General features: G+C 32.8%; 3 protein-coding genes and 1 long non-coding RNA gene across 4 annotated transcripts in view; 1 reads left to right on the top strand and 3 right to left on the bottom strand.

Annotated features, from left to right (window-relative positions):
- LOC123228520 (disease resistance-like protein DSC1) overlaps nt 1–4,023 on the bottom strand; it is a 9,583-nt gene extending 5,560 nt beyond the window's left edge. The window contains exon 1 of the mRNA XM_044653923.1: nt 3,122–4,023. Within this exon, the coding sequence (XP_044509858.1) occupies nt 3,122–3,940 (819 nt within the window). The 5' untranslated portion in view covers nt 3,941–4,023. The remainder of the gene's footprint in view (nt 1–3,121) is intronic.
- On the bottom strand, nt 3,960–5,047 carry LOC123229733 (putative disease resistance protein At4g11170). The gene is made up of 3 exons (XM_044655658.1): nt 4,371–5,047; nt 4,030–4,214; nt 3,960–3,976 (listed from the first exon to the last, which is right to left on the bottom strand). Exons 1-3 carry the CDS (start codon nt 4,889–4,891, stop codon nt 3,960–3,962), a joined length of 723 nt encoding a protein of 240 aa, XP_044511593.1. The 5' UTR covers nt 4,892–5,047.
- Nucleotides 5,048–40,944: 35,897 nt separating this feature from the next.
- Nucleotides 40,945–66,672, top strand: LOC123228521. The gene is made up of 2 exons (XR_006504716.1): nt 40,945–41,583; nt 66,284–66,672. It is a non-coding gene; the product is annotated as an uncharacterized LOC123228521 (long non-coding RNA).
- LOC123228517 (disease resistance-like protein DSC1) lies at nt 49,943–65,239 on the bottom strand. Its single transcript, XM_044653918.1, has 6 exons — nt 64,581–65,239; nt 63,333–64,425; nt 62,791–63,099; nt 61,762–62,694; nt 61,138–61,661; nt 49,943–50,349 (listed from the first exon to the last, which is right to left on the bottom strand). Exons 1-6 carry the CDS (start codon nt 65,099–65,101, stop codon nt 50,109–50,111), a joined length of 3,621 nt encoding a protein of 1,206 aa, XP_044509853.1. The 5' UTR covers nt 65,102–65,239; the 3' UTR covers nt 49,943–50,108.
- Nucleotides 66,673–72,089: the final 5,417 nt, after the last annotated feature.

The raw sequence follows: 72,089 nt of genomic DNA, 5'->3' as shown, positions 1-72,089 counted from the left end.
TTTGTTTGAGTTTATATGTGTGGTTTTAGGATGAACAAATCCAGAGAATTGTTTGGTAATGCTAATGCTAATGAGGTTTAACCTAGGAGAGTAGCCAGGGGTGGCATAGGGACAGACTTTTGGCACAGCTGTAGTGCCTCATATAGATAGCTTTGTGACTAAAAAAGGGAAAAGGACAATTTCCTATCCAAATTTTAGTCTAAATTCAAAATCTTACCTACGATGGATGAAAAACTAGATATCTATTTGTGAGCTAATTGCTGTCCAAATTTTCAATTAGAAGCAAAGGTAAAATTGTTATTTTATCCATAAACCCTGAAACCTAAAAAACTTATATCATTCCCCCCTTAGTTTAGAAAACTCACATTTACCCTTATAATTAAACTTTGAAAAATTCACTTTTTTCTATTTCTAGATTTCATCACCAGTGGCTTAGGGAACCGACTAACGATTAGAAAGAAACAAAGGTCTTCTCTAATGAGGGATGACCTTTCATTGCCTAGATTTGAACGATGAAGCATCATCCAGATCAGGAAGACTCATCGAAGGATGACGCTTCATCATCCATTGTCGCATCATCCAAACATGACAACGAAAGATGACGAAGCGTCATCCTTCATCATTTGGATGACACAAAGAAGGACGATGCTTCGAGATGCTTGTGCATGCATCGATGCTTAAAACCAACGTAAATTAGGTTTTCTAAACTTCTCGCACAATCATTCCTTAGCTATGTACAACTGTGAAATGCTAGATTACATTTTTGTATGCCATGCATGCCTGTGCACACAATAATGCATGTTCGTGCATGGTTTGTAATTATTTTTTATAATTAGTTGATTGGTGTACATAGGTTAGATGTGCCCATTCATCCTTGTTAGTTAGAACACAATGAATCACTTGACACTAAGATGCACAAGCATATATAAACAAAAATGATGAAATTACCCTTAGGGCTCCAAAAATGACCATGGTCTTAGGGCTCCAAAAATGACCATGGTAAAGAAGGATGGTCATGCATCAAAAAGGAAAGCACTCTCGTACACCCCCGACTATGCACTCTCATGCATTACACTTCAAACATACATGCCTATAAGCCATGGTCGTGCTTTCAATACTTACATTCTTAACATCCATGATAGATTTAGGAACCCACTGAAACAAATTAGAATTATGAACGTGACTTTTATATGCTTTAATATCTATAGAGTCATGACATTTCATGTTACATTGGATACCTTTTTTGGGGAGACTTGTAAAAATCTTTGTGGTTATGCCCAGTTGTTTATCGGATGATCTTCTATTTCTTCCTCTTGAACAACTTCTGCTTGTTGATTGTCTCTTTTTTCAATTGCACTTTTGGTAACATAGAGTTTTGTTGATTCTAGTAAATTTCTTGCTACGACCATCACATACTCAAAATCACCATTGTCTACAATTTTAATTGGAACCACCGATGCATCACCAGAGATAAATATGTGGACATTTGACTAACTTCAATCAATTTTGAGACGATAACATATTTTTGCCACAAATCCTTTGAAATCAACACTTGTGTCAATGCTAATGGATTTCTCATTCCCACCAATATATCTCATCACGTTGTCACCACCTAAAATCTATTGCCCTTCATAGCAAATCTTAAATACACATATTTCCATCTTTGGCTTAAACTAACCCTGAAACATTAAGCAAATACCTTGGATAACAAATTGTGATTCACAAGTCAAGAAGAATGGGTTGGTGGGATCGCCTATCCTTGGTGACCTTGCCAAAGGTTGGCAATATGATCTCGCCAATCAATTCTTCATACTGTTTTTGATCTAAAAATGAATTGGATCTTCATCAACTTATTCTCAATTTAAATATCAATACTTTAATTATATTATCTTAATACCAAATAGTATAACAATATAAAATCACAATATTAATATAATATATATTCTTTGATTTTTATTTGTCAAACAAGAAAAAATATAATATAAGCAGTATAAATTAACACTAACTTAGATTTTGATAATTTTCCTATAAAAGTTTTTCAAGATATGTGACTTTTGGTGTACAATAACTGATTTGTGTTTATAAGAGTGAAAACAAGAATAATTTAAGTATTTAATAATTTTTATGATATAAATGTTTAGTCTAATATCCCCTATATTATTTAGGCTTTCTAATTTAAGCTTAAATTTTCACTTTTATTTTAGCTATCCACACATGATTGGCAGTGTGCGTGTCCACGTGAGCCATGTTTGGGTCTTCATGCGCTTAGAACATTGTTATAAAGGAAAATAGAGCCCCACTTGTTTTCGTCGGCAAAGGCATCCTCCTTTTTCTGACAAGAGTGATTTGTGGCACGCATTGGAAGGCCTCGTGAGAGGTGGACCATGCTGGAAGAGTGTCAAAGCTTTGAATTGTGGCTCCAATTGATCACGCAACTTGTAGTTGGATATTTTAATATAACTGAATTGTTAGAATTATAAAATTGACAATGATTCCAAAATTGGGTTGGATTAATTGATTGAATCGATTAAATCAAAAAACGATTTTAAATTTAGCTCAGTTAATATAAAAATAGTTATTTATTTGTTTTGGTCAAATTTAGTTAAAATTGAATTTGATTAGTATCAAGCGCAACAAGGTTCTTTGACAGAAAATTTGGTTGCAATAATTTCAATGGACATCCATGCCAACATACGTATCGTAGCTAAGAGGAAACAGAACCGAGCCCCTGGGAAACACACCTTATTGATATTATTCACTTCATAGCACAAGTTATATAGTTTAAAGAATCTCAGTTGATCCATCACTTTGAAGAAAAATGATTGAAAGAAAATGATCTTTGCTTGCTAAGACATACCTAAACATATGCCTTCAATTGCATTAGACATCTGGTACCATGGAAAGAAAATTTATTAGCTATAAACTTTTTAAGAGTTTACAAGTAATTAGTTTTTAAAGTCTTAAAAAACAATTAACACATGAACCAAAACACGTTTATGTCGAGCCAAACTAATGAAAATAACAAAAGTTGATTGATAATTCTCATATAGTTGATATTACACTAGATCTCGTATACATAAATTAACAAATCTAAAATTTGCATAATACCTTCAACACTCACCTTGTTTTCCTTCAATACACTATTGATATCTTTATGGTACCATAAACGGCTGCGTAAACCAGGATATTTCGTGGATTCTTGTCGGACAATTTCCCTTCCCATATCTTGAAGCAAATTATGCATTTTTACCTTATTATCTCTTGATATGGTCACAAGACACTTGTCAATGAGAACACTTAGTCCGATTTCAGCCTCCAGGCCACAAGCATACAAGAAGTCCATCACAAAATCCTTTTTCTCCAACTTAAGGAAGCATGCAATATCTAGAAATATGTTTTGTTCATCATCATTTAGTCCCTCATAACATACTTTTAGTACATTGTGAATATCCTTATGAGCAATTCTTTTTAATCTATTTATTGCACTTTCCCAAATTTGTATTGACTTACCAACTAAATGGCAACCCAACACTTTAAGAACTAGTGGAACACCTTTAGCATATTTTACTACCCTTTTTGTTAGGTCATCATAATCTTCGTTGGGATTACTTTGTTGAAAAGCATACCATCTAAAAAGTTGAATTGCTTCGTGCTCAGGTAACCCCATCATCTCATATAAATATGTTTCACCTACTCCACAACTTCGAAGTACTTGTCTGTCTGTAGTTGTAATAACGATTTGACTTCCTAGACCAAAGCAATATATATCTTCAACTAAACATTCTAGTTGGCTCAAAGTTGTCACATCATCAAAAACAATAAGAACTTGTTTACGACTAAGCATTGTTTTTTTTACTTTGGAATCTATCACAATATCAAAATGTTTTAAAATAGTTGAAAGAAGTTGTTGCGGCATTGGATTTAGTCCTTTAGGACTCATCGATTCTTCCCTAATATTTTCAGCAAAATAAGAAGCCTCAAAACAACTACTTATTTGGTTGAGTACACAATTTGCAATAGTTGTCTTACCTATACCAGGCATTCCCCAAATTCCTATAGCATGGACATTTCTCGACCTTGTGCACAATAAATCTTCAATATGGCGGATGGTTGATTCAACTCCAACCAATTTTTTGTATTCATTAGTTGGGATCATGATGTTTAGTTTCTTCCAAATATCTTGGACAACTTTATTTGCAAGATAATAATCGAACCTAACAAAAATGAAAAACAAAGTTTTATATTTGAATAAAGCTTTAAAAGATGGAAACAAATCTAACAAAAGTGAACAACAAACTGTTTTATGTAATGTGAAAATTAAATTAATGAGCTGACACTAGAAGGAACGAAATTAAAGCGTAGAAAATTACGGGTCCTCTTGTGTTGATCGGCCGGATATATTAGCTGCTTCTGTCAAAGCATTCTTCCACTGCAGCACCTTATCTTTAAATTGTTCTTTTGTCATTTGTACCCTCTGTAACTTCTCCTTATCATAACTTTCTACAAGCTTTTTAAATCCCTCTCCGAAATTTCCAGTTTGATTCCTTACATCTGATGGATAGATATGATAGAAAACTGGTATTACCCCTTGTTTTTGCGTATCCCTGCACTCCAAGATCTTCACAAGTTCTTCCAGATACCACCTTGAAGATGCATAACCTTCCGACAAAATGATAACTGAAATCATGGAATCTGAAATTTCATTTATAAGAGATGAAGATATATGTTCTCCTCTCTCAAGTTCGTCATCAATGAAAACATTTATACTTCTACTCTTCAAAATTCCACATAAAGTGCTGGTAAAAGTGTTGCGGGTGTCAACACCACAGAAACTGAGGAATACATCATGCTTCTTCACTTCAACAGTAGTGGACGAAGAAGAAGAAGCCATCCTACTTCAATCACTTTGCAAAATTAACCAGCACCATCTGGAAAAGCAATATAAAAAGTTTCTGGAGTTCAACGAAAACAATAATATTTTTCCCGAAAAAAATCAATCAGGAAAGTAAGTTCGCTTAATCTGCAATGTTACTTTCTTGAACCTCTAGTGGCGTCTAATATTACGCCTTGTCTGACTTTTCTGGTGTATTTGTCTGACTTTTATTAGATTTATTCGCAAAAATTTTTTCACACCCAAAGTTTAATCCACTGACATTATTACCCATAAAGTTTTTAAAAAAATCAAATACCCACATGTCAAATAATTATGTTAATATCTTCAGTTAATTTAATCATAAACTATTGATTTACCTTTTTAGTGAATCTAATCTAATGACGAAAATATCATAAATTTCAAATTATCAATGATTCTAGTTTAATCATAAATTAGAGTTATTGGCTAAAACACTTATTCCAACCCAAGGCTTAGTCTATTGACAAATTCTCACTCATTAAAAAAAAAAAAAACACTAAATACTCACCTATCATTTTGAGTTGTGTGTAGTGTGATCGTGAAAGTATCCAGGCTAATCTGTGTAACCTTAATACCTTTGAAGGATTATGCACCGATGCTCGATGCCTTGGCATATAGGACTCTTATGCACAAATCGACATTGGGCTTAACATTTGGGATGCTTGTGTGATCTTGGAAGAGGCATGGGGTCTTATTCCCTTTGTGATATAGTATCCATAACTCGAAGCCCAGTCGATACATGTATTAGATACACCTTATGATTGACATCTAGAATATCTCATGCTTTCACTAAGCATTCAGAATTTCGATATACATCGTTTGACACTAGTCATTCAAGATGACACTGTCATTTGGGAATTAGGTGTTGGGTGCTGCGATGATTTGGATAAGCATTTGGGATGTTGGAAAAACATTTGTGATATCACAAGAGGATTAAAAAAAGGACAAGTGATGTTACGAATAATTATGATGTATACATATATTTATTGGATGTTATGAGATTACTTACTGAGTGTGTTTCACTCATATGGTCCTTTTGTGATTTTGTAGGTAGGATTGTGGAGCAGCGAGGTGGTGACGGGGAAGCTAGCGGGGAAGCTAGCGGGTAAGCTTAAGCCAGCTTATAAGGGTAGAGGTATTTTGGTCTTTTTATTATTGGAAAATGCTTATGTATCTTCGGATTTATTTGTATTTCTTTATACATTATGAGTATTATTAATTGGCTTTCAGACTTCTAAATTTTGTTTTATGAATTAATAAATGCACTTTTAGGATTCTGGGACCTTATTTTGTTATGCATGTTTTTGCTATGAGACCTATGTAAGAAATAATAAGTTAACTCATCTCTTCGGGTGTATATTTTGAGTAAGGGTATATATCTAGAGAGGAATATTACATTTTTTGTATCAGAGCATGGTTTTGAAAAATAAAAAATGTTTGAATGTGAAAAAGTGTTTTAACAACTTCTTATGTGACACTGATCGATTTAATGCATCCACCGCTGTAAGTATTGTTTAACGTGTAATTAAAGTTATGGTATATCAGTTTGAGTTTATATGTGTGGTTTCAGGATGAACAAATCTAGGAGATTGTTTGGTAATGCTGATGCTAATGAGATCTTGACCTAAGAGGGTAGTCGGGTTGGCATAAGGACAGACTTTTGGCATAGTTGTAAAGCCTCAGATAGATAGCTTTGTGATCAAAAAAAGGGAAAAGGACAATTTCCTACCCAAGTTTTAATCCAAATTCAAAATTATACCTACGACAGATGAAAAACCCAAATACCCACCCGTAGGCTAACTGCTGTCCAAATTTTCAATTAAAAATTGGGGTAAAATCATTATTTTATCCATAACCCTAAAACCTAAAAAACTTATATAATTTCCCCTACTTAGTTTAGAAAACTCACATTTACCTTTGTGATTAAACTTTGAAAAATTCATTTTTCCCTCTTTCTAGGTTTCATCTCTAGTAGCTTAGGAAATCAACCAATGATCAGGAAGAAACGAAGGTCTTCTCTGATGAAGGATGACCTTTCATCACCCAGATCTAAACGATGAAGCATCGTCTAGATCATGAAGACTTGATGAAGGATGACGAGTGTCATCCTTCATAGTATCGTCCAGACATGACAACAAAGGACAACGAAGCATTCTCTGTTGTTGTTTGGATAACACAAAGAAGGACAACGCTTCGGCATGCTTGTGCATGCACCGACGCTTAAAACCAACGTAAATTAGGTTTTCTAAACTTCACGCATAATCATTCCTTAGCTATGCACAATTGTGAAATGCCTGGAGATTACATTTTTGCATGCCATGCATGCCTGTGTATGCGATAATGCATGGTTTGTAATTATTTTTTATAATCAGTCGACTGGTGTACATAGGTTAGATGTGCCCATTCATCCTTGTTAGTTAGAACACATTGAACACTCTTGACACTAAGATGCATGAGCATACATAAACAAAAATGATGAAATTACCCTTTGGGCTCCGGAAATGACCATGGTAAATAAGGATGATCATGCATCAAAGGGGAATGCACGCTTGTGCACTCGACTATGCAAGCTCATGCATTACACTTCAAACATACAAGCCCATAAGCCATGGTTATGCATACAGGGCAAAGGCACAATTATACCCCTAATATCGTATGATTGTGTGTAATAGAAAATAAAAAGTAATTGCCAAGTAGAAAAATCAAGTAATATAATAGAACTTAATAGCCATAAAAACTCCCTCGACATTCCAAGTATAAAAGGTCAAAGTCTCAGACTAAGTAAGGTGAAAGGTAGTATGAGATCATGAATAGATAGCTCAAGTTTGCATGCATACATAGTATGGACATACCAATGCCTTTGCACCAGCCTGTCTATGGTGTGGAAAAATTTGATCATGTGAACAAGTGTGTGCCTCATCCATACGCCGTAACACTTGATAATCTCCATCTTCCTCTCTTGTTGCTCATGCGCACTATTTATATTGTAGATGTACACACTTAATCCCATACCATATCTATCAAAGTGATAGAGTTTCCATTAAATACTTGTCTCTAACACATAAGTTCGAAATAATGCTTTCAATTTTGTCTTCGAATTATAAAAACTCATCACTTTTAAACTGTTATATTTATATGTTTCCCAATTATTAATACTTGCATTCTCAACATTCATGATAGATTTAGGAATCTACTGAAATAGATTAGGATTATGAATATGACTTCTATATGTTTCAGTATCTATGGAGTGACGATATCTCATGTTACATTGAATAACTCTTTTTGGGAGACTTGTAAAAGACTTTGTAATTGTGCTCAGTCGTTTATCGGATAATCTTCCATTTCTTCTTCCTAAACAACTTCGGTTTGCTGATTATCTCTTCTTTTAATTAGCTTTTAGTAACATATAGTTTTGTTGATTCAAGTAAAGTGGGATAAAGTTTCTTCTCCATTTGATTGCTTTCCACCTCAGACTTGGAATTGGAAAATATTTTTCCCTTTCATTTTCTTTTCTTTTCAGGAAAACTTTTCATTTTGTGACTCACGTGAAGATCACAATCATGGAAGACGCATAGAAACTTCCTCTAAATTATTGACTTTATCCATCCTGTATTCCATGTCTTCAGGCTTTTAGGGTCTTTATTTATTCTTAACCTTCACCATCACATTTAATAAAATAAACGTTCACCAAGTTTTAGTCTATTTTTAAAATTTTATTAATAAGATTTTAAAATTTAAATATTTATTTATTATTTAATTTTTATTAAATTTGTTAATTGATTATAAAAAATAAAATTATTATTCCATAATTAATATTAAAATAAATAAAATTATATCTTATTTTTTAAATAAAAAATTAATAATTTGAGTAAAAAAATTACTAATTTTATAAATTAAAAATAAAATATAATTTTATTTTTTTAATAGTAATAATAAAATTATAGTTTTACTCTTATAATTAAATAAAAAATTTAATAAAAATTAAATAATTAAAGAATATTTAGGTTTTTAATGCCTTACCTATAATGTTTGATAAAGGAGTAAAACTTGGGTAATGAGAATAAGTGCTTTGGCCTTTAATAAAGTATGTGAGCTGGGTACATTAATCACTTAAGCAAGACCGTATTTAATAAAATAATTTATCGTTTAATAATACTTAATTATTTTCGTGGAAACAAGAGTTTTAAATTTATAAATTTACATGATTAAAAGGTTCAGGAAAGTGGGGTAAAGTTTCTTCTTCGTTTGATTGTTTTCCACCTCATACTTGGAATTGGAATAACTTTTTCCCTTTCATTTTCTTTTCATTGCAGGAAAACTTCTCATTTTGTGACTCACGTGAAGGTCACAATCATGGAAGACACAGAGAAACTTCCTTTAAATTATTCATTATGTCAATTCTGTATTACATGTCTCTAGCTTTTAGGGGTTTTTTTATAAAAAATATATTAGGTCTATAAATATAAAGATTAAAACTGATATTAAACAAAATTAATTAGTTTGTATAAAAATCTAATTTACATATTTATATATCACTCATTTTATTTAATTTTATTAAATGTGAGATTTTTTTTTTTTTTAATTTGAGTCTTCAACAATTCTTAATCTTGACCATCACATTTAATTATGGTTATTGAAACGATATATAAATTAATTTGCATAGGCTTCATGGGATTCTTTTTCTTCATCTTTCATTTGGGCATTTTATTAAAAGTATTGAAAGCTGCAAATGCCTTCCTTTTTAATTCCACAAGACTTTTGTCAATCTTATCTCGACAAGTATTGATTTTAGGTTAGCCAGGTGGGAAATTATTATTAGCCTATTAAAATATAAATTTGCCACTTGCTAATCCTGGTGGCTTCTTTTACCAAGGAAAAGAAATTCTCGAATCTACTTCTTCACCAAGCAGGCAAAAGGTAGAAATAAACAAAATTAAAAATTCAAATAAATACTTGATTAATTTCCTTAATGTCTAATTATGGAGGACTTACTTGTGAAGCAATAATTTAGTTTGGGTCCCATGAATTATGTGGTAAGCAACTCAACATTCCACATGATGACATGCCATGTGCTCTATTATTTCATGTTATCATTCCAGTAGCATAGAAAATTGAAACGTGGCTTTTGGGTTATCGATTGTTACGAAAATGGGCTTCTACTTCTACTTCTACTTCTACTTATACTTGTGAAGTATGTGAATCATATTTCGACCATTGTCTCATCGCGTTCACAGTTATGGTTGAGGATGTTACAAGTTTTTTCATAATAATTTTTGGTCGGTGTTAGTTTATCTACCGGGTCTTTCATGGGCGGATTCGTGTGTTAATCTACTAAATTATATTATTAATATTTAATTAATTTAATTTTAATATTTTTAATGAATCATTTTGGGTTGACTTACAAAGCTTAGTCTAAGGTCCCATTATGACTCGTTATAGTAGTAGATTATGTAATTGAAAAAAAAGAGAGCTTGGTTAAAAAAAGGGAGTTTGATCCATGCCGAAGGGCTTTCCACCCCTTGACATGTTTAGCTGAGAGAAATAAATATACTAGAAGTATCAGTTCAAGCGCATAAAAATAATGTTGATTATTTAAAAATTCTTATTTTGTTAGTTGATATACATAAATAACGATGTGTCATTGTATAGTTGAATAATTAAAAATTAAAAATAAAATAATATTCAATCGTATAATAACATATTATTTATTATATATATAATTTTATTATATCATAAATGTTTATTTCTTTTACTGGGTCAATTTCTGAACTTTCACAATTATTGTTAAATTTCTAAATCAAAACTATGAATTTCAATAATTATTGCCCCTATGTTTCATTGCATTTGTTAAAAATTGTCTTCTTGCTTCAATATTCTTATATAATTTATGAAAAATATTTATTCCATCAAGGTGTCATTTCATATCTAAATCATAAATTAACTTCTCAAAATTACAGTTAGAAGCACGAATGGCAAACGTACATTAGCCTCCATCCTTTCTCAAATAACAAAATCACCAAATTTCTTGTCAATCAAGACGATAGCCTTAGGCTGACTACTAATAGACACGTTAATTAGATAAAGCTAAATAAAGAGCTAATTTAAAGTTTGAAATTAAGGCTACTGTAAAAGGATTTGGTTTATTATCGTAACTGTCATGAGAGCTTACATGGTATTTGGGACTTTGGTCTTAGATTGGGCTAAATGGAACTGGCCTGAAATGGTTTGTTCCACGGTAGACTCTGGGACTTTTACCCTCTGCAATGGCACTGTCACATAATGATAGGTGTTCTGTTTGACTATTTGCCATTTGCATTTCATGGCTTAGGTGCTCTAACTAGGTTCGATATTCCTGTCTACATTTTGGTCGGTTTATATCTTAAAGTTAAGCAGATCATATGGATTTAAAGCTTTTAATGAAAAAATCTATTGAAACTGGTTGTACCTAAATTATTTTATCATGCAATTGAAATGTTTTTGGTAAGCTTTGGATTCAAGAAACTAGGCATTCATAATTTGTTATTGCATGTATCAATCAGTATGTATCTTGTTGGTAGGTTATTTGCATGCAAATTACAATGAATAATAGTTTGTCTTAGAAATGCATCAAAATGTTAATTTTTGAGTGTTCTAAAATTTAGGAAAATGAGTTCAAATGAGAGAAAATCCTATAGGGTTGTTTTACTCTATTTGAGGGCTGTGGAATGTGAAACGTCAGCTGTATATTGGTGCCAGTGTTATGAAGTGATATTGAGTTCCAACAGAGGGTAAATTTATATCAGAGGCAATATTTTGAATGTATTGTTGTGCTAGGATTTCAAAATGCAAGCTTCTGTTAACCTATACATGGTATAACTGGATGATTCTGGGCTGAATTTTTAGAGGGTTCTCTTAGAAAACTCAAATAATCAAAATAGTCATGAGAGCTTTCTGATGAATTTTAACACCTCACTCCCTGAAAAGAATTCCCTTTGTCTTTACATTGAGTTCAAATGCTGAGATGTGGCAACCTTTTGACATATTTTTTATAGGAATACATAGAAAATGGTAACAGTAGGGAACTTTTTGTGCAAAAAAATGCTAAATTTGTTGCTTCTCTTGTGCACATTGTGGTCCTTATCAATCAAAACTTAATCAAATTCTGGAGTAGCTGATTATTGGAGGATGACCTGATTGTATGGCGACCGAGAATTTTTACCATTTTTATGTGGAGAAAAATGAAACTAGAATTCATGCTAAATATGCTCAAAAATATCAAATATGCAGTTTTGGAGTTGTTAGGTTCCTGGAGAAATTTTGACGGCACCTCCCTTGTAAAATGGTGTCCCAGAAATGTATCTTGAACTCAGCTTCCACGTATTCAACTCTACTGCGGTAAAAATGATATGTGCTTTACTGTAAACTCTTTTTTCTCTCCAATGTTCAATCTCCAAATACTCAAACACTCAATATCACACTCCGAGCAACAACCAAAAATAAACTCAATGGAACAGTAACCAACTCACAAACATAAAAGGAAATTCATTCTTCTCATCAACATAAACCCAGAATATTCACATTAAACTTTAAAATAACAAATATCGAAAAAATGGAATTGAAATTTGAAATCTTTACGTTAAAATACCGTAGAATATCAAAAATTAAAAAATTGCTTAGAAATTTGAAAAGTATGAGTCAAAATATCCTAAAACGATTAAAACTTAAAAAACAAATCTGAATTTTGAAAATTAAACATTGAAATAGCTTAGAAACAAAAAAACTGAAATATCAAACTGAAATTCAAAAATTACATAAGAAAAGGGCCTAGAAAGCACAAAAATAAAGAAACAGATAGAAAATTCGAAAATGACATGTCCAAGAACCCTAAATCACGAAAAACGAATATAAAATTTGAAAACTAAATGTTGAATTAGCATAGTATGACAAAGACCAAAAAATCGATCTGAAATTTGATAATTACATCGTAAAACAAGCTAGGAAAGCACAAAAATCAAGAAACAGACGTCAAATTCAAAAACAACATATTAAAAGACCCTAAAGCATGACTAATGGATATGAAATTCAAAAACTATATATCGAAAAATCCTAGGTATGAAAAATATCAATTTACCCCCTTATATATTTTCTACTCTTACCTTGGTCCTATAGTTTTTCTTTCCCCTTTTATCGATTTTCTAATCTCCTACAAACCTTATAGTTTAAAAAAAGTCAATTTTCTCCCAACCCCCCATATTCCCTGTGTTTCATGGATCATCCCTCAAGTTACTGTAAAATTTCCTACTTGCCCTTGAGGATTTCCCTCACCTGTCTTGGGTTCGAGTTCTTTTAAAAAGTGCAATTCCCCCCACCCCACGGGCCATCGTTCCAACCCGAGGGAGATTTAATTCACCCCAGGGAATCCTGGGGTCTCCTGAGATGGATTTTCAACCAAACAAATGTATTTTTCAGCCAAAAATTGTCATTTTAGTTTCTAATTTCAACACAAATCAAATCAACACATCCTATAACACAATAGCCCTCAAAAATTTCAACAAAAACAATTAAGAATCAAGACATTTTATGCATTGTTCAAAATTAAAACCCTAAACATTCAATACTCAAAATCTTCATTAAATCACAATAATCCTAAAAATAAATTAATTCAAACAATATTAGGGATGATGTGATAACTTTCTTTGCCATTTTTGATCATCGGAAAACAGGACAAGTCAACGAAAAAAGTTGCATGGAAGACCTATGAGAAACCCGTGAATTTCATTGAATTTCAACAGTATATAGGGGGAAATTTAGGAAGGAATATGTAAAATTCTTGTTTTATATGTAAGGACATTTTGGCCATTACAAAAAGCAGGGCATTTTTGCTTAATACTGAAGTTTTGGGGTAATTTCGCTTGAACCCCTTTGTTTTGGTCAATTATTTTAATTTCCCTTTAAATAAATTATTTAATAAAATAAAAGCTCACAATCGGATAGCGAGCTGGGTACGTTAATTATTGAAGCAAGTAATCCCTTTTTTTAGAAACCGTATTTAATAAAATAATTAGAAAATAATTTATCATTTAATAATACTTAATTATTTGCACGGAAACAAGAGTTAAATTTATAAATTTACACGATTAAAAGGTTCGAGAAAGTGGGGTAAAATTTCTTCTTCGTTTGATTGTTTTCCACCTCAGACTTGGAATTAGAATAATTTTTTTCTCTTTAATTTTCTTTTCCTGTCAGGAAAACTTTTCATTTTGTGACTCACGCGAAGGTCACAATCATGGAAGGCACGGAGAAACTTCCTCTATGCTCCATTCTGTAGTAGATGTCTTCAGGCTTTTAGGGTCTTTATTTATTCTTAACCTTGACCATCATATTTAATTATGGTTGTTGAAATGATATGTTAATAAATTTACAAAGGTTTCACTTTGGCACCTTATAAAAAGGATTGAAGCTGTAATTGCCTTCCCTTCTTATCCCACTAGATTTTGTCTATCTTATCTCGACAAGTATTGATTTTAGGTTAGCTAGGTGGGAAATTATTGTTAGCCTATTAAAATATAAAGGGAAATTATATTAAATGGCCAAAATTAAGGGGGTCTAAGCGTAATTGAAATTTAATTATGGTTATTGAAATGATATGTTAATAAATTTACAAAGGTTTCACTCTGGCACCTTATAAAAAGTATTGAAGCAGTGATTGCTTTTCCTTCTTATTCCACTAGATTTTGTCTATCTTATCTCGACAAGTATTGATTTTAGGTTAGCTAGGTGGGAAATTATTGTTAGCCTATTAAAATATAAAGGGAAATTATTTACATAGCCAAAATTAAGGGGGTCTAAGCGCAATTATCCAAAACAATCAGGTTTAAGCAAAAATGTCCTATTTTTATAAAATAACCAAACTACCCCTATATATAAATAAGGAAATTTTCTTATTTCCCACGGTATTTTTTCATGATTCTGCTGTGCAAATTCCAAGAAATCTTCCGTTCCCACGATCATTCCACGTGCGTTCCACGATGAAGAGATTTCTGTCGATTTTTTGTATTTCCCAACGATTCAAAATGGCAAAAAAGGTTAGTACATCTTCTCTACTTTTGTTTGAATCCAGTTATTGTTCATATTATTGAGATTTGAGGGGGATTTCGCAGTTTGAAACTTTAGGGTTTTAATTTTGAATAATACTTAAAATATTTTGATTCTTGGTTGTTTTCGTTGAATTTCTTGAGGGGTTTTGTGTTAAAGTCTATGTAGATTTGATTTGTGTTGAAATTGGAGGCCAAAACGACGAATTTTTGGTCGGCGATGGGTTTGAAGAGATCGGCGCTTTGACCATGGGAACAGCGGATCCCACGGTCAAGAGGAATTTTCCCACGGTCAGGAGAGATTGACCATGGGTTAGGGGGTGAAGTAGCGTTTTCAAAACATTAGGGAGCTGGGGGAGAGCTGTTAGTGCACGAGGGGTGTTTCTAAAATTTGCCATGAGAAGTGAGCTAATGTCGTGAAAACCATGGGTTAGGGGGAAATTTACTTTTTTGAGACTGCAAGGGTGTTAAAAGATTAGAAAATTGTTGAGGGGGCAAGAGATAAATATAGGACCTGTTTGTAGTAGAAATTTTCTGAGAGGCTAAAATGATATATTTTTATCTAGGGTTTTTTGACGTGTAGTTTTCAAATTTTATAACTGTTTTTTCTGTCTTAAGGTTTTCAATATGCAGTTTTCGAATTTACCATTCGGTTTTTCAATTTTTGTGCTTTTTTGACACATTTTACGATATAATGACGTAATTTCAACTCAATATTTCGGTTTTTTCGTTTATAAAATGTCTATTTGTATTTTCGAATTTAGTTTCTTTTTTCTGAATTTCTCTGTTTTATAATATATCGACTCGTATTTTCTAAATTTTCGAATAATTTTTCAATTGGTGACATTCTAACGTATTTCAACTTATAGAATTCGAATTTCATTTTTTTTTTTTTTTTTGCAGTTTTTGGATATATCGACTCGTATTTTTTAGATTTCTGAACGAATTTTTAATTGTTGACATTCTAGGGTATTTCAACATATAAAATTTGAATTTTAGTTTCGTTTTTTTATTTTCACAGTTTTAGGATATATCGACTCGTATTTTTTCAGATTTTCGAACGATTTTTTATTATTGATATTCTATGGTATTTCAATATACAAAATTCGAATTTCAGTTTTGTTTTTTTATTTTAACCGTTTTAGGATAATGAAATCCTATTTTTTAAATTTTGTCATTTTTTTATTGTTTTCTATTTTTTCTATTTCTATGTTTTTTTTCATTACTAGATATGTTTACCTATTTGTTTTTTATGAATGTCTTATGAATATTAAAATTTTTGCAGGATATTTTCCGTAAAAGAAAACGTGTTGAAGGTGCGCTGCGAATCCCCGATAAGTCCAAACACTTTTAGGCAGATATTATATGTCGTGCATCTCCTTCGTCTACCCGATTGCATAATATATAGCATGATGCTAATCTGAGATTATCGCCAGCTTGGAGAGGTCATGGATGCATTGCATTCTTTAATCTTCCTGAGAAACCAACATCACGTGTCATGATCTTCTTTTTTATCGACACCGAAACCAATAGGATATATCTGGTTATTACCATCAAGAGCCACCGCAAGGAATAAATGCCCTAGATATCGACCTTTAAGGAAAATAGCATCAATGCAAATAGCAGGTCGGAGATAATCTCTAAATGCACGAATGAAATATCCTCATGCCATGAAAAAATTCTTAAATTGATAGTCATCATTCGTTTCAATAGCAGTAACGGTACTCAGATTAGTACGATGTAAATTGTAACAATAATCTGGTAAGAGCATAAATGATTTCTCCAATGAGCTTTTCAATGAATTTAAAGCCTAGTTTCTTGCCCGTTAAGCCTGTAAATATGAAATGTCAATTTTATACCGGTCGGCGATGTGCACAATTATTTTCTTAGGCCGATAAATTTGATCAATCAATACAAACTTTGACCTCATTAATTGACCTAAAGCTCAAACCCCAACATGTTTGTGATGTGGCATGATTTGATCAACTGAACATATGTGGGTTGGATTCATGTGGTTGATTTGAAATATTTCACCAACTTTGGACTTGCTTACATGTATATACCACTCACAATTTTTAACCTTGCATTTAATATCTCATCGCCCCTTATCAGACTTCTTAACTATGAATTGAAATCCTTTCAGTAAGGTAAATTGCTTTACAACATCTTTCAATTGTACTTTATTATGGAAAATATCACCAAACTTTACACTATTCTCCTCTCAGATCGATCTTGTACCACTTGATGATATTGATAGTTGTAGAGAAAAATCAAGAAGCCACCTAAACGAATCAATGGGGATATTGTCAAAAAATGGCCAAGAATAATTTTCACCACCTAAAATAGGATCTTCAAGCTGTAAACTATCCATACCCTCGGTAACAGGTGACATATACTCGGACTCTACCTCTTCAGAAGGAATATCGGGCATATCATTTCCATCAAAGTCACCCCAATCAAGAACCCTATCTTTCTCTCCATGAGCTCATGAGGTTGCAATGTACAATGGGTCATTACTGAAATCAATCAAGTTTTTCAAATCATATTCTTTTTTCACCCCACTCATTTCTTCTTCATCTTTTTCCTCCTGTTCTTCAAATGGGGTACATGTAACAAAAACAAGAATACATTCCTGTAAATACTGAGACATATGAATAAGACCTTGGATATCTTCATCATTTTGGATCTGTACAGAGCAGTTGAGCTCAATTTTTCTTGACTTCATTGATAGTTGAAGGTAGTTTTTCATTGGATCAATACTGCAAGACTCCTTCAAAAGCTAAATGAATCCCTCAAATGTTGTTCTATAAGGAATTTTAATCAATTGTTTGGATCCTCTAACATATTTTATTGTGTTGTCATCACCTTGAATTCATTCTCCATAATAACGAACCGATGCATAACCATCCATTTTGAATTATCAATCCTGCAATGACAAGTTTTTGGAAAAAAATATTCATTTATAACAAAAATTTGTAATAACAATTTAAAACAGTTATTAATAACAAAATACCCTTCATATTTTTCTAATATTTTATTTAACCCCCTATAGTTATTTAACATTTTATGTAACACCCTTATATGTTATCTTGTATCAAAATACATTTATCTATTCTTAACATTCTATTTAAAAAGTTTTTTACAATGTTTAAAATCAAAATACCCATATATTTTTTTAATATTTCATTTAACCCTTTATAATTATCTAATATTTTATAACACCCTTGTATGATATCTTGTATCAAAATGTATCTATTTATTCTTAACATTTCATTAAAAACATTCTTACAATGTTTATTATTAAAATACCTCTTATATTTTTCTAAAATTTTTATTTAACCCCCTATAATTATCTAACATTTTATTTAACAACCTTGTATGTTATTTTGTATCAAAATGTATCTATCTATTTTTAATATTTCATTAAAAACGTTCTTACAACGTTTAATATCAAAATACCCCTATATTTTTATAACATTTTTTTAGCCTCTCATATTTATCTAATATTTCATTTAATACTCTCGTATACTCCCTATTATCAAAATACATCTATTTATTCTTAACATGTTATTTGAATCCTTCGTATATTATATAATATCAAAATACCCTTATAATTTTTTGATATTTTTTTAAACTCCTATAATTGTCTAACCTTTCATTTAACACATTTTTTATGTTATCTTGTATCAAAATACATCTATCTATTTTTAACCTATTATTTAAATCTTTCATGTATTATGTAATATCAAAATACCTCTATATTTTTTTAATATTTTTTTACCCCCTATAATTACCTAACATTGCATTTAATACTCTTGTATGTTGTCTAGTATAAAAATACATCTATCTATTCTTAAAATTTTATTTATAATGCTCTTACAATGTTTAATATCAAAATGCCCCTCATATTTTTATAACATTTTATTTGACCTCCCATAATTATCTAACACTTCATTTAACACCATTGTATGTTATTTTGTATCAAAATATACCTATCTATTCTTAACATGTTATTTAAATCCTTTATATATTATATAATTTCAAAATAACCCCTATATTTTTCTAATATTTCATTTAACCCCTATATTATTATCAAATATTCAAGTATCTCCTTTACATGATATACAAACTAGATTTAACAAATAAAATTAAGTTTTGAGTTAAGATTCGTATAAATACCTTTTTTCACGAACTGACTTTTTTCGATTCAAATTTCAGAAAAATGAACTTCTTCCATTCGAACGAACTCATACTAATTGATATTGAGTAAAAATGAGAGTGACAGTGAGTGTTTGAGTGATTTGAGAAGTGTGTGTAATAAGAGTGAGTATGAGGGTTTATATAGATATGGTGAAGGATAATTTTGGTATTTTAAAAAAAGTTTAGGGCATTTTTGCTTAGGAATAGGAAAATAGGGTATTTTTGCTAAAGAATAGGAAACATGGACATTTTTGCTTAATGGAGGGGTAAAAAAGGTATTTAATATAATTTCCCAAATATAAATTTGCCACTTGCTAATCCTCGTGACTTGATTAAAAGGTGGAAATCAACAAAATTAAAAATTCAAATAAATACTTAATTAATTTCCTTAATGTCTAATTATGGAGGACTTACTTGTGAAGGAATAATTTGTTTGGGTCCCATGAATTATGAGTTAAGCGACTCAACATTCTACATGATGACATGCCATGTGCCTTATTATTTCATGTTATCATACCAGTAGCATAGAAAATTGAAACGTGGCTTTTGGGTTATTGATTGTTACGAAAATGGGTTTTCTACTTGTAAAGTATGTGAATCATATTTTGACTATTATCCCATCACATTCACAATTATGGGTCAGGATGTTACAAGTTTCTTCATAATAATTTATTGGATTCAGTCCACCTATAATGGGTTGGCCCAATCCATTAAAGATACAAAAGGCAAAATTAGCCATTATAAATCATAATGACCTTTTTACCCTTGACAGTTATTAAAGTTAACTGTCAGTCTCCTTTTTAATAAAAAGTAATGTAACTTCTATTGGGACTGTCTCTTATGCGCAACTCACAAAACACTCTCTCTTCTAATATTCTCTTCATCTATAAGGAATTTTTATAGAAAACAAGAAAGCAAATTAAGGAAAGTGTGTTGTGGATTCTAACAGGAATGCATTGGATCACCAATCATCACAAAAGTTTCAAATTTATAAGTCGGGTATGTTTTTTTATGATCTTGGATTGTTTTTAATTTTCGCTTACATTGGTATCAGAGCCTTGTTTTATTTGTGCAATTGTGATGTTGGTGATATAAACATGATTTGAAAGCATGTTTAGAAATTAATTAGCGTGAACAATGTATTTTTTATATTTAAATGTGGACGGATGTATTTTTGATTATTGGTGAATTTGTTGTGTTTTTGCGAAATTGATGCATGGAATCATGTTAGGATGCATTCTGGATATGAGAAGCATGTGAAGTTATAATAAATTACACTGAATTTGCATGACATTGAACAATTTTCAGTTGTAAATTTTCACCCAAAACTGTTAATTCATTGATATTCGGAGACATTTTCACCGAAAATTTCATGAATATGAATATACGTGACACGGGCTTCAAAAGCCCTATGAAATTGTCATCGTTGGGTGGCCAAAAGACGACCAATTTCGTTATCAAAAACCTAGTGTTCATACTGCAATCGTGGGTTGCAATCGGGTTAGGAAAACCTGATTGCCCGACCCGTTGGTCAACGGGTTGGTCAAAAACCTATCAGTCAACAAGTCAACTTGTTTAGTTAACTGGGTCAACCCAGGCAACCTGGGTCCTGACCCACGAGTAAATTGGTCAATGTTTGATTAGTTAATGGTCAAATAATTGACCAGTCAATTGTCAACAGTTGACCGACGTGTGAAGGCACGCTTCTGTTTTTGGCATATGGGAATACGTGCATACTTCTGTTTATGTCTAGTTGCTTATACAGACTCAAATTCTATTTTGTGTAATCTGTTTATGCATAAATTGAAAACTTATAGGTGTTATTTTGATTATGGTTTTGAATTATACATTGCTAAACATGTGAACATATATTGTTTATACTGTTATACATGTGTAATTTATTATTGTCCATTTTTTGGTCATATATACGGTGAACATGTTGATTAAGGACTACTATTTAAACTATAAGATGAATCCGAAACATGACTTCTTCACTCACATTTGGACCATGACTAAGAGAATATTCGAATTGCAAAATGAAGGCATATACCTAACTCTTAATGAAAGGATATGTGGACTATTGATGTCGTTCCCTGATTATTGGACCAATATAATAACCAATATTATCTAGGATGACAAAAAGGTATTAAATTTCTGGGATTGTTTATGTGAGTTACAAAAAGTAAAAGAATGAAACATTGTTATGAATATAAGAAAATTAATAACTCTTTATATTTTCCCAAATCAACAGAGTGTGAGGCATATTGGTTATCACAAACAACGAAAAAACTTTATATTGGATAAAGTCACTCTGAGGATTATTGAAAAAACATAGTAGGCCTATAGTCCCTAGGATTGGTATCGAGTGGAAGAACGATTAATTGTTAAAATGTCATGTTTTAACAATTATAAACCACAGATCAAGAATAGTTCAGATTCTAGTTCAGATTCTAGTTCTAGTCAAAAATGGTTCTAGCCATTGAAATGTTTGAATTTCATGTTTATATTTATTTTCACACTTATTTGTTTATTTGTTGATATGTTATTGTATTAAACCTCTTTGAATTATAGATGTATTGAACTATATGTTGATTCAATATGTATTATGATTATTTGTGAGAATTATAAGACTCGTAGAATTTAATTTTTCTCGTCTAAGATATACATTGACGCGATTGGAGTAATTGTTAAAATATGAAATATTTGTGTCATAGATGATGATTGGGAACATAGCGAACTTTCGTATCTACGATTTATGTGAAATATTTTAATTTTTAATGCACAATTACGATAATAAACTGTGTATATATCTTATTGTTGGTGTTATGTTAGCATATCTCTGTAGTAATATAAAAATGGTTTTAAAAACCATTATTGCCGATTTGAGTAAAGGAGAAAGACTGAATGAGGACAATTATAAAATATGGAGAATGAGAATGTACTATATCCTAGATGAACATGATGCCTTGGAGGCTGTTAATCAAGTCATGGAAGAACTCCAATTAGCTAAGGGGCAGAATCTTAACAATGCCCAACATAAGTGTGACATGGACGCTTATAATGCCTAGAAAAAAAAAAGATTCGATTGCTAGAGGTATTCTCATCAGCTCAATAAATGATGATATTGCTTATCAATATCAGCAATTTGAAACTGTAAATGCTATATAGGTGGCATTGAAGGAGAAGTTTGAAGGAATGACTGTCTCCAAACTAAAACAGTTAACTATCAAGTTCGGTACATATAAGAAAGTTCCTAATAAGCCAATGAAGCAACATCTAAGGGAAATATCGAACATGATAACTGAGCTGAAGAAGGTTGGGCATGATCTCACTAATGAACAATAAGTGCAAGCTGTTATACGGTCTCTACCTAATGTTGGGAGCACATAAAAGTGAATATGACTCATAATGACAACATTAGGACTTTTGATGACATTGCTCGTCATCTTGAACTGGAAGCTGAGTGCTTATAGGTTGCTAGACCAAATGCTTAGACATATATTGTTGAGTCTAGTTCGAGGAAGTTTTTTGGCTATAAAAGAAACTAGCGAAAGTCTAGAAAAAGGAAAGAGATCGTTCAATGACTTGTGAACAAGAATAAACGGTTGAAGCACAAAAGTGACAAATACTCTGGGAAAAGAGATAAGACAAATTTGACTTGTTATAACTATGGGAACAAAGGTCACTTCACTCGTGAATGCATAGAGCCAAATAAGGTATTGACTTATCTTATCTCAAAATATGAAATTTACTCATCCTATGTGGATTGTAAACTCAAGAGCCATAGACCATGTAGCTCGTGATAAAGACGCTTTTGTGGAATTTTATTGAATACCGAGGAAAACACGATGGATTTATGTAAGTAATAATACTAAAGTTGAAGTAAAAGGAATAGACATATGTAAATTAGTTTTGCGCGATCGTCAAACCTTATACCTACATGATGTCTTGTATGCTCTAGAATTCGACCAAATTTGATCTCTGTAATGGTTATATTAAAACTAGGATATTGCTTAACTTTCTTTGGAAATTCATTTAAACTATATTATGATAATGTATTTTATGGATCTAGATTTCTATCTGAAGATTTTATGGTGCTGGACACTTTATTTTATAATAATAACAATTCTGTTAGTTTTTCCTTATTTTCAACTTCTAGTAGTGTAGATGTAAATGTAAATAAATGACATGCTACACTAGGGTATATTGGCTAAGAAAGAATGAATAGACTGGCCCCATGAAAGTTTATTAGGACCTATCAGGAAATTAAATTTGCCTATTTGTAAACATTGCTTAGTAGAAAAAACTACAAGAAAACCTTTTGGCAAAACTATTAGAGTTAAAATTCCTTTGTAACTTGTACACTCAGATATTTATGGTCCTATGAATGTCAAAACTAGAAAAGGAGCATTATATTTCATCACTTTCATAGATGATTATTCACGTTTTGGGTATGTCTATTTGATCTTCCATAAGTCAGAAGTAATAGATTGCTTTAGACATTATATAAATGAGGTTGAAAATCAGTTAGACAAAAGAATAAAAACCTTGAGAACTGATTGAGGCTGTGAATATTTATCTACTGAATTTAAGGAATTATGTAGTGAAAAAGAAATTACGAGGTAATTAACGATTTCAAGAACTCTACAACAAAATAGGGTAGCGAAGTGAAGGAACCGAACTTTATTAGATATGGTTAGGTCTATAATAGCGCAAGCGAATCTTCCGATTTTGTATTAGGGAGATGTCTTATTGATTGTGACTTATATACTTAACCAAGTGCTTACTAAGTCAGTAACTTTCACTTCTTATGAGTTATGGACAGATAAAAAATCTGAATTGAATATGATGCGACTTTAGGGGTCTGCTGCATACATCCATGACTTATTCCATAAATTCAAAAAATTGGGACCAAGAGGCAAAAAATGTATCTTTATAAGATACTCTGAACACTCTAAAGGGTACGTGTTCATAGAAGAGGACTCTGATGGAAGAATGACTGAAATAAAATTTAGAGATGTGACATTCATAGAAGATGAATTTCCTAAAAATGGTGATATTGATAAAAGTCTGCACTTGTATACGACGGTAGAGGAATGTGGAGAAGGTTCGTCTCAACGACTATTAGTTGTGTCACAAGAGACGATGGCTTTACCTGTTCTAGATAGTGGGAGCAATAAGGTTGAGCTCCAACCTATTTCGGATAGTAAGAGTGAAGATCCTCAACTGCGTAAGAGTGAACGTTCTCGAATCCCTAAGAGACATTTCAAAATTGAAAATGAAGTTTTTATAACTGTTCCTCTTGAAGACGATGAGTCTAAAAATATCAAAGAAACTCTATCATCCCTCAATAAGGAAAAATGGCAAGAAGTATTAAAGGAAAAAATAAAATCCATAGAAATTAACTGAGTTTGGAGTCTAGTGGACTTACCACCGGATCAAAAACCTATTGGGAATAAATTGATTCTCAAAATTAAACGAAAGATGGATGGTTAAATAAATAGATACAAAGCTCACCTAGTGGCAAAAGACTATATCCAATAAGAAGGTATAGATTATGAAGAAACTTTTTCGTCTGTTGTAAGTTTTACTTTAATCCATGTTATTCTAGTTATAGTAGCACACTTAGATCTAGAATTGTATCAGATGGATATCAAAATAACTTTTCTCAATGGAGAGCCTGACGAAAAAATCTACATGGATTAGTTTGTAGGTTTTATGGTAAAAGACCAAGAGCACAAAATATCCAAGCCCCAAAGATCAATATATGGCTTGAAACAGTCATCAAGACAATAGTACTTAAAATTTTATAAGGCAATATTATCTTATAATTTTAAGATGTTAGAACAAGACCATTGTGTCTATGTAAAAAAGTTTGATGACAAATTTGTAATTCTATCTCTTTATATGGATGATATGTTGATAACTAGGAATGATTTGGAGTATGTGATGATTATTAAAAATTAGTTATCTGTAAATTTTGACATGAAGGATATGAGTGAAGTAGATTATATTTTAGATATTAAAATCAAAATGGATCATTCTAAGAGACTTTTGGCTTTGTCACAAGAGCATTATATCCAAAAGATTATAGAATGATTCAGCTTGACAAACTGCAAACCCGTAGATAATCCTGTGTCAAAAAACGATTTGTTGAGCCAAGATTTGTGTCCAAAGACTTAGAATGAAAGAAATGAAATGTCTCTAGCATCTTATTCAAGTGCTATTAGAAGTCTTATATATGCAATGATGTATACTCGTCTCGATATATGTTTCGCTATCAGATTGGTTAGTTAATATCAATCGAATCCATGAAGAGAACATTAGAAGGCTATCAAGAGGATATTGAGATATCTGAAAGACACTATGGATTACTGTTTATGCTATCAAGAGAAAGATTTGTGTATCATTGGCTATTCAGATGTCGACTGAGATGGTGATTCAGACCAACGTAAATCAACTTATGGTTATGCTTTCTTACTCAAAATGATGTCATATCTTGGAGTAGTAAGAAACAAACATGCATAAGCTTATCCATAATGGAAACAGAATTTGTAGCATGTTCTGCAGCTATGTAAGAGGCTGTTTGATTGAAAAGATTTTTTGATAATTTGGGTGCATTGAACACAACAGCTGGTCTTATAGTAGTGCATTGTGATAATCAAGCTGCAATAACTTTCACAAGAGATCCCAAATTTCATAATAACACCAAACATATCGACACCAGATATAACTTTATCAGATACATCATTTCGAAGAAGAAAGTGATGGTACAATATATTTCTACTTGTAATACGGTTCTTGATTTTTTAATCAAACTGATTTCAAGAGATGTATATCTTGCATATATCAAGTCTTTTGGTTTGCGTAGAATATGATAGATAACTTGTCAAGTATATATTGTACTTGTAACACAACATTAGAACATCAAAAAATTTGAATTTATTTTATTTATATGTTTGAATTCTTAGTGTTTATCCATATACACATTGTTTTGAAAACTTAACAAGATTATAATATCACACAAGTTTGATTGGCTTTCTCATACGAGCAATCGCCTTTGATACTGAGAAGAGCATGCAAAGATGAGATATGTTTCTTGAGATTGACACTGCTAAGAGAGCACACTTAGAAGATACGAGTTACTCAAAAAACGAATTATTGGATATGTTGCCTTGATAATTAATCAAGATGAGGTCATGAGTTGATGAATTTGAAAATGACTGATTTGGATTCTCCACATCCAAATAACTTGTGAATGCCAGATATGAGTTCTTAATATATAGTAATGTCTGCAAGATTGGAAAGATGATTAAAAACTCAGGTTAGGCGTTGAGTGCAGTGACTAAACTAAGATTTGTACAATATTGGTAATGACATTTTTGAAAAGATACACATTGTAACACGATTTATATCATATATGCATAAATAAGACGACTGTTGAAAGTAGTGGAAGGATAAATCTCTGCTCCTTTACTATGTGAGACTTTATGAGCATTACGTCATGTTAGTATCTTTTGACTTTTTACCGTTATTTGATGTTTACTCTTAGTGTTGCTATCTTAGTTTGGAATCTATAACCATGCATGATTTGGTCTATAGAACATGCTTAGAAAAATAGCTAAATTTAAATTGAGAATTTCAAGTAGAAGAAGAAGACTTATATATTACATGTATCCATTGGCAGGCTGATTATGTCACTCATATGGGAGATTAGACTTGATCATGGATATATAAGAATATAACACAATGATAAATGAGAGATTAAAGGAAGCTACTGTTATCAAATAAGTCTAGGGTACTACAAGACTAATGCTTTGTTATTTTTCGGGTTAAAACGACTATATTATTCCTAACAGATGTATAGTAAATTAACTCCCAAGTACAGGCTGCTTGCAAGGTCACACGACATATTTGCTAGTATAAATTACTCTATTCTATAATATTTTTGTGAAAGAGTTTTGTGATTTGCATCACCCTATCATATGTAAGTGAGAGATATTGGATCCGATCCACCCATGATGGGTTGACCTGATCCATTACGGCTACAAAAGGTAAAATTAGCTATTATAAGTGATAATGACCTTTTTGCGCTTGACAGTTATTAAAAGTAACTGTCATTCTCCCTTTTAATAAAAAGTAGCATAACTTCTATTGGGACAGTTTCTTACGCTCAACTCATAGAACGCTCTCTCTTCTAATATTCTTTTCATCTGTAAGGATTTTTTATAGAAAACAAGAAAGCAAATCAGGCAAAGTGTATGGATTTTAACAAAAGTGCATTGGATCACCAATCATCAGCAAAGTTTCAGATTTCTAAGCCAAGTATGTCTTTCTATGATCCTGGATTATTTTTAATTTTTGCTTATATAATTTTTGGTTAGTGTTAGTTTATCTATTGGGTCTTTAATGGGCAGACTCGGGTATTTTTATTGGTTGACCTACTAAACTATATTATTAATATTTAATTATTTTAATTAATTTTAATTTTTTAATATTTTTTATTGAGTCCTGTTAGATTGACCTGCAAATCTTAGTCCAAGGTCCGATCAAGACCTGTTATATTAGAAAGCTATATAAAAAAAGGGGACCTTGGTCAGGTTAGCCCATATGTGTCGTCTTAAAAAAAGGGAGCTTGATCCATACTGTAAGTGTTGGAGACTAAAAGAAAAGACTCTTTCATATAATAAAAGTGAGTGGTATATAAGTGTGATGATTGAACCTTAACATAAGCCAATTAGTTTTATGTAATATGAGTTTTAATCTTTATACTTATAGGCACAAAATATTTCTGTTATGGTATCATAGCGTAAACTAGACGATAATCTAATAAACTAAAGTATTTCTATATACAAGTGACAACGCACCCTTCCAAATAGATTGTAAAAATAAGTGGTATCTATGGTGGTTGCATTTGAGGGAGAGTGTTGAAAACTAAAAGAAAAAGTCTCACATTTAATAAAAATGAGTGATATATAAGTGTGGTAGATTGGACCTTAACATAAGTCAATTGATTTTGTGTAATATGGATTTCGATCTCTACTCTTATAGGCCCAATATATTTACAATAGTAGGTCTCTTCACCTCTTGATATGTCTAATTAAAAGAAATAAATAAGTCATTGATTAAGTTAATCTTTGAAAGAGGAGATGGCTATCGTATTGAGATGGAAACATGAACAAAAGAGAGTAATACATCTAAGGAGTTGAAACCAGAAATTGTAGCTTTATTAATAGAGTTTAGAGATATTTTTAAAGAACCCAATGGCCTTCCCCTAAAGAGAAATGATGACCATATGATCAAACTATTTCTGGGAGTGCAACCACCTAATCTACGACCTTATAGATATCCACATTATCAAAAGAATGAGATTGAAAAAATTGTATAAGAGATGCTCGCAGCAAAAGTGATTCATCCAAGCATAAGCGTTTTCGTTAGCCTAGTTCTACTAGTGAGGAAAAAAGACATTGGCTAGAGGTTTTGTGTCGACTATAGGGCATTGAATATGATCACAATTTCAGACCGATTTTCTTCCCCAACTATAGATGAATTATTGGATGAATTAGCAGGAGCAACAATATTTAGCAAATTAAACCTTAAATCAGGGTATCGCCAAATTTGGATAAGGAAATAAGACATCAAAAAGACTATGTTTAGGACGCATGATGGACATTAGGAGTTCCTAGTCATGCCATTTGAGCTGACTAATATGCCAACGACCTTTTAGGAAATTATGAATGAAATTTTCAAACCACATTTACTCAAGTTTGTTGTTGTATTTTTTGACGATATTCTTGTGTACAACAAAGGATTTGAAGATCATCTATGGTATTTTAGAGTGGTGCTGAATCTTCTTAAGGATCACCGATTAGTAGTTAATCAAAAGAAGTACAATTTTGGGCAAGATAAAATAAACTATTTGGAACATCTGGTGTTAAAAAAAGCATGGAAGTGGATTCCAAGAAATTAAGGATATGAAAAATTGGCCAATATCGAACGATAGTAGAGATCTTAAGGGCTTCTTGGAGTTAACCAGGCATTACCATCGGTTTATGAAGAATTATGGTTGAATATCAAAACCACTAACCAATTTGTTGAAAAAGAATGTTTTCAATTGAAACGAAAGAGCGCAAAAGGCATTTGAAGCATTGAAATTAGCTATAGTAACTGTGCCAGTTTCAATTGTATCAAATTTTACAAAGGAATTTGTTGTTGAAACTGATGCATCGAGGACAGGTTTAGATGCAATTCTTGTGCAAGAAGGTTGACCAATTGCAGTTCTTAGCAAAGCTCCCTCAATCAAAAATAGAAGCAAGTAAGTATATGAACTTGAATTGATGACGATAGTTTTAGTGTTCTAGAAATGGTGTTTTTACTTGTCAGGAAGACATTTTAAAGTCAAGACTGATTAAAAGAGCTTGAAGTTTCTTATAAAGCAACGTGTAGTCGAACATGACCAACAATGATGGTTGATAAAGATGCTTGGATTTGATTTCAAAATAGTATATCGATCAGGTTGTGAGAATAAGGTAGTTGACACATTATCAAGGAACCTAAAATTTGTTGATGAAATGCAATCCTTCTCAGTGTTAAAATTGATGGGAAAAAGAAGTTTACAGAAGAAGATAAAGAAAAGTGAAAAATTACAAAGATTGGTATAAGAAATTTTATGCAATCCTAAGGCTTGTAAACATTACTCACTGCAAAAAGGTAAGTTATTATACAAAAGTAGTTTAGTAGTTCCTCGTGAATCCAACTTCATTCTTCTTTTTCTGCATGAGTTTCACGCCTCTGCCCAAGGAGGTTATTCATGTTTCATAGACTCTTACAAGAGGATTTTGGCAGTGTTATATTGGGAGGTATCAAATGACATAAAAATTTGTTGTTGAATGTCAAGTATGTCAAAGAATGAAATATAAAGCCACTTCATTGGTAAGACTACCATTACCTATTCTAATGTAGATATGGGAAGTGTTATCAATAGATTTTATTATAGGGTTATCGAAGGTAAGGGGAGTCAATACTACTTTGGTGGTCATTGATAGATTATCAAAGTATAGACATTTTTTTACGATTCAATACCCATTTATGGTTAAAGATATTGCATAAATTTTTGTTGAAGAAATATTTCAACTTCTTGGGTTGTCTTAATCCATTATAACTGATCGGGGCAACATTTTATAAGTCATTTTTAGAAAGAAATATTCAAGGCAGTAGGTACCTTACTAAATTTTAGTTTGGCATATCATCCGTAAATGGATGACTAAACAAAGGTTGTTAATCAGAGCCTGGAGACTTACCTTCATTGTTTTTGCAACGCACAACTAAAGAATTGGCCTCAATGGGCAATATTGCTAGAGTATTAGTATAACACCTATTTTCATAATGCAGCAGACAAAGTGCCTTTTAAAGCAATATATGGTAGAGATCCCCCACCAATTCTTCGATGGGTAGATGATGATTCAAAGGTAAAAAAGGTAAAGAAAATGATACAAGAGAGTAATTTGATTTTAGATGAGTTGAATAGTAATTTGAATAAGGCATAAGAAAAAAACAACTAGGAGAAAAGGTAAAGAGTTAGCAAATACCAATTTGTTTAAGTGAGGAAAGAGAGGTAGTGGTGCAACTTAAAATAGTATTACAACATTGATATTCTACTTATGGGGACTTAGAATTAGTTGTTAAGTGGAAAGACCTTCCTAAATTCAAATGTAGTTAGGAACTTTATACAAACCTCAAGCAATTATTTCCACATTTGCACCTTAAGGACAAGGTGTCTTTGGATGGGCAAGGCAACATTAGAACCAAAGTTTATGTTAGGAAGAAAATCAAGAAATGGCTTCATAGGAAGACAGAGGACCGCAATCAAATGGACACAAATAGAGGGCATCAATATCATTTAATCAGTGGGAATGCATGTTAGGGTAGGTATCATACAGTCAATCAAATTTGATATTTGTGGATATAATTTTATATTAATCATTAATAAAAAGATTTATTGTTATTTAATTCATATGTTGTCTATTTGTATAATCGTATGAATAACATATCCTGACACATCGATGAATGTTTAGCCAAATAGAGGGTGTGCTATAGATATAAGCAACTATGACATTTTATTAGTCAATATACAACCTTAGCAATAGTGTTAGCCTTGAAAGAGCTAACAGTTGGGGGAAGGCAAGGTTAAATATTCATAACTACTCAGACATAGGTAAATTATAGCCCTATAGTTGTAACAGGTCAGTTATTATTTCATTATTGTCTTTTATGTGCTTTTATTGACTCTACTCTCATACATTATTTTATTATTATAGGTATAGTTAAGAAATTAAGAATAAAGCCTTCAATAATCCCCTAGATCAGAATAGAGATACTAGATAGGGATAAGGTTCATAGTAGTTTAATATTGGTAGAGGAGACAATTTTCTTGAGAGGCTGTGTAATAGTCGTGGACCTAATAATCATAGACATGTTAGACTTCGATATGATATTAGGCATGGATTTCTTAAGTAGATATAAAGTAGAAATAGTCTATAGGAAGAAGAATGTTAGATTTAGTATGATAGTAAGCAGTTCATATTCAAAGAAGGTCAAATCCTTAGTATAATGATTAGGAATATCAAGGCTTAAAAGATGTTAAGTAAGAGGTGTATGGCATATTTGGTAAATATGGTTCAAAAATCAATAGAAATAGTTCCAAGCATAAAGGATACTCTAGTGGTGCAAAAGTTTTTAAATGTATTCCTTGATAGCCTTTCAAGGTTAGCATTAGAAAAGCAATTAGAGTTTAACATTGAGTTAGCCCTAGGAATGACATCAATTTCTAAAGCACCCTACAAAATAGCCCCAACCAAATTATAGGAATTAAAGAAACGGTTACAGGATCTATTAGATAGTGGATTTATTAGACCGAGTCACTCACAATGGGGTACACTAATCCTTTTCGTAAAGAAGAAAGATGGATCGATGAAAATGTGTATTAACTATGAGTTAAACAAGGAGACAATGAAGACTGGGTACCCTTTCATGAGGATTGATAATTTATTTGATCAACTCAAAAGTGCCTTCAAGACCAGATATAGGCATTATGAGTTTGTGGTCATGCCCTTCAAATTGACTAATGCCTTACAATATTTATAAACCTCATGAATAGAGTGTTCCAAGATTGTATAGATAAGGTCTTGGTAGTACTCATTGACAACATCTTGGTTTACTACAAAACTCGAGAGGAATATGAGCAATATTTAAGATTTGTACTTTAAAGGTTAACAGAGAGGCAATTGTTTGCAAAATTCTTAAAATGTGAGTTTTAGTTAGATAAAGTGGCATTTCTGAGTCATGTGGTTTTAGTAGATGACGTATCAATAGATCCCAATAAAATTAGGGCATTATTAGAGTAGCAAAGCCCTAAGATAGCTAAAGAGGTCAGAAGTTTTCTAAGATTTATAGACTATTATAGATGTTTTATTAAGGGCTTCACCAAGTTAGCTTAACCCTTTATAAACTTGACACATAGAAAGACTCATTTTAGATGGTTAGAGGCCTGTGAACAGAGTTTTTATGAATTGAAAAGAAGACTGACCTCAGCTCTTATCTTTTCCTTACTATAAAAGGGTGAGAACTATGATTTATATACATATGCTTCACATCAAGGTTTAAGAACAGTACCGATATAGAAAGGGAAGGTGATAGTTTTTGCTTTCTAGTAGTTAAAGAAGTATAAGACCAGATACCCCACTCATGATCTTGAGTTGGCAGTTGTGGTGTTTACACTTAAGATATTGTGTTACTATCTATATGGGTAAAGAGCAACATCTACATGGATTACAACTGAATATTTATTCACTCAAAAGAAACTAAATATGAGATAAAGATAGTGGTTAGAATTGGTAAAAGATTATGATTGTGAGGTTAAGTACCACTTGGGTAAAGCTAATGTAGTTATAGATTCTTTGAGTAAGAAAGTGGTCCTAGCATAGATTAATGTTCACCACGAGTTACAATAGAAGTTAGCAAAGGAGTAGATTAAGGTAATCACATGGCAATTAGCAAGTCTTTAAATGCAATCAACCCTTTTGGATGAGATACGTGTAACACATGTTTTAGATAAGAGATCTTTAGAGATTAGACAAAAGATGACCAAGAATATTGAGACTAAGACATCTTGAGGTTCTAAGTGAGGATATTTGTTCCCAAAGAATAGAATTTAAGAGATAAGATCCTAGTAGAGGTGCACAATTCCCTTTACATGACCCTTCCTAAAAGTGTAAAGATGTATAAGGATCTAAGAAAGATGTTTTACTGGTTAGGAATGAAGAAAGACATTGCAGACTTCGTGGCTAAGTACCTTGTATGTTAATAGGTTAAGGTTAAACATCAAATGCCATTTAAACTTTTGTAGCCCTTTAACATTCTCGAGTGAAAATAGGAACACATATCGATAGAGTTAGTGGTAAGATTGTCAAGGGTCAGAGGTGGCCATAATGTATTATAATTAACCAGTTGACCAAGTTAGCACATTTTATAACAGTCAAAAACACTACAAGTATAGATCAGTTGGGTCAGATTTATGTGAAGGAGATTATTAGACTTTATGAAATACCTAAAATGATAGTATCAGATTGACCACCAGGTTTGTCTCAACATTTTGACAAAGTATGCATAAATCCTTGGGTATGAGATTGGCATTCAACACAACATATCATCCCTAGACCAATGGATAGACTGAAAGAGTTAATCAAGTAATCGATGGCATTTTGAGGGTTTGTTACCTAGATAGAGACATGAGTTGAGTGATGTGTTGCCAATGATGGAGTTTGCTTTTAATAATAGCTACTAGGTAACCATCAAGATAGCTTCTTATAAGGCTTTGCAAGATAAGAGATGTAGATCACCATTACATTAGGATGAGATAAGAGAGATAGATTTCGTAGCTCAGTCATTAGGATTATAGTTGACTTAGTAGATGATTATGGATGTAAGAATGATCAGAGAAAGGATGAAGTAAGCCTAGGATCATCAAAAGAGTTACGCAAATAAGAGGAGACGTGATTTTAAGTTCCTAGTAGGTGATAAGGTGTTCGTCAAAATCGCCTTCTATATGTATGTCATAAGATTCGATAAAAAGGGTAAGTTAACATCAAGATTTGTGGGACCCCTTGAGGTATTGGAGCATATAGGTAAGGTTACTTATTGACATGTGTTACCAATGAGCATAGATTGCATTCATAATATGCTCATGTATCATGGTTATGCAAGTATGTTAGCAACCCCACCCATGTGCTCAATGTTGGGGATGTTGAGCTAGAGGATGATTTGGTTTATAAGGAACGTCAAGTTCAGATATTAGATTGGCGAGTTAAAGAGCTCAGACATAAGTAGATTCCTTTAGTAAAGATTCTTTAGAGGAATCACCGAGTTAAGGAGGCCATATGAGAGGTTAAATAGAATATATAATAGAGGTTCCCATATATCTTTTGGTGAATTTTGAGGGTGAAATTAATATTAAGAAGGAAGAATTGTAGCACTTACAGAAGCTTAAGGTATTTTTGTCTTTTTTCCAATATTAAATTTAGTGATTAATGATTTTCAAGGGCACACGCCCGTGTATAGAGGCATACATAATCATGTATGATTAGAAAAAAATCAAATGAGTAGATCAGATTATGATTATGTTGAAACAGGAATTTGCCTTAGTTACGTAACTAAACACACCATTATGTATGACCTACACACACCTATGTATTGTGTCTTAGAACTAAAATAAAAACATGATCAACCTTAATTTTGTCATGTTCTTTTGTTCCAAAAAGCTCAAAAGTGAGAGAGAGGGTAAAAGTGGAGTTTGTGTTTGCCTAAAGAGTCGTCACTAGTCACCAGAAGTCACTAATTTCGAGAAAAATGCATTAGCAAACATAAAAAGTCAAGTAAGTGGCGCTTTAGGCTTGACTTCAGTTCATTAAGCATGATTAATTATTGTAGGAATGTTTAGAAGGATTTCTTATATAAATTATGACCTGAATCTATTGTTTTATTATCTATGTGGCAAAATATGTGATGTTTGGATGGAAGCATGCTTGAATGTTCAATGTTCTCAGATTTGAGACAATGAGACTATATATGTGTTATGGTTAAAAGAATAATGGAAACAATATGTTTAAGATGTTCAAGGTCTATAATTTGTATTATAGTTGTATGAGTATCGCTGGAATTGTGATTGGAGAAATGTAGTAACCTTATGATGTAATTTCCAAATCGCGACACATAACCGTGTATGGGTCTTTACAAGCTCGTGTGTTGTTCTAGAAATTTTGAAAACCCAAAAATCTCGTGCTCATTTTAAGGGAAGATATGCATGGTCATGTGATATAGGACACACGTTTATGTATGACTTTCCAAAAGTGGACAACGTGCAATAATAAAATATATGGATCCATGTGTATAGAAGTGTGTCTAAGTCAACTCCCCATATGCACCTATTCTGTGCATGACCATGTGTTGAGTGACACTTGCCTATGTATATAGGTTAGGAAGCATATAGGTGTAGGTAGAGAAGTACACACTCGTGTACTTTTAAACAAAGACAAAAAATGATTACACCCCTAAGTTATGTACATAAAAAATGAGAGTTAAACAAGAAGAATAATTAGCTATTAGAGGATAAAGAATTTATAAAAGACATAGATAAATTGCCCAACTATGTGAATGATAATACAAACTTGAATCGAGTTAAATCTGAATAGAAAGTCAACAACCTTAAGGCTAGTGTCACATAACTAAATAGTTACCAACTATATGCGTAAGTAATAGTATTTATGGAAGCAATAGGGTTGGATACCTATGAGATGCATCATATACTTGACACCAAGGTTCATATTTATCAAGTTTAGTTCAGGTGTGTATAGTAAGGATGTGATTTTTAGATATTCCTCACGTAATCAGTAGGATGCACTATATATTTACTTGAGGCAAAGCCTATCTATGGATGGTTAATTAATAGCTCCGATTAAATTTTGTGGTAACGGAAAGAGCTACTATCAAAGATTTTCTCCTTGTGATTAGGGTGTCCCAGTTAGTTAGGCTAATAAACCATTTGGTAGGTGCACAAGGTACAATAGTGGCTTTCACTAGGGCATTAGATATGCCAATTTCAGCATAGACCTTCATAGCTTTTATGGATGACCCATGTCAAGGCACTATAGTGTCATAGTGTGATCACATTTAGCTTATGAATGGAATGCAAGTTTTACCTTCAATTATTTATAATAGTTTGGGTGTTGAAAAGTCCCTATTTACTGAGTTTTGCTTATGCGTTTCTTCTCGTGTGTTTTGTAGGTAAAGGTGAGTAGTGGGGCAGATAAGGAATCTAACGGTCCAACAAGTAGCTACACAAGGAGAGGGGCCTTTTGATATTCAGTTTTTTATCAGACATGTAGTTTTTTGTAATTATTATTGTTATGCTAATTGCTAGTATTTCCAAACACATGATATCATATAAGTATTAAGTAATGAGGTCATTTTTATTACATCACTTTTTTGAATGCTTTATAATTATGATCATACATTAAAGTTTTCAAATAGTTCAATTGTGTATGACTCTTTTGTATATTCCTATCAAGAGTATGTATTTAGAAATGGATGTTACATCAAACTTCAAGCATTACGTTGGCCAAAGATGCAATGATTGAATGATAGAGATCAGAAATTATGGCCAAGTTTGGAGCATTATCGATACACATACGTAAGTATATTAAGAAGGGGGTCCATATATCCATTTCCTCATTGTGGCCAAGACTAAATACCAATGGACAAATTTGATTATTGTCGTCTTTTACTATAACAATGAAAAGAAACCCAGGGTACTTTCCTTTAAATATGAAACATCAATGCAAATTGCTAAGTGACAGAATTCTTGGAACCTTCTAATTGAACAACTTAAAGCCATGAAGAAAAAAGTAGAACTTATTTTCCCTATCAACATCAATATATGTCACAGTTCCTAGGATCTTGAACTACTAATTGTGATAATACTCAGGTTAGAACATGAAAGACTTCTCGGAAGATCCTCATAATGTATTAGTGCATATGTCTTGGCATACCACACTTACATGTATGAAATATTAATCTTGTACCTATCTATCAAGTCGAAAATGATTTTCTTTGGTTGATAAATCCAATCAACCACAAACATTGATTTAATAATGTTCCCCAATGCTTTTGTACTAGCCTATCTATGGTATGACAAAAGTTGATCCTGTAAACAAGTGTGTGCCTTATCTATATGCCGTAACACCCAATAGTCTCCATCTTCCTCCCTTGTTGCTCATGCCCACTATTTATATTGTAGATGTACGCACTTAACCCCATACCTATCAGAGTGATAGACTTTCTATTGAATATTTGTCTCTAACATATAAGTTTCGAATAATGTTTTCAATTCTACCTTCAAATTATAAAAACCGATCGCTTTGAAATATTGTCTTTGTGTGTTTCCCATTTACTAATACCTGTACTCTTAACATCCACGATAGATTCAGGAATCCACTGAAACAGATTAGGATTATGAACGTGATTTTTATATGCTCTAATATCTATTAAGTCATGAAGTCTATGTTACATTAAATAACTCTTTTTGGGAGACTTGTAAAAAACTTTGTAGTTGTGTCCAGTCGTCTATCGGATGATCTTCTATTTCTTCCTCTTGAACAACATCGGCTTGTTGATTGTCTCTTCCTTCAATTGGACTTTTAGTATCATAGAGTTTTGTTTATTCTAGTAAACTTCTTCCTATGACCATCATATACTCAAAATCACTATCATCTATAATTTCAATTGGAACCACCGATGCATCATCAAAGATAAATACATGGACATTTGATTAACTTCAATCAATTTTGAGACGATGGCATATTTTTTGCACAAATCCTTCAAAATTAACACATGTGTCAATGTAGATCAGTTTTTCATTCCCACCAACATGTCTCATCACTTGAAATTTATTGCCTTTTTATGGTGAATTTTAAATGCACCTATTTCCATCTTTGACTTAAACTAAACTTGAAGCATTAAGCAAATACCTGGGATAAGTAATTGCAATTCACAAGCCTAGAAGAACGGTTTGGTGGGATTACTTATCCTTGGCGACTGCGCCAACAGTTGGCAACATGATCTTGCTAGCCAGTTTTTCATATTGTTTTTTATTCAGAAGAGAATTGGATCGTCGACAACTCATTCTCAATTTAAATATTAATACTTCAGCTACATTATATCAATATCAAATAGTATAACTACATTAAATCACAATATTAATCTAACATACATTCTTTGATTTTCATTTGTTAAACAAGAAAAGATACAACATAAGCGGTATAAATTAACACTGATTTGAATTTTTGTAATTTTCTTATAAGTTTTGAAGATATATAATTTTTGGTGTGTAATGATCGACTTATGTTTATAAAGTTGAAGGAAAGAGTAGTTTAAGTATTTAATAATTTTTGTGATATAAATATTTAGTTTGTTAAAAGTGTGACATATTTATATAATTAGGTCATTGGTTGTAAAAATTTTAATATTCCCCGTATTATTTAGGCTTTCTAATTTAAGCTTAAATTTTCACTTTTATTTTAGCAATCCGCACATGATTGGCAGTGTGCATGTCCACGTGAGCCATGTTTTGGTCTTCATGCCCCCAGAACATTGTTATAAAGGAAAGGCCAAACGACTATTTCCTACCTAAGGTATGCTGCAATGTCAAGTGTCCCCCATTTATCTATGATAATACCAAATATCTACCCATCAGCAATTAAATTTAACAGAACCCTAACCCCTCAAAATTTTATCTCATTTTTCCCCTCTAAACTTAAGAAACTAAAAATTCCCCCTAACCTATGTTTTAAAAAATGGTAGTTTCACCCTAGGGTTTCGTTTTGAAATCTCAAACGTCATCTCCAACTCTATTGCCGGCGGTCTTTCCCTCCCGAAGCAGCCTCTCCCTCCAACGGTCTCTTTCCTCCTATTAGACGTCTGATCAGCATCAGAAGAGTGGTGGAAGACGAAGAACTTCGTCGAGGAAGACGAAATTCTTTGTCCTCCAAGACGAAGACAAAGCTGTCGTCTTCATCTGGAAAGATGATCATCTTCCCAGAAGAAGACCTCTGGGAAGATGACCATCTTTCTAGACAAAGACGACAGCTTCATCTTCATCTCATCTTCCAAATGAGAGAAAAGAGACCGTCGGAGGGAGAGAATGCTTCGAGAGGGAGAGGCCGCTGACAATGGAGCTGGAGATGACGTCGGAGATTTCAAAACGAAACCCTAGGGTGAAACTACCATTTTTTAAAACTTACGCTGAGGGAAATTTTTAGTTTTTTAAGTTTAGGGGGACAAAAAGAGATTATATTTTAATTTATTTTTAATATTATAGAGAAAATAACGATTTTACCCTTACTACCATTAATTTTAACTACTAATGAATGAGTATTTGATATTATCATAGATAAAAAAGAAACACTTAACATTATAGCATACCTTGTATAGGAAATAGTCCTTTTGGCCTAAAGGAAAATAGAGCCTCGTTTGTTTTTGTCAGCAAGGGCATCACCGATTTTCTGATAAGAGTGACATGTGGCACACATTACAAGGCCCAGGCGGGTCTTGAGGGGTGGACCATGTTGGAAGAGTTTCAAAGCTTTGAATTGTGGCACCAATAGATGCGTGCAACTTGTAGTTAAATATTTTATTATATAATTGAATCAGATAGGCTTTTAAATTAGATAATAGTGTAATGGACCGGGTGTGATTTAAATAAATTATTTAATAAAATAAACGCCAAAGAGTTATTCTCACCAAGTTTTATTCTATTTTTTAAATTTTGTTAGTGGAGTTTTAATAATTTAAATATTTATTAAATTTTTAACTAATTATGAAAAATAAAACCACTATTTTATAATTAATATTAAAATTAATAAAATTATATTTTATTTTATTTGTTATAATAAAAAATTATTAATTTAAATAAAAATTATTAATTTTACAAACTAAAAAATATAATTTTATTTATTTTAATATTAATAATTAAATTAAAATTTTATTCTTATAATTAATAAAAAAATTAAATAATAAATGAATATTTAAAATTTTAAAATCTTATCAATAAATGTTTGAAAACGGTGTAAAACTTGGGTGATGAGAATAAGCGCTTCGGCCTTTAATAAAATAGGCGAGCTGGGTACATTAGCAAAAACCGTATTTAATAAAATAATTAAAAAAATAATTTATCGTTTAATAATACTTAATTATTTGCACAGAAATGAAATTACTTGCTAATCCTGGTGGCTCGTTTTACCAGGGAAAAGAAATTGTCAAATCTACTTCTTCACCATAGAGGCAAAAGGTAGAAATAAAAAAAATTAAAAAGTCAAAATAAAAATTCTTGTTTTGATAGTTGACATGCATAAAAAAAGAAATATTATTGTATAATTAAATAATTTAAAATTAAATATAAAAAATATATAATTATACAATAACATATTATTAATTATATATATAATTTTATTCTGTCATAAATGTTTATTTCTTTTACTTGGCCAATTTATGAACTTTCACAGTTAGTGTTAAATTTCTAAATCAAAACTATGAATTTCAATAAATATTGCCCTTATGTTTCATTGCATTTGTTAAAAATTGTTTTCTAGCTTCAATAATCTTATATCATTTATGAAAAGTATTTATTCCATCAAGGTGTAATTTCATATCTAAATCATAAATTAATTTCTCAAAATTACAGTTAAAAGCACGAATGGCAAACGCAGCATCACTAAAACCACGTGGCATTAAGCCTCCATCCTTTCTCAAGTAACAAAATCACCAAATTTCTTATCAATTACCGCCCCTGGCCTCAGGCTGACCATCGCTGAGTACACCTCACAGCCAACAAAATTATCTCTTTTACATGGCACTCTTCTCTCCACAACCACAACTCCACCGCCACCCCCACAGCGCACGAAATCTTCTTCAAGCCCCCCAACACTCCTCCGTCTTGCATTTTAGCCCCTTCTTGCTTCTCTTTTCTGTAATCCTTTAAGCCCCACAAACGCTTCCATTTCCTCAAGCCATGTTCCTCCCTGAAACAGACCAAGAAGCAGAAGACCCTTCAGAAGAGTAATGCCCCTTAGAGTGTGAAATGGTTCTTGAGTCCCAAGAGTGGTGGTGGTGATGATGATGATGATGAAAATAAGAGTACAGGAAAGGGCTTGGATAGTGATACTGCTTTAAAAGGTACCCTTTTGGCTGGAGTTTTGCTTGTAGGTGTTGTTGGTGGATTTGAGAGTGTTGGGCATATCTATAAGGACCAGATCAATGCGTTTTTGGACCAGTTTTCTATGTTTATTGAAGGTAAAGTTGACTTTTTTCAACACCCTTTTGTAGTTTTTATTGGTCGATATTGAAAGTTTGGTTCTTTTTCTGTATGTTGATTTCTTTGGGTTCCTTTTTTTTTTTTTTTCCAATTTCGTTAGTTCTTTTTAACCTTGTTTGGGTGTTTAAATTGTGAAAGTTCTGGTGGTTGAATTGATCGTTTTATAAAATTTGGTATTTATGTTGTGCGGAGTTTAACGAGTGTGCTATAAGGGAAAGGTTGACGTGGACATTGTTAGATATTTTTGGGGGAGAAATGAGAGCTTAGATGGTATTTGGGACTTTGGTCTTAGATTGGGCTAAATGGAACTAGCCTGAAATGGTTTGTTCCATGGTATGCTCTAGGACTTTTACCCTCTGTAATGGCACTGTCATATAATGATAGGTGTTCTGTTTGACTATTTGCCATTTGCATTTCATGGTTTAGGTGCTCTAACTAGGTTAGAGCATTCGTGTCTACATATTGGTCAGTTTATATCTTAAAGTTTAGCAGATCATATGGATTTAAAGCTTTTAATGAGAAAATTTATTGAAACTGGTTGTACCTTGATAGAAGCCTCATTTCCAAAGTTTATTTTCGCAAGCCCAAAAACAAAAATCCAAAAGAGCAGCCCACAAGATGATCCAGCTGGAAGTGTCATGAGATGCAAGGCTGATGAGGATATTCTGGAAAATTCGGATGAAATGTTGGAAGTGGAGAAAGTGTAACAAGTGGCTGAAAGTGGCCCTGATCATTTGGAAGGAAATGGGCTAGTCAGAAAGAGGCCAACGTGAGCAGAAGATTAAGCAAGAAATTAGGCAGCCATGAGGAAAGTGGAAAAGAAAGACTATCTATAAATACAAGTATGAATAGAAGAAACGGGGTGAAAAAGACCTTTCAGATTTAATTAAATTCTTAGGAGTTCTTTGTTAACTCAATTGCTTTAGAGTTTTGTTGTTGTGTCCTTTTATTTATTGTTGTTTTGTTGCTTTGATTAATTAGATTGTTATTGCATTAGCTATTTTAATTTATGTAATTAGATGTTGTGATTGCTACTGGAATTGATGATGTTATTTCCCTTTTCATTAAGTATTGAATTACAATTTGTTTGTTGAATTTACGTTCTGAAAGTTGTGGACCTTATTTTGACATTCTTCTTGTGAGAGATCTACCATCTTGAGTAATCTGGAGGCATTCTTCGGCTAGAATTCTCTGTTCTATAGGTCTGAATCTTCTGCTCTACAAGTCTGAATCTGTTATTCTATTGGTCGACAACAAATTTGGTATCAGAGTCGACGAATTCAATTTATGGTGAAAACTCGAATGGGTGGAAAAGTTGAAGATTTAGAAAAGGATCTAAAAAGTTTGGCTGATAGGGTGGCTTCCATGGAAGAGAAATTCACGCAATCTGAAAGCTAGTCGGCGAATTGTTTTGACAAAATTGACTACAATCTCCATGAAATTCGTCAATTGCTTTTATGAGATGTTAAGGGCAAGGAAACAGAAATTGTACCATCTTCAACCATCGCACCATCTTATGGTCAGTAGCTACCACTTCTTACCTCGACCCCGGCTCATGGCTAGCCATCAACACCTTTTCCTACTGCACCATTTCTGACCATAACCCCATTGCATAGACAACTGACGTATCCCTCCCCTATGTTTCCCTCACAAACTTATTATTCTACAGGTGGGGGAGACAACTTTAGACGTCTCTTTCCACTACGATATTCTTATGGTCTAGGAACCACTTACGATGAGACTTCAAGACACCAATTCATGCCTCGTTACCCTCTAACGCAACAGGGGTGTCGATGAGATCACCTTCATTGAAAGATGAAACTGTCAATGTTCAATGGAGAAAATCCCTATGGCTAGGTTGCAAAGGCTAAGCGTTATTTTCAGATGAACAGAATGGACGATTGAGAACGGCTTCCAGTAGTCATCCTTTGTTTTAAAGGTGAAACACTGTTGTGGTTTCAATTTTGTGAGCTATGACAGCCATTCAGAAAGTGGAGGGAGCTTAAAGAAGAGTTTTTTTTTTTCGTTTTGGATTATCACAACACCAGTCGCCATACGAACAAATCATCCTTCACTAACAAACAGGGATTGTGGCAGAGTATGAAGCACGGTTTAAGTAGTTGGTCGCCATGTTACTGATTGTATCCATTGAATATGTGCGTAGAGCCTTCTTGGCTGACTTTAAACATCATATTCAGGTAAAGTTGCATCTGTTGGCACCGATAGATCTCAAAACACTGATGTAGATGGTGGCTAAGATAGAGTAGAAAGATTGGGTTTTGCATAGGTCGGGTTTCATTGGAGCAACCATCAAGTTCCAAGTCAGACCAACTTGTTGCTGAGTACACCCACTTCATATTTAACACACCCTTTACACAAAATAACAAGCTTAAACCTAAATCAATATCCCCTTTATCCATAACCCACTCAAGAATTTTCTAATTTCACTAATCCAACTACTATGCAACCCCACATGACCTAATTTTCTTTGGCTCGAAACACTAACCCAAGCCCCATACTAACTCAAACTTAAAGCCCACACACAAACACTTTTCACACACCACAAGTCTAGACCATTACACCCGTACAAGCCTAATATCCTTATCCACACACCTACCTGACCCAACCCTAGCTAGTTTACCTATCTATACACCTAAACCCAGCCTAAAACCCATCATCTTACCCAACCATTCCATCTCCACTCCTCAACCAGCCACATCTACCTTTGAGCGTTGTCAAAACTCACCCAACAACCATCCTATCTGCATCTGTACCATAAAATTTGATCCACCGTACTGATGAACGCTCTACCCAATTGACACCAACGCTAGCCTCTATTACGGTCTCTCTCAATAGACGACCACCACCATCAAGCAACCACGACGTCTCTCCCAGCAAGAGGTGTTACCACTACAGTAGCCCCGACATCTCTCCCAGTAAGAACTCAAGTTTCGATATGATCAGAAACTGTACTATAAATGCAGTGACAAATACAACCCCACCTATGAATGTCCATACAAGTAATTCCGACCGATGCTTTGTGAGAGTGATGTAACAGAAGAAAAAGATTCTTCAGTAGATGTTGATAAGATGCAGCCAGTGAAGACACCAACCATTGAACTATCTCATCATTTAGTGGCAGAGGTAAACTCCCCCAAAACGATGAAACTACAAGGTGTTAAAATGGGAAAACCGATAATCGTTTTAATTGATTGTGGAGCGACCAATAGTTTCCTCTCTCAACAATTGGTGTCCGCTTTAGCGTCGCCTGTTCAATAGAAACAATTTACAGTGACAGTTGGAACAGGGAAACAAATCATATAAGGAGGAATTTGTAAGAATGTTAAGCTGACGATGGGAGAAATTGAGTTTATGTAAAACTATTTAGTATTTCAATTGGGCAATATCGATGTCATTCTCGAAATGGATTAGCTAGCCACCTTTGGCATAATACGCAGTGACTAGAATTCATTGACAATTTGGTTCAAATGGAAAGGGTAACAAGTCACACTTCAAGGAGATCTTTCCTTAGACACTCGAGAAGCCTCTCACAAATCTATCTGGAATACACTAAAAAAAACCAAGATAGGATACTTAATTGAATTGGCTACAACAAACATTAACTTTCCTTCAGAAAAGCAACTGACACCGAAAATTTCTTCCCTACTATAAAATTATCACCAATTGTTTAACGAACCAAAAAGTTTCCCACCCTGACGTCCTTATAACCATGCCATACGTTTGATCGAAGAGGTCACACCATCAAGTATCCAACCTTATCGATATCCCTACCATCAAAAGAATGAAGTTGAAAGGCAAGTTCATGAAATGCTACAAGCCGACATCATTCGCTCTAGTGTCAGTCCCTATTCCAGTCTAGTGTTACTCGTTCAAAAAAAAAGATAGAGGCTAGCATTTTTATGTGGACCATAGGGCATTGAACAAACTCACCATCCAAGATAAGTTCCTTATACCTGCTATTGATGAACTTTTAGATGAATTATTTGGTGCAACTATTTTTAGTAAGCTAGATTTAAAGTCTGGATATCATCAAATACGTATCGTGGAAGCTAATGTAGAAAAAACTACATTCCAAACCCATAATGGTCATTATGAATTCTTAGTAATGTCATTTAGTTTATCCAATGCTCTAGCTACTTTTCAGGCCTTGATGAATGAAATTTTTTGAGACCAATTAAGATGTTTTATCTTTGTCTTTTTTGATGATATCTTAATCTACAGTAAGACATTGGCAGACCACCTGAAGTACTTAGATGCAACCTTACACCTTTTTTCCAAGCATCAATCGATATTGAATTGAAAAAAGTGCTTATTTGGGGCATCTTGTCTTGAATATTTGAGCCATATCATTTCAGCTAAGGGAGTTGTCGCTGACCCTAGAAAGATTTAATGTATGGTTGATTGGCCACATCTGAGAAATATCAGTGAACTTCATGGATTCTTGGATCTAACTGGTTATTATAAACGTTTTGTGCAAGATTATGGACGAATTGCAACCTCACTTACTCAGTTATTAAAGAACTCTTTTCAGTGGAATGATGAAGCAACGACCGCATTCAAAGCCCTTAAGAAAGCCATGACCACGGTTCCTACACTAGCCATGCTAGATTTCACTCAGAGCTTTGTTGTTGAAATGGATGCCTCAACTAATGGAATTGGAGTTGTTCTTATGCAAGAGAATCGACCAATATCCTTCATGAGTCATGCACTATCACAACGAAATAAGGTAAAATCAATTTACGAAAAGGAGTTGATGGCCATTGTCATAGCCCTTAAAAAATGGCGACATTATTTATTGGGAAGGCACTTTATTGTCTGCACCGATCAAAAGAGCCTCAAACACCTTATGGAACAGACAATTGTCAGTGGCGATCAACAAAGATGGGTTATGAAGCTATTGGGACATGATTTTGAAATTCAATACATTTTAGAATCAATGTCACTGAACTGCAGATGTTCTATCTAGGCTACATTTTAGAATCAATGTCACTGAACTCTCTCTCTCCAAGCCATTAGATAAACGATGCCATTATAAATGAAGAGGTTTGCCATGATGCTTATTATAATGGTATAATACAGGATTTATTAAAGGATCCAACAAGTCACGCAAACTTTGAGTTGAAGCACGACATTTTGTTCTATAAATAGCATTTGGTTATCACTCCTCAGTCTAATATTCTTCCAGTAATCTTGAACGAGTTTCATTCTTCCTCATTTGGAGGCCATTCAAGATTTTTTTGAACTTATAAGAGGATTGCTGCAGTATTTTATTAGCTTAGAATGAAAAAAACTATTAAAGACTTTGTTACAAGTTGTGAAACGTGCCAACACAACAAATACGAGGCTATGAGTCTTATAGGATTATTGCAACCCTTGCTAATGTCGGATAGAGTTTGGGAAGACATTTCAATGGATTTCATTGGTAGTCTACCTTGATCTAATAAAGGCAATACTATTTTAGTGGTGGTATACTGACTGACAAAGTACATTCACTTGTTGTCCCTCTCTCACCTTTACACAACAAAAGAAGTAGCCGTCATATTTGCAAAAGAAATTGTTCGTCTCCATGTTACCTTCGTTCAATTGTGTCCAATCAAGATAGTTTATTTATGAGTCAATTTTGGGTTGAGCTATTTCGTTTTGTGGGTACCACATTAAAATTCAACAGTGCTTACCATCCACAAACCGATGGTCAAATGAAGATTGTGAATAGGACCCTCGAGACTTATCTTCGCTATTTCTGTGTTTAACAACCTCGTGGGTGGATTAAGTGGCTATTGCGGGTAGAGTACTAGTACAACACCATGTTTCATAGCGCTATTAGGATGACCCCATTTAAGGCTGTTTATAGGCGTGACCCTCCTACTTTACTCCGGTGGGACTCTGCTACTTCAAAAATTGATGATGTGAATAACTACTTTCAGCAGCATGATGTTATTCTAATTGAATTGAAGGAAAAATTGAACATCGCATAGGAGCGCATGAAAAGGCAAACTGATTTAAAAAGGTGAGAAGTTCACTTTGAAGTAGGAGATAAAGTATTTCTTACAGCCTTACCATTTCAAGAATTTGGCTAAAAGGCCTAATGAGAAACTAAGTCCACGGTTCTACGAACCTTACAAAATTACGGAAAGAATTGGCTCAATTGCTTATTGCTTGGCATTACCTTATGGAGTTAAAATTCACCCAGTGTTTCACGTTTCCTAACTTAAAAGGGTTATAGGTGCCTCAGTATTGTCACAACCTTTGCCTTTATGCTTATCTAATGAGCTAGAATTACAGCTATAACCAGAGTCATTGCGGGATACTCGTTATTCTAAAAATGGCCACTTAGAAGTTCTTATTAAATGGCACGACTTACCTGATTGCGAAAATTCTTGGGAAGATTTTACAGAATTAAATGAGCAATTCCCATATTTTCACCTTGAGGACAAGGTGAAAGTCCATAGGGGGGTGTTAATAGAAGCCTCATTTCCAAAGTTTATTTTCGCAGGCCTAAAACAAAAATCCAAAAGAGCAGCCCACAAGATGATCTAGCTGGAAGTGTCATGAGATACAAGGCTGATAAGGATATTCTGGAAAATTCAGATGAAATGCTGGAAGTGGAGAAAGCGGCTAGAAGTGGCCCTAATCATTTGGAAGGAAATAGGTTAGCGGGAAAGAGGCCAACGTGGGCAGAAGATTAAGCAAGAAATTAGGCAGCCAAAAGGAAAGTGAAGAGAAAGACTGCCTATAAATATGAGTACGAAGAGAAGAAACGGGGTGAAGAAGACTTTCCAGATTTGATTAAATTCTTAGGAGCTCTTTGTTAACTCAATTGCTTTAGAGTTTTGTTGTTGTGTCCTTTTATTTGTTGTTGTTTTGTTGCTTTGATTAATTAGATTGTTATTGCATTGGCTGTTTTAATTTCTGTAATTAGATGTTGTGATTGCTACTGGAATTGATGATGTTATTTCCCTTTTCATTAAGTATTGAATTACAATTTGTTCGTTGAATTTACATTCTGAAAGTTGTGAACCTTATTTTGACATTTTTCATTGAGAGATTTGCCATCTTAAGTAATTTAGAGGCATTCTTCCGCTAGAATTCTCTGTTCTATAGGTCTAAATCTTCTGCTCTACAAGTCTGAATTTGCTATTCTACAGGTCTGCAATATACCTAAATTATTTTATCATGTAATTGAAATGTTGTTGGTTAGCTTTGGATTCAAGAAACTAAGCATTCATAATTTGTTATTGCATGCATCAATCAGTATGTATCTTGTTGGTAGGTTATTTGCATGTAAATTACAATGCATAATAGTTTGTTTTTAGAAATGCATTAAAATGTTAATTTTTTAGTGGTCTAAAATTTAGGAAAATGAAAAGAGAGAAAATCCTATAGGGTTGTTTTACTCTATTTGAGGGATGTGGAATGTGAAAAGTCAGTTGTATATTGGTGCCAGTGTTATGAAGTGATATTGAGTTCCACCAGAGGGTAAATTTATATCAGAGGCAATATCTTGAATGTATTGTTGTGCCAGGATTTCAAAATGCAAGCTTCTATTAACCTATACATGGTATAATTGGATCATTCTCGGTTGAATTTTTAGAGGGGTCTCTTAGAAAACTCATGTAATCAAAATAGTCATGAGAATTTTCTGATGAATTTTATCACCTCACTCCCTAAAAAGAATTGCCTTAGTCATTACATTGGAGTTCAAATGTTGAGATGTGGCAACCTTTTGACATTTTTTTTATTGGAATACATAGAAAATTGTAACAGTAGGGAACTTTTTATGCATAAAAATGCTAAATTTGTTGCTTCTCTTGTGCACATTGTGGTCCTTATCACTCAAAACTCAATCAAATTCTGGAGTGGCTGATTATTGGAGGATGACCTGATTGTATGGCGATCAAGAATTCTTGCCATTTTTATGCGGAGAAAAATGAAACTAGAATTCATGCTAAATATGCTAAAAAATATCAAATATCTAGTTTTGGAGTTGTTAGGTTCCTGGGGAAATTTTGGCAGCACCTCCCCTGTAAAATGGTGTCCCAAAAATGTATCTTGAACTCAGTTCAACGTATTCAACTCTGCTACAATAAAAATGATATGTGCTTCATTGTAAAGTCTTCTTTCTCTCCAAGCAATCAATATCACACTCCGAGCAACAACCAAAAATAAACTCAATGGAACAGTAATCAACTCACAAACATAAAACGAAATTCATTTTTCTCATTAACATAAACCAAGAACAGTAATCAACTCACAAACATAAAAGGAAATTATTCTTCTCATTAACATAAACCAAGAACAGTAATCAACTCACAAACATAAAAGGAAATTATTCTTCTCATTAACATAAACCCAGAATATTCACATAGAAGTTCATTACAAACTAAAGATTCATCAACTTGAAAACAAACAGAAACCCATGATTAACAAAATTAGCAAACTGCGGCAAGCTTCCTAGGCCGTTCAAGAGGTCTGGACTCTTCCTCTATCCTTCCACTTTTTCCTCTGAATTTTTGTCTGCCTTCACGCACGTCCCCTCGTTTTTGTTGCCTTCAACTACGAAGTTATCCTCAGTAATGCCACGTTTCTCTTCTTTTGTTGGTGGTCCTGACCCTTGCAAATATGCCACCTGTTTGAGTTTCAAGCTGCCATGTGTATTAATTCTCTTGCCACCAGGTGTGCTATTCTTTTGGGCCTCCCTCTTACGTGAAACATAAATACAGGACCTAGCAGGAGTGTACTTTAATTAAAAAAGGTTTCCATTCATTATGATACGAAAAAGTTTTTGCTGATTTTGTGTGGAAAGAAGGTGCATTGTAGTTTGGATTAATACTGGCATTTGAACTCCTGTAACTTCGGCTCCTTATGGTCTCTGGTGGAAGCATTTTCAAATAGAAATGTAATTTGTTTTGGTATTAATAGCCTTCCAAATATTTCCTTTTTAGGTGTGTTACCACTAACATCGTGATCAGAGAAATATAGAAACCCTAAGATATAATTTTCGGATTACAATAAACAATCGTATGTGGTCTCATATATGCTCGTATGTTGCTCTAAAAATTTTGTAAGTCTAAAAATCTCATGCTTATTCTGAGAGGAGAAATTCACGGTCGAGTGGTATGAGACACACACTTGTGTATGACTTTCTAAAAGTGGCTAATATGCGTTAGAGGACATGTGGCTTGTACATATGGATCCAAGTGGTGTGTCCAAGTCACCTTTCCATATGTACCTGCTCTATACATGATCATGTACTAAATGTCACATGTCCGTGTATATGGGTTAAGAGGTGCACAAGCATGGATAGAGAAACACACAACTGTGTAACCTTAGACAAAGGCAAAAGACGATTATAACCCTAGGCTATGTGCATGAAAGGGGAAAGTTATGTAAGAAGAATAACGAGGTAATAGAGGATAAAAAATTTAAGAAAGACATAGATGAGGTGTCCAACTATGTGGACGATGACACAAACTTAGATTGATTCAAAAGTCAACAATCTTAACGCTAGTGTCACATAACTAGATAGTCACCAACTATGTGCATAAGTGATGGTAATGGTGGAAGCAATAAGGTTGAATACTCATGAGATGCATCATGCACTTGATGCCAAGGTGCATAACCATCTAGTTCAGTTCATGTGTGCATGGTAAAGATGTGGCTTTTAGATATTCCTCACGTGATTAGTAGGATGCACCACATATGTACCCGAGGCAGGGGTCATCTTCGGATAGTTAGTTAACAATTTCAATCAACTTATGTGATAAAGGAATGAATTGTTATCAAAGATTTTTTTATGTAATCAGGGTGGAGTAGTTAGATAACCTAATAGATCGTTTGGCATGTGCGCAAGACATAATAGTAACTTTCATCAGGGCATCAAATATGTCAATTTCAACTTGGGTCTTTACAACTTTCATGGAGGATCTATGTCAAAGCACTATGGTGTCATCGTGTGACCACATTCAGCTTATGAATGAAACATAAGTTTTACCATTAGTCATTTATAACAGTTTTAGGTGTCAAAAGGTCACCACTTATTAAGTTTTTACTCATGTGTTTTCTTCGTATGTTTGTAGGTAGAGTTAAGTAGCGAAATAGATGGGGGATCTAGTTATCCAACTAGTAATTACACAAGGGAAATGGCCTTTTGTTATTCAGTTTTTATCAGACGTATAATTTTAATATTTTTATTATTATCATTGTTACTAGTATTTTCAGACACATGATATTATATGAGTATTGATTAATAAAGTATTTTTATTACATCACTTTTTCATACGTTTTATAACTATGATCATGTATTAAAGTTTTCAAATAGTCTAATTGTGCACTTTTTTTTGGATAATTCCCATCAGAAGTACGTATTTAAAAAGGAGTGTTATATTTATGGTATCTGAGTATAGTTTTAGTACCTAAAAAGGTGAAAAGTTTTATGTGTTTTAAAAATGCACATAAAGTTAAGTAAGAAAGTAGTCTTTTGTGTAATGTCGACAACGTCTACATGTCTATCATTGTATATATAATATACTTGCTTTCAGATTAAAAGTAATATATACATAAAAGGTTGTTGTGATTTTAGGATGAGGAGATCCAGGAGATTAATTAGAAATGCCTTAAAGGCCTTTAGTTAGGAAAAGAGTTAAGCAAAAGCTCAGGGATATGCATCCGATACTCCAGTTATGCCTTACATTGACAATCATACCATCCACCAACTTGTGGATAAGCTCCTAAGGCAGAATAGAAAGGTATCGACTAATGTAGGGTATCCAAACTAGACCCCATTGATACTAAAGCAATATTCAAATATAGAGGTACCCTTTCAATAAAATAGAGGCAGAGTAGGAGCACCTCGAGTAGAGATTCAAGGTAGTAGCAAATGAGAGGTTTATCCTATTTATACCTTATCTAGTCATCATTAACCTTTAGATTTCAGAGGTAGTATAGTGTTAAAAGGATTACCAGTCGAGGAGTGGCTAGAGGTAGTGAAGGATTTCATAAAGATCTACTCAATGACAAATGCTGATAAGATACAATACGCTAGTCTCCTATTGAAAGATGATGCTAAAGTTTGATGACAAATGTTATGTAGGACCCATCAAGTTTTAGAGATGTCATAAGAAAATTTCAGATAGACCTTTGAGTTAGAGTATATTTTAGCTGACGTCATGTATGTGAAGGCTAAAAAATTCCTCCTTATGAGACAAAGGAATATATCGATCAAGGAATTCTTGACTAAGTTGAACTCGTTAGTCAAGTATACTCTTGACATGACTAATTCAAAGAGAGGCAAATTGGATGTGTTCATAGGAGTGTTAAGGTTAGATATAGCCAAAGATGTGATGATGGGAGATAATCCTTTCGAGACTTTTTTAGAGGCCTTCAATCGAGTACTAAGATCTGAGACATGAGGCAGTGCATGGCCAAGGATAGAGAGTTGTCAAAAGAGCTTGCACTACTAGCCCTGGTACAGAGACAAAGTCAGTTTGTTATTGATGGCAATCGAGGGAAAGGTAGCAGAAATTGTCCTAGTAAAGACAACAAAGGTAAGAGACCTTCTAGCCTAAGAATAAGAAGAACTAGAAGGGTAAGAAATAGAGAAAAGAGAAGCAACCCAGACATAATGATTCCCCTATATGTTACAAATGTGATAAGAGGCACACCGATGAGTATTTAATCGGATATAAGGTATGATATAAATGTAAATAGTTAGGCCATTTTACCATGCAGTGTATAACCCTAACCATAACGTCAGCCTCAACAGAGTAGATAGTTAAGGGAGGACAAACCCAAGTATTCACAACAACTCAAACATAAGCGAATGCTAGCCTTACAGTTGTGATAGATTAGTTATTATTTCATACTTGTCCTTTATATGCTTTAATTGACTTTAGTATCACACATTATTTTATTACTAGATACATAGTTAAAAGATTAGGACTAGAGCCTTTAATCATCCTTCATATCAGAATAAAGATGTTAGATAGGGATCAGGTTCACATTAATCTAATATTGATAAGAGAGACAGTTTTCCTAAGAGGCCGTCTAATGGTCAGGGAACTGATAATTATGGACATGTCAATTTCGATATAATACCATGCATGGACTTCTTGAGTAAATATGAAATCGAAATAGACTGTAGAAAGAAGAGTTAGATTTAGTATAGATGATGGTGAGTAGTTCATATTCAGAGAAGGTCGAATCCTCAGCATAATGATTAGCAGTATCAACGTTAAGAAGATGCTAAGTAAGAGGTGTATGACATATTTGATGCACATGGTTTAGAAATCAACAGAGATAGTTTCGGGCATTAAAGATACTCTAGTGGTGTAAGAGTTTTCAAATGTATTCCTTAATAACCTTTTAAGGTTCGCATTAGAGAGAGAGTTAGAGTTTAACATTGATTTTGCCCTGGAAATAACACCAATTTCTAAAGCCCTCTACAAAATGCCCCTAACCGAATTACAGGAACTAAAGAAACAATATAGGAATTGTTAGATAGATGATTCATCAAACTAAGCTACTCACCATGGGATGCACCAATCTTCTTCGTAAAGAAGATAGATGAATCGATAAGGATGTGCATTAATTATAGGGATTTGAATAAGGTGATAGTGAAGAATAAGTACCCACTCTCGAGGAGTGATGATTTATTTGACCAATTTAATGGTGCCTCAATATTCTCTAGGATAGATTTAAGGTCAAGGTATCACCAAGTCAGAGTAGTAAAGTAAGATATACCTAAGATTGCCTTTAGAGCCAGACAAAAGCATTATGAGTTTATAGTCATAATCTTCGGATTCACTAATACCCTGATAATATTTATGGACCTTATGAATAGAGTATTCCAGAATTATCTAGATAAGTTCTTAGTGGTATTTATTGCAGACATCCTAGGCTACTCCAAAACTATAGAGGAGTATGAGCAACAATTGAGATTTATGCTCTAAACGTTGAGAGAAAGGTAATTGTTCACAAAGTTCTTTAAATATGAGTTCAGACTGGATAAAGTGGCATTTTTGGGTTATATGGTTTCAGCAAATGACATATCAGTAGAGCCCAATAAAATTAAGGTAGTGTTAAAATGGTAGAAGTCTAAGACAACTAAAGAGATTACGAGTTTTCTAAGATTGGTAGGCTATTACAGATGTTTTGTTAAGGGATTTACCAAGTTAGCTGGACCACTCATAGAGTTGACACACAAAGAGATTCCTTTTAGATGGTTAGAGGTTTGTGAATAGAATTTCCAAAAAAATTGAAAAAGAGATTAACCTCAGTTCCTATCATTTCCCTGTGAAAGAAGGGTGAAGACTACGGTTTATACATAGATGCCTCACACCAGGGTTTAGGAGTAGTATTGATGCAGAATTTGGGAGTCTCATATTCATTTAACTGATAGGAAGCATAAGCTATCACCTTCCTTTTTTACATCAGTTCTACTCCCAAATTCTTCCTATTAGTTATGCTTATGCTTACATCACCATGGTCAGGGAACTGATGTAAAAAGGGAAGGTGATAGCTTATGCTTCCTATCAGTTAAATGAATATGAGGCTAGATACCCCACTCACGATCTGAAGTTAGCTGATGTGGTGTTTACACTTAAGATATGGTGACATTACCTATATGGGGTAAAGAGTAATATCTACATGGATCATAAGAGCAATAGATATTTTTTCACTTAAAAGGAACTAAACATAAGACAAATAGTGGGTAAAAGACTATGATTATGAGATTAAGTATTATCTGAGTAAAGCCAATGTAGTTACAAATGCCCTTAGCAAAAAAGTGTTTCTATCATAGATTACCACTCACCACAAGTTACAGTAGGAATTGGTGAGAGAGTAGATTAAAGTAATTACAGGGCAATTAACAAGTCTCCAAATTCAATATGCCCTTTTGGATAAGATCTGTATAGCATGGGCTTCAAATGAAGGACGTCTACAAATCAAACAAAAGATGGTTGAATCACTAAGACTAAGTTCAGTATGGTAAAAGACATCTTAAGGTTTTGAAAGAGGATATATGTTCTTCGAGAGTAGAGTTTGAGAAATAAGATCCTAGCAAAGGCACATAGTTTCTTCTATATAGCTCACCTTGGGAGTGTAAAGATGTATTAGAATCTAAGAAAGATGTTCTGATGGCTAGGAATGAACAGACTTCATGGCTAAGTGTCTTATGTGATAACAAGTTAAGACTGAACATTAAAAACCTTTAGCATTCTTGAGTGGAAGTGGAAATATATATTGATGGACTTTGTGATTGGATTATTGAGGGTTAGAGGTGGCTATAATGCATTATGGTTTATAATTGATCGATTGACTAAGTTGACACATATCATAGTGTTTAGAGACACCACGAGTACAAATCAGTTGGTCAGATCTATGTAAAGGAGATTGTCAGACTTTATGGAGTATCTAGGACGATAATTTCAAATTGAGACACTAGATCTATCTCAACATTTTAGTAAAGTATGCAGAATCCTTAGGTATAAGATTGACATTCAACACAACCTTTTATCACTAGATTGATAGACAAACTGAAAGAGTTAATCAGGTGATCAAATACGTGTTGAGAGCTTATTGCTTGGACAAAGAAATAAGTTGGATGGATATGTTATCGTTGATGAGGTTTGCTTATAATAATAGTTATCAAACAACCATCAAGATAGTTCCTTATAAAGCTTTATATGGCAAGAGATGTAGATCACCATTGTATTAGAATGAGATAGAAGAGAGAAATGTCTTGGCTTAAGTCATTGGGACTCGAATTGATCTAGAGGATTATTAAGGAAGTGAAGATGATCAGAGAGGGGATGAAGTAAGCTTAGAACCGACATAAGAGTTATGTAGATTAGAAGAGATGTGATCTTGAGTTTCTAGTAAGGGATAGGGCGTTCGTGAGAGTAGGCTGCTATAGTTATATTATGAGATTCGATAGGAAAGACAAGTTAACATCAAGATTTATGGGACACTTTGAGGTATTGGAACGTATAGGTAAGATTCCTTACTAGTTTGCCCTACCAGTGAGCAAGGGTTACATTTATAATGTGTTCCATATATCGCTGTTACACAAGCATATCAGTGACCCTATCCATATGCTTAGTGTTAGGGATATTGAGCTAAAGGATAATTTGGTCTACAAGGAGTGTCTAGTTCAAATATTAGACCAGCGAGTTAAGAAGCTCAGGCATGAGCAAATTCTTTTAGTAAAGGTTCTTTGAAGGAATCACTGAATTAAGGAAGCCACATAATAGTCGAGTAAGATATGCGATAGAGGTTCCTATATCTGTTTGAGTAAATTTCAAGGAAAAAATTCATACAATAAGGGGAGGATTGTAGCACCCACAGATAAGTCCAATGCTAGTGAAATAGTTTTCCTAGTTTTTAATTACAATGATTAATGATTCAATGGTACACGATCATGTATAGAGGCATACACGGTTGTGTATGGTCAACGAAAAGTCAATTAGTGGATCAGATTATGATCACAACAAAACAAGAGGTTACCTTAGTTATGTAATTAGACACACAATCGTATATGACCTATACACATCCATGTATCATGTCCTAGAGATAAAATAAAAATATGATAACCTTAACTCTCTTTTTCATTATTTTTCATAGCCACAGAAAATAGAGATTATGGGAAAGAGAGAGAGAATTCTTGTCGTCTATGGAGCTGTCAACGATCATTGAAATCACCATAACCGTGTAAGGGAAACGTTTTTATAATAATTCAAGTAAGTGGAGTGGCTTCCCCTTTTTGGTTCTCATAATCTATAGACGTTTTATGTTATACGCATGATCTATAGTGATTTAGACATGATTGTGATGATCAATTTGATGAAACGAATTTCATATGCGAATAGAATGAGTTACATGCATGCCTAGTTTCTTGATTAAGTGAAGGTTATAATTTGGGTTTGAATGTTCATTGTCCTTATATTTGATGCCATGAGATTATGTATATGTGTGTTATGGTTAAAAGGATAGTGAAAAAAATTATGTCTAGAATGCTTAGAAACTATTATTTGAACCTTGGTTGTGTAAGTATCAGTAAAATCGTGATTAGAGAAAAGTAAAAACTCTAAGACGTTATTTCCAGACTGTAACACATGGTTATGTGTGGTCCTATACACACCTATATGTCATTTCAGAAATTTTGAAAGTTTAAAAATCCTATGCTTATTCTGAAGGGAGAAATGTATGATCGTGTAGCATGGGACACAAGTTCATGTATGGCTTTCCAAAAGTGGACGACGTGGATAGGAGTGTGTCCTAGTCACCTTTGTTGTGTACCTACTTTATACATGACCTTGTGTTGAGTGTCACATGTCTATGTGTATGAGTCAAGAGGCTCACAGGCGTAGATAAAAAAGCATGCGATCATGTATCCCTAAACGAAGATAGAAAACGATTATACCACTAGACTATGTGCATAAAAGATGAGAGTTATATAAGAAGAACAATGAACTAATAAAAAATAAAGAATTCAAAGAAGATATAGATAGGTGTCTGACTATGTGAACGACAACGCAAACTCAGATTGAGTCAAAAATCAACAAGGCTAGTGTCACAAAACTATTAGTCATCAACTATATGCATAAGTGACAAAAATTATGGAAGCAATAGGGTTGGATACCCATGAGATGCATTATGCACTTGGTGCCGAGATGTATAGCCACCTAGTTCAGTTTAGGTGTGTATGGTAAGGGTGTGGCTTTTAGATATTCCTCACATGATCAGCAGAATGCACCACATATACATATATACTCGTGTTAGGGGCCATCTTCAGATGGTTAGCCAATAATTTTGATTAGCTTATATGGTAAGAAAATGAGCTGCTATTAGAGATTTTTCCATGTGATTAAGGTGTCCCAGATAGATAATCCAATAAGTCATTTGACATATGCGCAAGACACAATATTAACTTTCACCAGAGTATCAAATATGCCAATTTCAGCTTCGATTTTCACTACTTCCATGGACAATCCATGTCAAGGCACCAAGGTGCCATCGTGTGAGCACATTTAGCTTATGAGTGGAACTCAAGTTTTACCATCAGTAATTTATTACAGTTTTAGGTGTCGAAAGCTCACCACGTATTGAGTTTTAGCTCAAGTGTTTCTTTTCGTATGTTTCCAGATATAGGTGAGTAACAAAGCAGATGAAAGATGCAATGGTCCTACTAATAACTGTAAGAGGAGAGGGACCTTTTGTTATTTAGTATTTATCAAACATATAGTTTTAATATTTTTATTATCATTTTTATTATTATCATTATTACTAGTATTTTCAGACATATGGTATCATATGAGTATTGATTGATAAAGTGTTTTTATTATATTATATTTTTGCACACTTTATAATTATGATAATGTATTAAAGTTTTCAAATAGTTTAATTGTACATGTCTCTTTTGGTATATTCCTATCAAGAGTATGTATCTGAAGAGGGGTGTTATAGTAGCCATACGAAGCACACATCATGTTAAGGTGATCAATGAACCTTTAAGTTTGATAAGACCTTTAGATGATGAAATAATATGAGAGTGTTTGTGAAAATTCGAGAAAACGTTAAAAGGTCTCCATACGATACTTTTATATAGAAAACGATGAATGACCATTCATTCACATGAGTCATATCATATTGTAATATCACCTCATATCCATGATATTTCATATCTTTGGGATACATAATAAGATTATGTGATAAGGTTAACTCAAGATAATGAACGGTTGTTCATCCATCATGCACGACCATTCACTTGACCTAGTATTATCCAATATTTAAACATTCTTTTATCTAAATTGAATAAAAGCAACTCCCTAATATTCTACTTTAGCCCATCCATTTTTAGGTTACTTCAGTTTGACTCTTTAAAAAAAAAAGTCATGCTTAAGTTTAGTTATTCTACGGAATTTGTAACCGTCATCCCAAAATTTTGGGCATGATTCACTTTGTACAACCTAAGGCCTTTAGATGTCATGATGTACCCTTTTCATCATGTTGGTAATGAACATATTCATGATGAATTTACATTCTGTTAGCCATCCAAACACAAACTAAGATGGACTTCTAGCAAGATATCATGACTACTAAAATGACAAAGTATCAGCAATAGATATACACTTGTCAACAATACAATTATCATAAAATTTGATCCTTTCTTCAACTGATGTCAGTTCGATGCTATGACAAAAATTTAGTGCCTACATAAAAAACTCTCGATATGCATTTATTAACATTTGTACCAATAATCAGACAATATTAGATTTAACAATAATTCAATCCTACTATAGCCACATAAATTGAGTGGTCATTAATAGTCAATAGACTTAGCGAAGATTTCTACTCTTGTACCTTGGAGTGATGAATTGTATATTGATCAACCATAACCTTCATACAATTTTTAATATGGCCAATCAATACTATTCTAATAATCCTTTCTTAATAACTATGTTGAGCTAGTGTCAAACTATATCGATACATGTGCAAGACAATCTAGTGACCTTAAGTTGAAGGAGCACATATACCATCATTTGTTAGAAGATATATTCCAAAAACACTAAGGTACCATCCATATGGAATCCTTTTGGCTGGTTAGTCTAGTGAAAATGCCTACTCAATGGACACTCATTTGTTGTACCAAACTATTAAACAAACCATCTTGTTACATGAGAGTTATCACTATCTTTTGATAAGATCATTCAACACTAAGATAATTTTAACCATATTGCTTTTACTTGTTATCAGGTTAATATCGGAACTATGAATACTACTAGCTAGAATGACAACATATGTGAACAAACGTTATTAATTTAATTTATTTTAAGTAAAAACAATCTAATGAAGAGAATTTTATTTTATTAATAAAAATATAATTACAATTACTAATACAAAGATGTGACAATTAACTTTAAAACACTTACTCTAACATTCTTAATCTTCAACTAACATCTTTCCAAGTCACTTTCCTAAAGGATATAGATGCAATTTTCTACCATAAAGATGATTTTCATTCTACATCTTCCTAAATGTGTAATCTATTTCCAAACTCTAATATTAATCAATGTTGTCGAGTTTTAATCAAATGCTAGCAAATCCTAAATTTGTATGAAAGTAAAAATATAACAAACAAAAGACTAAACGTAACCCTACACACAAGCACAAGATTTATAGTGGCTTACTATTTGTACAAAAGCCATGTCCATTTTTCTAAAATACTTGAAGAGGCTCTGACAAGCCTCACAAATTGGTTCACTCTAAGCCTCTCCAGTGATCACTCTAATTGTAACCTTTACTTCTATTGAATACCATTTCTAACTCTAGGGTTTAACATGTTCAATACTTAATATATGAAATACTATTCCTAATATTACTCATAATTCACTGGGTGAAGTGAAGAAAGATAAACATGTGGGACATGTATCTGACAATCGAAATAACATGAAATCTTACAAAGATAGACATTACAGAAAGAAAAGAGGAAAAGAAAATAGTAACTTATTTACCTCGAGCTCGATGCGTCGCGAAGTTTCAAGTTTGTTGTTTGCATGGCTTCACCCTGAACTCCACACTTTTTCACCCCGCAGCAGTCTAGTCTTTCAGCATACGTATTCTCAACATGAAATTGGATGCTTATGTCACGATATCTTTTATCCGTAGGAAGAAGTAATTTAAAGAACTTAGAAATAAGATCACATCCCAGCCATACGTGATCTGAATCCACATAGTCGGGTCCAGTACCATAGTCCCATACACTCCATGTTCCATGGAATACATCCTCTACACCATTTTCATCTGTGAGTGACCACTTAAAGCCAATTGCCAAACCCTGGCCTCTATTATGATAGTCTCGAAACTCCACCACAACACAGATACCAAGAGAAGTTAAATAACCGCTGAAAAAATCTTTCTCTGTAGGCAGAGTTATAAAAGAACCTATACTCTGAAAGACAAACCACCCTGGAATTTCACTTCCCGGAAAACAGATAGAATTTCTATAAGTTTTTATAGAATATGTCTGTCTAAATTTCTGTAAAAGAAAAATAATAAATTGAAGTTAACCAATATTGGACATCATACGAAATAAGAAAGAGTGAGGAGACCTTTTAGTTTTTCCCAACCATACATACCATTGACCAATTAAAATAGTGCAAAATTCGACCGTGGAACTTTAGAGTTAGTTTGAAACAGTTGCTGAAGTCCATTTTTATGCCGCCATGACTATCTCTATGGAAGAGATGGAACATACTTCGCGATTCTTCCAAAGATATGCAATTGTTTGCATCAATAATTTCTAAATTTCTTGGAAGCAGAGGCAGGATTCGAAGCCGCTCGCAATAGCTCACGTCAAGATAAGATAATCCAGACAGTTGTTCAATACTTTCTGGAATGCTGTCAAAAAGGTTTCTGCCAAGAAGTAAACTTTTTAGTGATAATAACTGACCAAGATTTTTCGGCAACTCCTCAATTCTACAGTTGGTCAGGTCTAATTCTTCTACACAACTTAAATTTAGAATGGATGTTGGTATTTCTCTAATAGCGACCCTCTCTGCTTTAAGCACCTTCAAAGCTTGTAATTTTCCCAGTTTATCAGGCAATCCATGAAGTTTTAAACACCCAGACAGATTGAGATGTTTAAGAGATTCCAACTGGTAGATATTGCTTGGAAGCCTCTGTAGCATTGAGCAGTTCTTAAGATTTAATATAACTAGTCTGGATAAATTCTCTATTGATAAGGGCAACTCCTCGATTGCAGTTTCATCTAAATATAACTCTTTCATATCCCACAACACCTTTGGAAATTTCTTGAGTTTTGAACATCCAGAAAAGATAACTTTTCCAAAAGATGCTACATGAATGTCAGTTGGAAGACTCTCAAGGCTTCTGCAGTGCCTTAGATTTAACATATGAAGCTTATATTTGCAACCGTGAATAGATGAGGAAATCTCATGTAAACTAATACAACCTTCCAGAACCAAAATTTTAAGGTTCGGAGTCAATGAGAGATCTTGTATTCTTAGATGTTCAGAAAAACTGAGATCAATATGTTTCAAATTATCAAGCTGTAACATATAAATAATAAGTAACACAAATTAATCAGCACTTTGATATTGACAATATAAAAAGGAAATATCGTAATACAAAAATCACTGCATTACCTGAGCACTAGACCAAAGTTGTTCAATATTGCTATGAGGCATGTCAAGCGCAACAAGGTTCTTTGACAGAAAATTTGGCTGCAATGATTTCAATGGACATCCATGCCAACATACGTATCGTAGCTCAGAGGAAACAAAACTAAGCCCCTGGGAAACATACACCTTATTGATATTATTCACTTCATAGTACGAGTTATGTAGTTTAAAGAATCTCAGTTGATCCATCACTCCTAAAGAAAAAGGTTGTAAGAAAATGATCTCTGCTTGCTTAGACATGTCTAAACATATGCCTTCAATTGCATTAGACATCTGATGCCATGGAAAGATAATTTATTAGCTATAAACTTTTTAAGAGTTTATAAGTAACTAGTTTTTAAAGCCCTAAATAACAATTAACACAAAAACCAAAACTCGTTTATGCCGGGCCAAACTAATGAAAATAACAAAAGTGGAAACATAATTCTCATATAGTTGATATTACGCTAAATCTTGTATACATAAATTAACAAATCTAAAATTTACATAATACCTTCAACACTCACCTTGTTTTCCCTCAATACACTATTGATATCTTTATAGTACCATAAACGGCTACGTAGACCAGGATATTTCGTTGATTCTTGTCGGACAATTTCCCTTCCCATATCTTGAAGCAAATTATGCATTGTTACCTTATTATCTCTTGATATGGTCACAAGACACTTGTCAATGAGAACACTTAGTCCGATTTCAGCCTCTAGGCCACAAGCATACAAGAAGTCCATCACAAAATCCTTTTTCACCAACTTAAGGAAGCATGCAATATCTAGAAATATGTTTTGTTCATCATCATTTAGTCCCTCATAACATACTTTTAGTACATTGTAAATATCCTTATGAGGAATTCTTTTTAATCTGTTTATTGCACTTTCCCAAATTTCTATTGACTTACCAAGTAAATGGCAACCCAACACTTTAAGAGCTAATGGAACACCATTAGCATATTTTACTACCCTTTTTGATAGGTCATCAAAATCTTTGTTGGGATTACCTTGTTGAAAAGCATACCATCTAAAAAGTTGAAGAGCGTAGTACTCAGTCAACCCCTTCATCTCATATATATATATTTCATCTACTCCACAACATCGAAGTACTTGTTTATCTGTAGTTGTAATAATGATTTGACTTCCTAGACCAAAACAATATATATCTTCAACTAAACATTCTACTTGGCTTAAAGTTGTCACATCATCAAAAACAATAAGAATTTGTTTACGACTAAACATTGTTTTTTTTACTTTAGAATCTACCACAATATTAGGATGTTTTAAAATAGTTGAAAGAAGTTGTTGCCGCATTGGATTTAGTCCGTTAGGACTCATCGATTCTTCCCTAATATTTTCAGCAAAATAAGAACTCTCAAAACAATTACTTATTTGGTTGAATACACAATTTGCAATAGTTGTCTTACCTATACCGGGCATTCCCCAAATTCCTATAACATGGACATTTCTTGACCCATTGCGCAATAAATCTTCAATATGGCTGATGGTTGATTCAACTCCAACCAATTTTTTGTATTCATTAGTTGGGATCATGATGTTTAGTTTCTTCCAAATATCTTGGACAACTTCATTTGCAAGATAATAATCGAACCTAACAAAAATGAAAAACAAAGTGTTATATTTGAATAAAGCTTTAAAAGATGGAGAAAAATCTAACAGAAATGAACAACAAATTGTTATATGTAATGTGAAAATAAATTGATGAGCTGACACTACAAGGAACGAAATTAAAGAGTAGAAAATTACGGGATCTCTTCTGTTGATCGGCCGGATATATTAGCTGCTTCTGTCAAAGCATTCTTCCACTGCAGCACCATATCTTTAAATTGTTCTTCTGTCATTTGTACCCTCTTTAACTTCTCCTCATCATAACTTTCTACAAGCTTTTTAAATCCCTCTCCGAAATTTCCAGTTAGATTCCTTACATCTGACGGATAGATATGATAGAAAACTGGTATTACCCCCTGTTTTTGCGTATTCCTGCACTCCAAAATCTTCACAAGTTCTTCCAGACACCATCTTGAAGATGCATAACCTTCCGAGAAAATGATGACTGAAATCATGGAATCTGAAATTTCATTCATAAGAGATGAAGATATATGTTCTCCTCTCTCAAGTTCGTAATCAATGAAAACATTTACACTTCTACTCTTCAAAATTCCACATAAAGTGCTGGTAAAAGTGTTGCGGGTGTCAACACCACAGAAACTGAGGAATACATCATGCTTCTTCACTTCAACAGTAGTGGACGAAGAAGAAGAAGCCATCCTACTTCAATCACTTTGCAAAATTAGCCAGCACCATCTGAAAAGCAATATAAAAAGTTTTCTAGAGTCCAAAGAAAACAATAATATTTTTCCTGAAAAAAATCAATCAGGAAAGTAGGTTCGCTTAATCTGCAATGTTACTTCCTTGAACCTTTTGTGGCGTCTAATATGAGCTAATACCTCGCACGCCTTGTCTGACTTTTGCGGTGTGTTTGTCTGACTTTTGTTAGATTTACTCGCCAAAGTAGTATTCATACCCAAAGTTTAATCCATCGACCTATAAAGTTTTTAAAAAAATTAAATACCCACATGTCAAATAATTATGTTAATATCTTCTGTTAATTTAATCATAAATTATTGATTTACCTTTTTAGTGAATCTACCTATAAAGTTTTTGAAAAAATCAAATACCCACATGTCAAATAATTATGTTAATATCTTTTGTTGACTTAATCATAAATCATTGATTTACCCTTTTAGTGAATCTAATGACAAAAATATCATAAATTTCAAATCATCCATGGTGCTAGTTTAATCATAAATTAGAGTTATTGGCCAAAACACTTATTCCAACCCAAGGCTTAGTCTATTAACAAATTCTTGCTCATTAAAAAAAAAAAAAAAAAACTAACTAAATACTCACCTATCATTCCAAATTGTGGCCAATGTGAAAAGTATCAAAACTAACCTGTGTGACCTCAATACCTTTAGAGGATTATGTACCGATGCTCGACGTCTTAGCATATAAGACTCTCATGCACAAATCGACGTTTAGCTTAACATTTGGGATGCTTGTGTGATCTTAGGAGAGGCATGGGGTCTTATTCCCTTTATGATATGGCATCTATAACCTAAAGCTCGATTGATATGTGTATTGGCTACACCTTATGATTAACATTTGAAATGTCTTATGCTTTCACTAAGTGTTCAGAATATTGATATATATCGTTTGACACTAGTCATTTAGAATGACACTATCATTTGGGAATTAGGTGTTGGGTGTTGAGATGATTTGGATAGGCATTCGGGATGTTAGAAAAACATCTATGATACCACAAGAGGATTAAAAAAGGACAAATGACGTTACGAAAATTGTGATGTATACATATATTTATTAGATGTTATGAGATTACTTACTTACTAAGTGTGTTTTACTCATGTGTTCCTTTTGTGATTTTGTAGATAGGATTGTAGAGCAGAAGGGCGGTGACAGGGAAGCCAGCTAGTCAGCTTGAGGCAACTTATAAGGATAGGGGTATTTTGGTCTTTTTCATTATTGGACAATGTTTATATATTTTGGGATTTATTTGCATTTCTTTACACATTATGAGTGTTATTAATTGGTTTTTAGACTTCTAAATTTTGTTTTATGAATTAATAAATCCACTTCTAGGATTTTGGGACCTTATTTTATTATGCATGTTTTTACTGCGAGAACTATGTAAGAAATAATAATTTAACTCGTCTCTTTGGGTGCATATTTTGAGTAAAGGTATGTATCTAGAGAGAAGTATTATATTTTTTGTATCAAAGCATGGTTTTGAAAAATCAAAAGTGTTCAATGTGAAAAAGTGTTTTAATAGCCTCTCATGCGACATTGATCGGTTTCATGCGTCAACCACTATCGGTATTGTTTAACTTGTAATTAAAGTTATGGTATATCTGTCTGAGTTTATACGTGTGGTTTTAGGATGAACAGATCTAGAAATTTGTTTGGTAATGCTAATACTAATGAGATCTTAACCTAGAAGAGTAGCCAAGGGTGGCACAAGGACAGACTTTTGGCGTAGCTGTAGTGCCTCATATAGATAGCTTTGTGACCAAAAAAGGGAAAAGGACAATTTCCTATCCAAGTTTTAGTCCAAATTCAAAATTATACCTACGATGGAGGAAATACCCAAATATCTACTTATGAGTTAACTGCTATCCAAATTTTCAATTAAAAGCAAGGGTAAAATCGTTATTTTATCCATAAACCCTAAAACCTAAAAAATTTATATCACTCCCTCTTAGTTTAGAAAACTCACATTTACCCCTATGATTAAACTTTGGAAAATTCACTTTTCTCTCTTTCTAAGTTTCATCTCCAATGGCTTAGGGAATCGACCAACGATTAGAAAGAAATGAAGGTCTTCTCTGATGAAGGATGACCCTTCATTGCCTAATTTGAATGATGAAGCATTATGTAGATTAGGAAGACTCATCGAAGGATGACGCTTCGTCATCCTGTGTCGTATCGTCCAAACATTACAACGAAGGACGACAAATCATCATCCTTCATCATTTTTGTAAATTAGGTTAAAACCAATGTAAATTAGGTTTTCTAAACTTCTCGCGCAATATTTTGTTAGCTATGCATAACTGTGAAATGCTTGGAGATTACATTTTTGTATGCCATGTATGCCTGTGCATGCGATAATGCATGTTCATGCATGGTTTGTAATTATTTTTTGTAATCTGTCGATTGGTGTACATAGATTAGATGTGCCCATTCATCCTTGTTAGTTAGAACACATTGAATGCCCTTGACACTAAGATACAGAAGCATATATAAACAAAAATGATGAAATTACCCTTAGGGCTCCAAAAATGACCATGGTAAAGAAGGATGGTCATGCATTAAAGAGGGTGCACGAGTATGCACTCTCATGATTACACTTCAAACATACACGCCCATAAGCCATGGTCGTGCTTTCAATTCTGCCTTCGAATTATAAAAACCCATCACTTTTAAACTATTGTCCCTATGTGTTTCCCAATTACTAATACTTACATTCTTAACATCCATGATAGATTTAGGAACCCATTGAAACAAATTAGGATTATGAACATGACTTTTATATGCTTTAATATCTATGGAGTCATGACATTTCGTGTTACATTGAATACCTTTTTTTGGGAGACTTGTAAAAACTTTGTGGTTATGTCCAGTTGTCTATCGGATGATCTTCTATTTCTTCCTCTTGAACAACTTCAGCTTGTTGATTGTCTTTTCTTTCAATCGAACTTTTGGTAACATAAAGTTTTGTTGATTCTAGTAAATTTCTTGCTACGACCATCACATATTGAAAATCACCATTGTCTACAATTTTAATTGGAACCACCGATGCATTACCAAAGATAAATATGTGGACATTTGACTAATTTCGATCGATTTTGAGACAATAACATATTTTTGCTACAAATCCTTTGAAATCAACACTTGTGTCAATGCTAATTGATTTCTCATTCCCACTGATATATCTCATCACATTGTCATCACCTAAAATCTATTGCCTTTCATAGCAAATCTTAAATACACATATTTCCATCTTTGGCTTAAACTAACCCTGAAACATTAAGGAAATACCTTGGATAACAAATTGTGACGAGTCAAGAAGAACGGGTTGGTGGGATCGCTTATCCTTGGTGACCTTGCCAACAGTTGGTAGTATGATCTCGCCAACCAATTCTTCATACTATTTTTGATCTAGAAGTGAATTGGATATTTGTCAATTTATTCTCAGTTTAAATATCAATATTTTAATTATATTATATCAATACCAAATAGTATAACAATATAAAATCACAATATTAATATAATATATATTCTTTGATTTTTATTTGTCAAACAAGAAAATATACAATATAAACAATATAAATTAACACTAACTTAGATTTTGATAATTTTCTTATAAAATTTTTTTCAAGATATATGACTTTTGGTGTACAATAACTAATTTGTGTTTATAAGATTGAAAACAAGAATAATTTAAATATTTAATAATTTTTATGATATAAATGTTTAGTTTCTTAAAAGAGTATCAGATAATTTGTAATAAAAATTTTAATATTCCCTATATTATTTAGGCTTTCTAATTTAAGCTTAAATTTTCACTTTTATTTTAGCTATCCACGCATGATTGGTAGTGTGCGGGTCCATGTGAGCCATGTTTTGGTCTTCACGCGCTTAGAACACTGTTATAAAGGAAAATAGAGCCCCATTCGTTTTTGTCGGCAAAGGCATTTCCTTTTTCTGACAAGAGTGACATGTGACCTCGTGAGAGGTGGACCATGTTGGAAGAGTTTCAAAGCTTTGAATTGTGGCGCCACTTGATACAGACAACTTGTAGTTAGATATTTTAATATAATTGAATTAGATAGAATTATAAAATACACCATGATTTTAAAATCAGATTAAAGTAATTAGTTTTCTCGATTGAATCAAAAATCAGTTTTAAACTTAGTTCAGTTAATATAAAAATAGTTATTTATTTGTTTTAGTCAAATCTAATTAAAATTGAATTTAACTGATTAAAATTGGATTTAATCAAATTTAGAAGAAAAATTAAATTAAATGACCATTTTATCTTTTTATTAAGTAAAAAAAACTTATTTTTCCTATTTCTAAATAAAAATACCTATTTTTCTTACTTTTAAGTAAAAATGTCCTAATTTTTTTTTAAATATCAAAATTACTATTCACCACATCTATATAAACCTTCTCACTCTCACTTTCATTACATACATTTTTCATATCACTTAAACACTCACTTTTACTCTCATTTTTATTTAATATCAATTACTACAAGTTCGTTCGAAAGAAAGAAGTTCATAATTCTAAATTTGAGTCGAAAAATAATTTGTGAAAAAAGTATTTATATGAATCTTAACTCAAAACTTAATTTTATTTATTAAATTTAGTTTGTATGTCATGTAAAGGGCGCATATTAAAATAAGTCATCTGATTATTAGTTAATTCAAAACTAAAATTTTGAATTTTTTTAAAATTTTAATTATTTTTAAATAATTTGATTATTTTTTGTTAGATAAGATGAATTTCTAAATATTTATACAGAAAAACAATTTTAAAAATAAAAGAAAAAAAGAAAAAATATCTCATTCTATTGAAATGTCTTCTATAGGCAATAATTTACATAATTATTTTTTTTTTGTATCATAAGATTAAGATTTTTTGTTATTTTAATTGTTTTATTGAAATCAAATGAATAATAATAGTATATATTTTAATTTCTATAAGTATGAGTATCTTGATTGGTTTTATTTTTTACAAAATTTTAAGTAAAATTTATTTATTAAAATTTGATAATAAGTCGAATTGATCGATTATCTAATTAAATCAATTGAATCGATTAAATTATAAATCAGTGAGATAATCAATTTGAGTACTACTCCAATTTTAAAAACATTGAAAATAGGTAATAGTATAATGGAGCGAATGTGATTTAAACAAATTATTTAATAAAATAAACGTTTACCAAGTTTTTGTCTATTTTTAAAATTTCATCAATAAGATTTTAAAATTTTAAAAATTTATTTATTTTTTTTTTATTATATTTGTTAATGGATTATAAAATATAAAATTATTATTTTTAATTAATATTAAAATAAATAAAATTATATTATATTTTTTAAATAAAAATTAATAATTTGAGTAAAATTAATTAATTTTATAAATTAAAAAAATAATATATTATATTATTAATAAAATTATAGTTTTGCCCTTATAATTAAATAAAAATTAATAAATTAATAAATATGTAGATTTGTAAAGTTTTACCGATGAATGTTTGATAAAGGAATAAAATTTGGGTAACCAGAATAAGTGCTTTGGCCTTTAATAAAATATGCGAGCTGGGTACATTAATTACTTAAGCAAAACCGTATTTAATAAAATAATTTATCGTTTAATAATACTTAATTATTTGCGTGCAAACAAGAGTTTAAAATTTATAAATTCACATGATTAAAACGTTCAAGAAAGTGGGGTATGTTATAAACAGCCCAACAGATATTATCTGCTTTGTGCTTCAGGCCGTCACGGCTTTAAAACGCGTCTATTGAGTTAAGGGCTTCTGGCCCATTCCTATATACAAGCTCAGTGGATAGAACGGGAGCGATGTGAGACTTCAGGTCACAACACACCCCCCCCATCGCTATCGTACTGATAACGTGTTATAAACAGCCCAATAGATATTGTCCGCTTTGGATCTTCAGGATCCTCACAGTTTTATTACGCGTCTATTGAGTTAAGGGTTTCTGACCTCTGCCTATATACAAGCTCAGTAGACAGAACAGGAGTAATGTGGGACTTCAGGCCACAACACCCCCCCCCCCCCCCCCCCCCCCCCAATCTCTATCATGCTGATAACGTGTCATAAACAGTCCAACAGATATTATCTGTTTTGGGCTTCAGGCCGTCACGGCTTTAAAATGTGTCTATTGAGTTAAGAGCTTCTGGCCCCTGCCTATATATAAACTCAGTGGACAGAACAGGAGTGATATGGGACTTCAGGTCACAACAGGGTAAAGTTTCTTCTTCGTTTGATTGTTTTCCACCGAAGACTTTGGAATTGGAATAATTTTTTCCCTTTCATTTTCTTTTCTTTTCGGGAAAACCTTTCATTTTGTGACTCCCGTGAAAGTCACAATCATGGAAGACACAGAGAAACTTCCTCTAAATTATTCATTATATCTATAATGTATTGCATATCTTCCGGCTTTTGGGGGCTTTTTGTTGGAAATATATTGAACTTGTAAATATAAAAATTAAAATTTATATTATACAAAATTAATTAATTTATATAAAAGTTTAATTTAAATATTTATATATCATTTATTTTATTTTATTTAATTTTATTTGATTTGAAAATCCCTTTTTTTATTTGAGTTTTCAACCATTTTTAACCTTGACCATCACATTTAATTAAGGGTATTGAAATGATATGTGAATTAATTTACATATGCTTCATGGGATTCTTTTTCCTCATCTACATTTGTGCATTTTATTAAGGGAAAAAGACAATTTCCCACATAAGTTTTAGTCTAATCTTAAAAGTATACTTACAACAGGTGAAAAATTTAAATATCTATCCAAAGTTTAATCTGTTAAGACATAATCACATATTTTCTATTAGGGTTAAGGGGCAAATTCATCAGTTTACTAATAATATTAAAATAATTAAAATTTTATCTTATTTCCTCCTTT

This window comes from Mangifera indica, chromosome 11, assembly GCF_011075055.1.
Source record: "Mangifera indica cultivar Alphonso chromosome 11, CATAS_Mindica_2.1, whole genome shotgun sequence".
Classification (NCBI taxonomy): domain Eukaryota; kingdom Viridiplantae; phylum Streptophyta; class Magnoliopsida; order Sapindales; family Anacardiaceae; genus Mangifera; species Mangifera indica.
The sequence above is the reverse complement of the archived record's forward strand: the minus strand, read 5'-3'. Positions and strand labels throughout refer to the sequence as shown.

What these genes read in the sequence shown, in the direction of transcription:
- LOC123229733 (XM_044655658.1), bottom strand. Translation starts at nt 4,891, where the DNA reads ATGGCTTCTTCTTCTTCGTCCACTACTGTTGAAGTGAAGAAGCATGAT. An exon ending in CGATCAACACAAGAGGACCC is followed by an intron (nt 4,215 to 4,370) that starts GTAATTTTCTAC and finishes CATTTTTGTTAG; the next exon opens with GTTCGATTATTATCTTGCAA.
- LOC123228517 (XM_044653918.1), bottom strand. Translation starts at nt 65,101, where the DNA reads ATGGCTTCTTCTTCTTCGTCCACTACTGTTGAAGTGAAGAAGCATGAT. An exon ending in AACTTTGGTCTAGTGCTCAG is followed by an intron (nt 62,695 to 62,790) that starts GTAATGCAGTGA and finishes TATATGTTACAG; the next exon opens with CTTGATAATTTGAAACATAT. An exon ending in CGCGACGCATCGAGCTCGAG is followed by an intron (nt 50,350 to 61,137) that starts GTAAATAAGTTA and finishes CACTCCTGCTAG; the next exon opens with GTCCTGTATTTATGTTTCAC.